The 64416-nt window shown below is 46.9% G+C and overlaps 3 protein-coding genes across 3 annotated transcripts in view; all 3 read right to left on the bottom strand.

Annotated features, from left to right (window-relative positions):
* Positions 1-4706: 4706 nt before the first annotated feature.
* On the bottom strand, positions 4707-6966 carry LOC125534306 (endonuclease 4-like). Its single transcript, XM_048697563.1, has 3 exons — positions 6806-6966; positions 6563-6734; positions 4707-5508 (listed from the first exon to the last, which is right to left on the bottom strand). Exons 1-3 carry the CDS (start codon positions 6911-6913, stop codon positions 5393-5395), a joined length of 396 nt encoding a protein of 131 aa, XP_048553520.1. The 5' UTR covers positions 6914-6966; the 3' UTR covers positions 4707-5392.
* A 1234-nt stretch (positions 6967-8200) lies between these two features.
* LOC125534305 (3-ketoacyl-CoA synthase 4-like) lies at positions 8201-9973 on the bottom strand. Its single transcript, XM_048697562.1, has one exon. It carries the CDS (start codon positions 9937-9939, stop codon positions 8560-8562), a length of 1380 nt encoding a protein of 459 aa, XP_048553519.1. The 5' UTR covers positions 9940-9973; the 3' UTR covers positions 8201-8559.
* Positions 9974-63556: 53583 nt separating this feature from the next.
* Positions 63557-64416, bottom strand: part of LOC125534304 (endonuclease 4-like) — a 2246-nt gene continuing 1386 nt past the window's right edge. The window contains exons 5-8 of the mRNA XM_048697561.1: positions 64274-64366; positions 64118-64185; positions 63954-64024; positions 63557-63868 (exon numbers count right to left, since the gene is read on the bottom strand). Of these exons, the coding sequence (XP_048553518.1) occupies positions 63744-63868; positions 63954-64024; positions 64118-64185; positions 64274-64366 (357 nt within the window). The 3' untranslated portion in view covers positions 63557-63743. The remainder of the gene's footprint in view (positions 63869-63953; positions 64025-64117; positions 64186-64273; positions 64367-64416) is intronic.

Raw genomic sequence — 64416 nt, 5'->3', positions numbered from 1 at the left:
TCATACATCAAGAGTTCTGAATCTTGGATGAACACAACAAGATTTGGGGCTCAAGAACTAGGGATTGGAACAATCTCACCAAAGATGGTGGAACCGAAGCTTGAAGGAGACAAGGTAGTGGATCTGGACCATCACAACCTTGGGGAGGAGCTCCCTTTCTTCTTCCTTCAATCTTCCTCTTCTTCCCTTGCTCTCTTGGTTTTCTCTCTTCTTCTGTCTTGGAGGATGAACTGATTTTCGTCACTCTTGGTGGTGGCTGCTGGATGGAGGGTAAAAGCATCCCCATCCACTCATGTGCAAAGTCCAAAATGACCCTAGGTCATAACCCTAATGGGCAGTGGGCTTATGCACCTCTTTGGGCTGCCTAAAAGGCCTCAAATGGTCATCTCCTCACAGCCCACATGAGGAGGATATCCCAACAAATCTCCCCCTCCGACTCATGAGGGGGGCACCGTCATGCCCGTTACCTTGCAACATGCTTGTAGCTTCTCATTTGGCAATATCTTGGTCATCATATCTGAACCGTTGTCGTCGGTATGAATCTTCTCAAGTTTCAGCAACTTGGAACTCACAACATCTCGAATCCAATGGTACCTCACATCAATGTGCTTGGTTCAAGAGTGATAACTTGAATTCTTGGCAAGATGAATAGCACTCTGACTGTCACAAAACAGAACATACTTCTCTTGCTTCATGCCGAGCTCTTGCAAGAAGTTCTTCATCCACAAAACTTCCTTGCCAGCATCAACTGCTGCAATGTACTCAGCTTCTGTAGTTGATGTAGAAACACATTTCTGCAATCTTGATTGCCATGACACTCCTCCCCCTGCATAAGTCATCAGGTATCCAGATGTGGACTTCCTACGATCCTTGTCACCTGCGTAATCTGCATCTGTATAGCCCTGCAATACAGGATCACCATTTCCAAAGCATAGACAAGATGTAGAAGTACCCTTGAGATACCTGAGAATCCACTTCACTGCTTCCTAGTGAGCTTTACTTGGATTTGTCATGAACCGGCTAACAACTCCAACTGCATAGGCAATGTCAGGCCTAGTGCATACCATGGCATACATCAATCTGCCCACAGCAGATTGGTAAGGTACTTTCCTCATTTCTTCTTTCTCCTTCTTGCTTGTAGTACATTGTTTTGAATTCAGTTTGTGATGGCCTACAAGCAGAGAGATAACAGATTTTGCATCTTTCATATTGAACCTTTCAAGTACCTTCTCAATATATCTTTCCTGTGAGAGCCAAAGCAGCTTCTTTGATCTATCACGGGAGATCTTCATGCCAAGTATTTGCTTAGCTGGTCCTAAATCCTTCATGGAAAATGATTTACTCAATGCCTTCTTGAGGAGAGCAATCCTCTTTGTGCCATTTCCAACAATCAGCATATCATCAACATACAACAAGAGAATAATAAAGTCACCCTCGGCGTACCTCTTCATAAAGACACAATGGTCAGGTTGTGCTTTATGGTAACCAAGCCCAGCCATAAAAGACTCAAACTTCTTGTACCACTGCCGAGGAGCTTGCTTCAAGCCATACAAGCTCTTCTTCAATTTGCAAACTAAGTGCTCCTTGCTTGCAACCATAAATCCCTCTGGCTGCTCCATGTATATCTCCTCCTCTAGGTCACCATGTAAGAATGCAGTCTTCACATAAAGTTGTTCAATTTCCAAGTCCATGGTGGCAGCCATGCCAAGCACAACTCGGATCGAAGACATCTTGACCACCAGAGAGAATATCTCACTATAATCAATGCCCTTTTTCTAACTGAATCCTTTCACAACCAATCTGGCCTTGTACCTTGGATGTGAGGTGTTTTCTTCAGTCTTCACTCTGTACACCCACTTGTTCTTGAGTGCTTTCTTGCCCTTTGGCAGTTTCACCAACTCAAAAGTATCATTTTCATATAGGGAATTCATCTCATCCTACATGGCTTATGACCATTCTTCCTTGTTCTCATCAGACATTGCCTCCTCATAGCATGAGGGCTCACTTGCATCTGTCATCAACACATATTGATGTGGTGGATATTTAGAAGAAGGAATGTGACCTCTTTCACTTCTTTGCTACTGCACTGGTGGCGAATTAGGTGGATTTTTGTTGGCATCATCATTACCAACTTCATCACCATCATCACTTGATGGCTGCTCGCCACTTTGACTTGTACTGCCTTGATCAGTTGCATCTCCACTATCTTCAGTGTCATCATCTCCCCCATGATTGTCATGCACAAGAGGAGGACGGATTCGATCCATGTCAACCTGAGGTGTGTTGGTCATTGGCTTCTCTGGTTTCCCAATATCTTTTATTGTTCCATCTTCAATGAACACCACATCTCGGCTTCGCACAATCTTCCTATTTACCGGATCCCACAACCTGTAGCCAAACTCTTCACTTGGTTGGCTGAGGTAGATGCACTGCTTTGTCTTGCTATCAAGCTTGGATCTCTCGTCCCTTGGAACATGTACAAATGCCCTGCAACCAAAGACCTTCAAGTGCTTGTATGATACCTCCTTCCCTGACCAAACTCTCTGAGGAATATCACCTGCAAGAGGAACTGAGGGAGATAGGTTAACCACATACATAGCATTCATCAATGCTTCAGCCCAAAATGAATTAGGTAAATGAGCATGAGAGAGCATAGCTGTGATCCTCTCTGTGGGTGTCCTGTTCATTCTCTCTGCAAGACCATTGAGCTGGGATGTCTTTGGTGGACTCTTCTCAAGCCTGATGCCAACATTTCTGTAGTACCTCTCAAAAGGACCTCTGTATTCACCACCATTGTCTGATCTCACGCACTTCAATTTCCTGCCAGTTTCTCTTTCAACCTTGGCATGGAACTCCTTAAAGGTTTCAAGCGTCTGGTATTTGTGTTTCAATACATACACAAAAACCTTTCTGGAATGGTCATCAATAAAAGTCACAAAGTATAATGCTCCACCATGAGATTTTTCAGTCATGGAGCAAACATCAGTGTGCACAATATCAAGAACATTTTCTGCACGATGTGGAGGGAGTGTATGAAATGCAGCCCTATGTTGTTTGCCAGCAAAACAATGTGCATAGGGTTTTAAGGATATACCTTTTAACTCAGGGAGGTACTCCATGCGAGCAAGAGCATGCATGCCCTTCTCACTCATATGCCCAAGCCTCTTGTGCCACAATTCAACCGAAGTGTCTTTTTCAACAATGGTCAACACCTCATTGCACAACTTGGTTTTAGTCACATAGAGATTACCTTGCTTACTTCCTCGAGCCACAATCAAAGAGCCTTTGGTGAGCTTCCACTTTTCTTCATCAAAATAACTAGGATGTTTGATATCATCAAGCTTTCCCACTGACAACAAATTCAGCCTTATGTCGGGAACATGCCTCACATCATCAAGCACCAATATGCAACCTGTGTTTGTTTCAATGCATATAGAGCCCTTGCCAACAATTACTGACGAACCACTATTTCCCATCCTCACTTGGCCAGCAACACCACTAGTGTAAGATGTGAAATACTCCTTATGTGATGTGATGTGGAAGGACGTACCTGAATCCACAACCCAACTCATGGCATCATCACGAACAACACTATAGCAATCTTCATCTTCAATGACTAGATAGTCCTCGTCTGTTGCGGTCATGGCTGAACTGCTCTTAGCCTTTTGCTCGGTTTTCTTTCTGAGTTTCCCCTCTGCAAGCTCTCTTTTGTACTTCCTGCACTCGCTCTTTATGTGTCCCGGATTGCCACAATGAAAGCAAGTAATATCTTTTCTCTGTTTTGACTTTGATCTCCCCCTGGGTTTGGTTTTGCCTTGCTGAAATCTTGTATTGCTGCAACCATGATTCTCATTCTTCCCATGGGTTTCAGCCACATACGCATCAGAAGAAGAGGCATCACCCTTTTCCTTCTTTCTGGCTTCTTCATTCAGCATACTGTTCTTCACCATCTCCAAAGTCAGCTTCCCATCCGGAGCTGAATTACTAAGTGACACAACAAGCGTATTCCAACTATCAGGCATGGAACTCAGCAGCAACAATGCTTGCACCTCATCCTCAAAGTTGATCTTCATGGCTGAAAGTTGATTTATATGGCATTGAAAGACATTTAAGTGCTCAATCACACTTGTGCCATCTCGGTACTCAAGCTTTGCAAGTCTTTTGATCACCGAGGCCTTGTTCATTGATGTCTTCCTCTCATACATAGACTCCAACTTCTGCCACATCTCATATGCATTTGTGTCATTTGCAACATGATGGAAAATATTGTGGTTGATGTACAACCGAATCATACCTACTGCCTTTCTGTGCAACACTCTCCATTCTTCTTCCGTGACACCTGTGGGTATCTTGTCTTTCACAATTGGCTCGTACAAATCCTTGCAATAAAGGATGTCTTCCATCATGGGCTTCCATAATGAGTAATTGGAAGAATCAAGTTTTATCATGCCACTTATAGTAGCGCTTTCTTCCAAAGCCATTGTGAGCAGCACTTCCAGCAACAATCAAGCAACTGGGATTTGCAACCTTCTAAGCAACCAAGGCTCTGATGCCACTCTGCTGGGAATTAGCACACAAATGCACTTGTGGTTAACTGATAACTGCAGCGGAAACAAGTAATCTCAGCACCACATCATGTACTAAGTCAAGGATTCTTGCTTAGCACGGAATGAAACATATGCAGCCGCATATATGGAGGCAGAAAATGTTACTCAGCAGGCAAGACACTCCTCAGCCTAGTGTCTTGTGGTAGGAGTAAGTTTCTGGACAGCACCAAGCATCAACAAAGAGACACCAGATTTTTACGTGGAAAACCCCTCAACTTGAGGGGAAAAACCACGGGCCGAAGCCACCCAAATCCTCTTCCACTATTATCAAATGTGGGATACAACAAGTTCTTCTCTAGACAACACTAGAGGATCTCATACATCAAGAGTTCTGAATCTTGGATGAACACAACAAGATTTAGGGCTCAAGAACTAGGGATTGGAACAATCTCACCAAAAATGGTGGAACCGAAGCTTGAAGGAGACAAAGTAGTGGATCTGGACCATCACAACCTTGGGGAGGAGATCTCTTGCTTCTTCCTTCAATCTTCCTCTTCTTCCCTTGCTCTCTTGGTTTTCTCTCTTCTTCTCTTTTGGAGGATGAACTGATTTTCGTCACTCTTGGTGGTGGCTGCTGGATGGAGGGTAAAAGCATCCCCATCCACTCATGTGCAAAGTCCAAAATGACCCTAGGTCATAACCCTAATGGGTAGTGGGCTTATGCACCTCTTTGGGCTGCCTAAAAGGCCTCAAATGGTCATCTCCTCACAGCCCACATGAGGAGGATATCCCAACATATACCATGCGCAATGAGCCAAAGTTGTCATGTGCTCTGTCAGTAGGTTTCAGTAAGTACATATGCTCTTACACGGGCTTGAGGAGTCTTGGAGCGCGGCGTTGTAGTTGTTGATGCCTCCCACCACGCACATGTCCTTCTTCCCTTTCGGTCCGTGGCAGTCCCCTGTCCAGCATTACACGGTATGAAATGCCCAGTTGCACGTTAAATTTGGTTGTAGTTAGAACATCTCGCAAACTAGTCTAAATTTTCACTCGCGACTGTCCTTATTTTTCCGGTCGTATCCATGTCTAGCGGCCGGCTGAGCCCCTCAGAGTGGAGGTGCGGTTACCGGCGACATAGAGTAGGACATGGGACAAGCTAGCAGTAGCTCACGGGACTTGAAGCTCCATCGTCTCGCATGCGCTACTCTTCCTCATCGGAGCCCGTGGCTTGTACGTCGTCGGTCGATGCCAGGTCGACGATGGATCTGTCGTGGTCGGAGCCGACACGTCCACCATGACGCGGTTGCGGCGCCAGGGTTGCTGGTCACCCGTAGTGGCACCGGAGAGTGCAACTCCACCTCGCCCTCCACGCTCGCTACCTCACACGACAAGCACATCGTGCCATAGTTGCGTCGGACGCAATGCGAGCGTGCACCTCCGGCTCGACGTGCCAAAAAAGAGGGTGCGCCTCCACCACATCATTCATACCGCAACGTATCTGACGACTAGCCTCATGCTGGATCCATGCGTTATTTGGGCGGACGCAATGGATTCCCTCTGCATGGAGTCCGATCACAATCGGGCGGACTCCTCCCGGGAGCGTGGAGCGCAATGCGGACAGCCATCTTCTCCTCGGGGCCGCGTGGGACTAGTTCCCGGTCAAGGTATTAGGAGGTACAGGACTCTGGTCTGTTGCTCGCCATGCCGGAGAAGCTTGGGGGCGGAGGGGGGTGGAGCGCGGTGGGGGGAGTGGGCCTGATGTAGGGCGTGCTGTTGTAGATGCTCTTATCTTATTTGTGCTTCATCCTTTTCACTTAAAAGAGCAAAGATGAACCTACGTATTTCTTCCATTATGTTATAAATATCTAGACAATTTTCATGTTTGTTTCCACCAATTCATGGATCAATTCGTTTGAAGAGATTAACGTTCTTCGACCACACAAACATAGGCGTTGAAGAAAAAGGAAACCTGAACACCGAGAGCAGGAATACGAGGAGCGCTGTCGAGTACGTACTTGCGTAGCTGAACTTGCAGTCGCCGGGGGTGTCGGCGAAGTGCAGGGACCCCGACCACGGCATCCTGCGCCGCTCGATGTCCGGCCAAGAGCACGCCTCCGCGAGCTCGCCGTTGGCCCACCCCGGCAGGAGGCCCTTCACCGCCGCCGTCGCCTCGCTTGTCAGCAAACCCTGCGAGAATCAGTTCAGTTGGCGCGTCCGTCTCTGCATTTTGTGATGTACGTACCAATGGACTAATGTACCTCGGAGATCTTGCAGGTCATGTAGTGGCCCTCCACGACCCACGCCCGCGCCACCGGAGCCCTCGCCGCCGCGGCCGCCGCGGCAAGGAGGACCTGGAGCAGCCCCATTCCAGGCTTCCTAGCTCAAGCTTTCACTCACAGTGTGTGTGTTGCCGCGTTCCTTTCCGGTTTATAGGTAAGTCGTCCAGATTCTAGAGTGCTGACGTTTTGAGAAAAGTCTCCGACTCTCCGGCAACACTGCGCGCTCACAGGCGAGTCGTGTTCCACGCACGCGCCGTGCCATTTGGTCCGGAGGCATTCAAGGGAGGGAGGGACAGGGCGTTGCTCTGGACGTACAGCGTCATGGTCTCTGCGTCGCACTCATCACAGCGAACGCTATGGCTGATCCCATCCACCAACCGACCGAGCCGTCTCCATCTTTAAACAGCTCCGAGGGCCAGCCCAAAGGTCGCACTGTTTGCACGCTAGCGAGTACCCTATCGGTTGCAGTTTGGCCAGCGCTAGGCGTCGCCGTCGGCCGACCGATCGGATCGCGTACCCCGCGATCACACCATCCAATTGGCATACGCCTGGTTGTTGGAGGGCTGCTGTGAGAAGGCGAAGGAGATGCATGTTTGAGTGATCCGCGTCGCTGTGCTCGACGGCGGTGTTGGCGAAGCCGGCGGCGGGCGGAGAGCATCGGTGGCCGGCCTGTCTAGGTCACCCAAGAAGAGGGTGTCGATGCACGGTCCTAGACGGCGGCGACCTCAACATCATATTCAAACTTGTGCAGCGGCATGGGTGATTTTTTTTTCAAGTTTTCTTTAGGGGGTCTACATGTTTGGTTTGGGGGCGGCGAGGCAACAACATTGTCCCAGTGTAGGAATAATGCTCTCCCCACTCGTTTCCCGTTCCGTCGGTGTGCTTATCGCCGATGAAGGGTGTGCGCGGCCGTGTCTACGACGGGCCTTCTGGGATCCTGTCGGTTTAGGTTTCTGGTGGATCTGCCTGGATTCGGCCGGCTTTCGTGGTCTTCAGAGTTTCTACAGGCCTTTATTGGCGTTTCCTTCTCCGGGGCAGCGATTTGGTTCGCAGAATCACGGCCCTCGGTGTTTCCTGATCTGCACCGATGACTTTTCGATCACTGCTTCTACAAGTTCATGGGTTTCTTAAAATTTACTCAGTCAAGGCAGAGGCCCAAAAGCAGGACCGAGCAATGCTCAAGGCATGTTGCCGGCGGATGCAAGAGGAAGAAGATTTCAACACTCCAAAAAATTTCATTGTAATTTTATCTTTTTGTATGAGGGTGTTTGCAAGGACTTGTAATACTTAATATATGGCCTTCGGCCTTTCCACATGAAAAACAGTCAATCGACCCCCTCTACACAACATCATGCATGTGTCCTCATGCTCGCCACATACATCAGCGTCCTCTCGTAGTGCCACTCACTGCATCCAAATATACACAGAGTAATGTGTTCTTCACCAACTAACACTTTTTTAAATTGCACTTTTTTGGAAACTGAATTGGACACAGGAAGTTCTCGAGCAACTTATAAGTTATAACTAGCAAAGCCGATACATCGACTTTGAGAAAAACATTTGCTTGGATAATCTCTAAAGTGCACAACATATGACTATTCTACCCTCTCTAAGCATGACCATTGGCTTTTGGTCAATGGAGTTGAGAATTGATGTCCTTTTGTTGGGTTATCATATCTAGATGTCGATGTAGTAGTAGCAGCAGTAGATGTCGATGCGATGAACCTCTTAGTTTAAACTTTGTTGGAGACATCCACTGGGTAATGACGGATGCAGCTAGCCCAGGGTCCATGGACCGCACCAGAAGATGGTTGTATACACATCCAACCAATAGTGTTGCATTCGTACCCTGCACCGAACCCGATCATCCACACCCTGTTGCCTTTCTTCATCCGCCCTTTAGCTTCAATGTATGCCAATTCATACCACACTGATGACGTTGACTGATTTCCAAACCGATGCAGTGTCATTCTTGATGGCTCAACATGCTTGTCTGATAGGCCGAGGCCATGCTGTACGGAGGTGATAACTGCCGGCCCACCGACGTGGATGCAGAAATGGTCAAATGCAACACAAAAGTTTGGGATGTATGGTCTGATCTTCCTCCAATGAAGCACCTTTTTGGCCATGCATAAGAATCCATACTTGAAAAGCTCTGATGCTGGTAGGACAAGAGGTGCGGTTGATGTGATATTAGCCGTGAGTGCATCACCAGCGACAACCATAAGGTCTTTAGAGAGAGCAATCCCTAGGTTTCCCTTCTCATCTTCTTCTTGATACACACACCGGTAGGCGGTGTTGCTTGCCGCCGTGATCGTTCGCGTGAAATGCCCAAGCCGAAACCGAGCCTTGGACCTAGAAGTCGACAAAAGCTTGGCGACACCGCCCATACGAAACAAGAGGTTAGTCAGCTGCATGGAACGCTTGTTTCCCACATAGTAGCACGGGCCAACGATCTCCGTTGACACCACCAACGCGTATGACCCCCAAGGCATGAACCGCAGGATGTTGCTCGCAAGCCCCACTGCGGTCACCGATGCAGAGCATGCCATCCCAGAGAGGTTCATGACGCGGAGATCACCTCGTAACTTGTATCTATTTACAATCATGTCGGCGATGGATGGTACCGGACAAAATAAGCTGCAGTTGGTGATAAGAACACCGACCGCATCAAGATTGATGCACGTCTTGGCTAGAAGGTCATCAATCACTGAGAAGACGACCAACTCTGCTTCGGTGCGTGCTTCATCAAGCCCACAATATGGCTCCATGTGCATAACTACTGGTGGGAAATATGTTTGATCGCCCATGCCTGAGCGCTCATGAATACTAGCTATGAAGTTGGCAGTAGAATCATCAATCAAAGGTGAGAGTCGTGCATGCTCGACGGAGGTTGCCTTTGGGTATCTAAAGTTGGAGCTTGGCCGGAAGCAAGAGTAGTCAACAAGGTATACATTTCTAGGACGGAGTGCAAGATAGATGGCAGCCGTGACGATCAAAAGAGCGACGAGAAGTAGATGGATGAGACATATATCACTGGATTGGGGCATAGTCTTGTGTGCAGTGGAAGGCCATTGTGCAACCTTTGTGAGGACGGCAGTTGCGAGTATCATTGTGGTGACGATTCGCAGTACGAGGATCTTAGCAGTTAGCAGCACAATGGTGCAATGAAAGTTAAGCAATTGTTTCCTTTTATATAGCAATCGAAAATCCATAGGAGTGCTCGTCCTCGCCTGCACATGTTATCTTTGTGCGCTTGTTCTCGTTGGGATCGGAGACTGGGCTCGCATTGAACGTGGTATACTGCTGTACGCAACGCCACACATTAAGGACTCTGGTGCGGACCCACGGAACAGTAAGCGCTGTTCCCTCACGCCGTGAAAACAACGTCTGCACAAAATCTGTATTCACGGCCCATCACATGTCATACGTTTTGAACCATTTTTTTTACATGCATACGTTCTGAACGAACCTTTAATGCTAGAAGGTGTGATTCTCAAAAAATAAATAAAAATAGCAGAAGTGTTGGGTTCGATTGTTGAGAGTGGCAATCTGGCAATTCTTTTCTTTTCTTTGTTTTTCCCCAATAACAAAGAGCATCTAATTAATATTGGACATGGATTATTGTCGGAAAAAAAACATGTTTTTACTCTAGCGTACATAACTGAAAGTACATATTTTGTGATGTAAAATACAGGAAAAGCAGTATTAATATTGTTTTTCCCCATCTTTGCTTTAGCGTACATAAATTAGAAAGTAAAAGCAGTATTAATCCACATAGGTTTTTTTCCTGTATTTTTGATCCACTTTGCTTCGACTCACTGCAAAAAAAGAAAAACCACACAAGTGCTACGACGAATGAAACTCATGTTGCAACCCTATTTTTACATGTGCTAATGCAACTCAGTGCCAAAATCAGTCAAGATCATAGTTTTTTTTTTGCTGATTTGAAAATTTGAAGAGATAGAGGACGTGAACAATGAACTGAATCCACGGTCTGTTTGCACCTTTGTGTTTTGTTGCATTGGCCAGGTGATAGCTTTTCCTTTCATAAATTTGGTTCCTGTTTCAAGTTACTCTACATTTTGTTATAACCTGGTGGAAGAGCTTTCCTTTGTAACCGTCCATCTTTCCTGAAAATCAATTGGTTGTGTACTTTTCAAGAAGTATATGTTATAGGACCAGCAGTATATATATGCATAGCCGCATAGGTTTTTAACAATAGTCCATAGTCAAATATATGCCGGCCTCACACGGTCAAATGACAGACGACAAAGAGTAGGATGTGGAGCATGGACACCCATGTCAGACAAAGTCGTGTAGACTAGGATAGTTTTACTTTTGCTATGTTAAAAAATCCATGTCCCCGCAAAAAAGTCTCCATGTCCCCGTTAATTTCATCCAAAATATTAATGAAACATTTGGTGTATACTTCAATTTCGTCCATTTTGTTAAATTTCCATCTCAGATATGATCGAACTTTGATGCACAGGATTGAATGGCCGGTTGCTATATCCAAGCCTGCTTACGCGTCCAGTACAGATGTTTGGTGTGTTTGTTTTGATCTATGCCATTGGAGATATCCTTAAGTTACCACCAACGGGCATGCGATGGCTAATATTAGCTAACGCGGGAGAGCTCATCCACCTAACCGTCACAGATGGCAGCGAAAAATGTCAGATCATGTTTTTTTTTCAAATGTGGATTATTTCATGCTAAACTCATCAATCAAAGTCAAAAGAGTGATTTTGGCCCGTTCGCAGATTCAGTGTCCATCCATTTCAGGAGGAACACCTGTTGACAAGCAGAAAACAAAATGATAAAGCCAAATGCATCATGAGTACGAACATGTAAAAGAATCTAAGCAGCCATGCATGCACTTAGATCCACTGCTTACCTGGGCGAACAGCTTGAATCCACCCACGTTTTGCGGCCATTCGCCATCCTGTACCAATTGAACATTATCAGTCTGTACCAATTGAACATTATCAGGTCCGGCCGTCACGGCAATGACTAACTCCGTTGCCCCGTCATACGGGCCCATTTCTGTACGCGCACTATTTCTCTGCCATATACGCGCCAGCATTTCCTTCCGCCATAAATGCTGCTCCAAACCAGACGAACCAGACGCTAAGAGCATCTCCAGCCGTTCGACTCCCCAGGATGCCGAAAAAACGCGTCCTAGAGGCGAGCCGGCGAGATTTTCGATGTGAGGGCGACTGCGTTTCCAGTCGTCGCCCCTAGGTCGGCGCCAGGGCTAAACGAATTCGGCGCTTTTTGGCACAAACTCATCAAAATTCATCCAAACTCGACGACATTCATTCAAATTTGTACAAAAAACAAATAAAAAACAAACACGGCCTAGCTACGCCGTCCTCGCCGCGCCTCGCCGCCGTCCGACTTCTACATGCCTAGGCGCTTGTAGAAGTCGGTGTAGTCTCCGCCGCCGCCGCCGTCGTCGTCGTCGTCCTCGCCCTGCTACCCGCTGCTGTCCCTGCTGCAGCCCTGTCCAGGGTCGCCGACGCGGGATGGCCCGGCCTCCTCCTAGTCGCTGTCGCGGTAGAGGACGCCGTCCACCTCGCCGACGGGGCGGGGGTGGCGCGCCTTGAGTTCCTCGAGGGCGCGGCGCTGGCGAGCCACCTGCTCGCGGACGTAGTCCTCCATCGCCCATATCATAGCCGTCTCGTCGGCGGTGGCCATCGCGAGGTGCCCCGGCTTCACCGGGAGCAGGGGAGGCTCCGGCTCGGTTTTCGACCGGACGCGGCGCATGCGACCGCCACGGCCTTCCTCAGGGATGGTCAGGGCGCCGATGCGGGTGCGGCGCCCTAGCGGGGACTCCCCCGCCGTGTCCTGCGGCTCGGGCTTGACGGCGAAGGCCGCCGGCGAGCCGCCCGAGGAGGAGGTCGTCGCGTCCGACAACCGTCGCGACATCCACGAGCTGCCACGGTGGTGAGAGAAGGACGGGCGTGCGGGGGCGGGGTACTCGAGGCGCGGCGTGTTGCCGGCCTCGATGTAGTCGAGGACGTGCTCGAGGGTGCGGCCGTGCACCCCCCACCAGTCGTGCCGCCCTTCGGCGTTGTGGCGGCCGCGAGGCACGACGCCGTTGGTGGAGGCGATCAGGCCGTCGCGGCGGTGGTCGAAGTAGATCGTCCAGAACGCGTTGTTGTCGGGGAAGTACGCCGGCGTTCGCCGCTGCTCCTCCGCCAGCGACAACCTAATGCGGGCGATCTCTGTCCGCCGGTCCGCCCCGGTGGGAGCGGGTGGCACCGGCACGCCGCCGGCGCTCAAACGCCACGCGCCCCACACCCTCATGTCCGGGGGAGCCGGGTAGTCGGCCTCAAAAAGGAGGCGCGCCTCCCACTCGTGGAGGTGACGGCGGCTGAAGCCGTTCTTCGCCGCGGAATCGCCTGGGTACCGCGCTGCCATTGCTCGTCGGCGGGGGAGTGGAATGTGCGAGCAGGGGGGGGGAGGGGCGATGTGTTGCGGTGTGGCGTTCACCGGCGAGGCGGGCGACTTTTATAGCCGGAGCTCGGGCGGCGGGAGGCGCATGCCAGGCGACGCGTGGCGGGCGACCATGGCGCTGGGCGACGCGGCGCTTCACTGCGCGGCATCAATGGACATGCTGACCGGCGCGCTGCATCGCGGCAGACGGGGCATCAATGGAGGCGACGGCGCGACAGCTTTGGCATTGAATCCCGTAGGAAACGAGGCGATGTGGACAACGAAGCGGCGCGTCGCTGACAGGGCGGGCCCATCACAGTTCACGCCAAAAACGGTCCGTCCGACGCCCCCAGGCGACCCCCAACGCATCAGGTTCAAGTTGGGTATGCCAACTTCAATTTCGACCCAATCCGATGAAAAACGGGTTCTTGGAGTACGACTGGGCCATTTTTTCAGTGTCAGCGTTGAAAAAATGACTTGAAAGGCCTGTTGAGGACACGGCTGAAGATGCTCTAAACTTAGGGGCTCCCGGAGCACCACATATTTTCCCGGGCTTTGCATGCCTTTGAACGTTTCTTTCCACTCACGATCTTCCATTACAAGATCATGGGAAAAATACGTAACCTCAGAGCAGTGCACACCTAGATCAAAAATATCCATCAGTACATGAGCGATGATAGTACGTATAAGACCGTGCGTGCCAACTTCTCAACCATATATATTCCTAGCATATTATTATTCTCAACCATCTTCCTAGCATATGGAAATTCCAACACAGGCGTGGGAGCACGCACCTGCCCAGCCCTGCTCGGCCGTGGCAATCTGCACAGTATTTGCATCCCGCACGAGGGTACAGTAAGTTTTACATTTTAATCTTGGAAACTTACAAATTTCTCGGTCGCTCGTATCAAGTTTCAGAATTTAAATTTTACGTGAATTTTGTCGTTGCAGATACTAAAGTTATGATTTTGTCGGTCGCTGATACTAGGTTTCAAGAGTTAGAATTTAATAGAATTTTTATAAACTCATCAAAAACGTTTCAAAATGAATCTTATCTGAAAGCCCTCGTTACAAGAAACACGAATATGAAAACACAGCTTAGTTTGGACTTGTCATTCAAAAGATATGAAAGATTGAAATCGGAAGCCAAAATAAAAAGCGCGCACGAGGGGTTCGCTGCCCCGCACCTACGTGCCATAAATCCTCTCTCCTGGCATATTACATGTTGCACGCTAGTGTGTCCATGTTTTTCACATTGCACAGCGAGAGCACTCTCATTCAGATTATTAGAAAGTCGTTAGCCCATAGATATTGAAGAGGTTTTAATGCACCAACGAACTAATTTGGGCTGTCTAGTTTTCTCGTGTTTTCCACAACACAGGCATATGTTTCTTTACTTAAAATGCAAACGATTTTTAACCTCGAATCTTGCACGGAGATGCATGTAATCTTTGTGCTTGTACATGCAACAATTTTCTTCTTAAGAAGATAGACTACTTTTCAAACGTCACCATCTTGGTAGAAACAAAACCATTTTCCTGCAATTTCTACAACTCAGACTGTTTTTCTTGAAATGCAACCCATTTTTCAACCGTTAGATTTTGCCCGTGAATGCATGCAAGTGCTGTTTTTTCAACCGTTAGATTTTACCCGTGGATGCATGTATGCATTGTGCTTTTCAATAGTTCAATCTTGAGTTACTCACTTACCTCTCACGCTTCGGCCTCGCTTGTCTGGCAACACGGGAGGACAGATAGCCAGTGCCGTTGGTACCCGTCCTCTCCTACCTCAGTTCCCTTGCCGCCGTCGAAGGACGCCGCTGAGCTAAGCCCACACGGTGGGCGGCAGTGGTAGGGCCTTCTTCTTGCTCGACGGTGGGCGCTCGCGGCGGGGAAGGCACAACCCCTCTTGCTGTGTGGCTCGATGAGTGCGGCGCCACAGTGAGCTCGACTTCGGGCAATAGCTCCTCTCCAGTAGCCATGGCATGGTGGCGGCACCCTTATGCCTAGAGGTTGCTCGTCCACATGTGATCTGCTTTGGGTCTGCTTCCCCATGCGATCTACTCCCTCTGTTCCCAAATATAAGTTTTTCTAGAGATTACACTATGAACCACATACGGATGTATATAGACACATTTTAGAGTGTAGATTGATACGTCCATTTTGCATCATGTTTTCTTACTGTTATTTATGCTATTTTTATCCATAATAATGCTTTTTTGGAGTAATTCTAATGCATTTTCTCTCATAATTTGCAAGGTACACATCAAGAGGGAGAATTTTGGCAGCTGGAAATCTAGACCTGAAAAGCTACGTCGGGCTATCTATTCTGCACAACTCCAAACAAGCTGAAACTTCACGGGGATTTTTATGGAATATATAAGAATTATTGGAGCAAATAACTACAAGAGGGGGGGGGGCACCAGATGGGCACAACCCACCTGGGTGCGCCAGGGCCCCCTGGTGCGCCCTGGTGGGTTGTGGCCTCCTCAGCCCACCTCCGATGCCCATCTTTTGGTATATAAGTCATTTTGACCTAGAAATAAAAATAAGAGGAGGACTTTCGGGACGAAGCGCCGCCGCCTCGAGGCGGAACTTGGGCCGAAGCACTTTTTCCCTCCGGTGGAGCGATTTTGCCAGGGGAACTTCCCTTCCGGAGCGGGAAATCATCGTCATCATCATCACCAACAACTCTCCCATCTTGCGGAGGGCAATCTCCATTAACATCTTCAACAACACCATCTCCTCTCAAACCCTAGTTCATCTCTTGTATTCAATCTTGTTACCGGAACTATAGATTGGTACTTGTGGGTGACTGGTAGTGTTGATTACATCTTATAGTTGATTACTATATGGTTTATTTGATGAAAGATTATATGTTCAGATCCAATATGCTATTTATCTGATCATGAGCATGTTTATCATTTGTGAGTAGTTACCTTTGTTCTTGAAGTCACGAGAGAAATCATGTTGCAAGTAATCATGTGAATTCGAGATGTGTTCGATATTTTGATAATATGTATGTTGTGCTTCCCTTAGTGGTGTCATGTGAACGTCGACTACATGATACTTCACCATATTTGGGCCTAAGGTAGTGCATTGTGGAGTAGCAATTAGATGATGGGTTGCGAGAGTGACAGAAGCTTAAACCCCCAGTTTCTGTGCTATTCCGTAAGGGACCGATTGGATCCCAAAGTTTAATGCTATGGTTAGAATTTATTCTTAATATTTTTCTCGTAGATGCAAATGCTTGTGGGAGGGTTAATCATAAGTAGGAGATTTTTTCAAGTAAGAACGGCACCTAGCATCGGTCCACCCATATATCAAATTATCAAAGTAGCAAACACGAATCGAACCAACATGATGAAAGTGACTAGATGAAATTCCCGTGTACCCTCAAGAATGCTTTGCTTATTATAAGAGACCACTTTGGCCTGTCATTTGCCTCAAAAGGATTGGGCTACCTTGCTGCACTTTTGTTACTACTATCGTTACTTGCTCGTTAGAAATTATCTTGCTATCAAACTACCCTTCTACTTAAAATTTCAGCACTTGCAGACATCACCTTACTGGAAACTACTTGCCGTTTCCTTCTGCTCCTCGTTGGGTTCGACACTCTTACTTATCGAAAAGAGCTACAATTGATCCACTATACTTGTGGGTCATCAAAGCTATTTTCTGGCGCCGTTGCCTGGGAGTGAAGCGCCTTTGGTAAGTGGAATTTGGTAAGGAAACATTTATATAGTGTGCGGAAATTTATTGTCACTTGTTACTATGGAAAACAATCCTTTGAGGGGTTTGTTCGGGGTATCTTCACCTCGTCCGGAACCACAATTAGCTACCCCTCAACCTATTGCACCTACTGAAAATATTGAATATGAAATTCCTTCGGGTATGATAGAACAACTGCTAGCTAATCCTTATGCAGGAGATGGAACCGAACATCCTGATATGCACTTGATATATGTGGAACAAATTTGTGGGTTGTTTAAGCTTGCAGGTTTACCTGGAGATAAAGTTATGAAGAAGTTTTTTCCTTTATCTTTGAAGGGAAAAGCATTGGCATGGTATAGGCTATGCGATGATATTGGGTCATGGAATTGAAATCGTTTGAAATTGGAGTTCCACCAAATTTTTTATCCTATGCATCTAGTTCATCATGATCAGAATTATATATATAATGTTTGGCCTCGTGAAGGAGAAAGTATCGCTCTAGCTTGGGGAGGCTTAAGTCAATGTTATATTCATGCCCCAATCATGAGCTCTCAAGAGAAATTATTATTCAGAATTTTTATGCTCGGCTTTCTTGTAATGATCAAACCATGCTTGATACTTCTTGTGTTGGTTCCTTTATGAAGAAGACTATTGAATTCCGGTGGGATCTTTTGGAAAGAATTAAACGCAACTCCGAAGATTGGGAACTCGACAAAGGCAAAGAGTCAGGTATTAAACTTGAGTATGATTGTGTTAAATCTTTTATGGATACCGATGCTTTTCAAAGGTTTAGCACTAAATATGGACTTGACTCTTTATATCAAGAAATTATGAAAGGCATAGCACCTGCAGAGTTAGAAGAAATATATGTTACTATTAAACTGGCTAACAGAGACACCATATCACCATTTGGGCTTGTTAGAGATGTTGAAGTCTTGTGTGGGAAAATAAAATACCCTACTGATTTTCTTGTTCTTGGTTCCCCACAAGATGAATTTTGTCCCATTATTTTTGGCAGACCTTTCTTGAATACAGTTAATGCTAAGATAGACTGGAAGAAACAAACTATTGGTGTTAGCTTCGGTGATGAGTCTCATGAGTTTAATTTTTCCAAGTTTAGTAGAAATCTTCATGAAAAAGAATTGCCTGGTAAGGATGAATTAATTGGTCTTGCTTCTATTGTTGTACCACCTACTGATCCTTTAGAACAATATTTTCTAGACCATGCAAATGATTTACATATGCATGGAAGAAATGAAATAGATAAAAAATTCTTTGAACAACGTCCTCTGCTTAAACACAATTTGCCTATTGAAACTCTACGAGGTCCTCCTCCACCTAAAGGTGATCCTGTGTTTGAATTAAAACAATTGCCAGACACTTTGAAATATGCTTATCTTGATGAAAAGAAGATATATCATGTTATTATTAGTGCTAACCTTCCAGAACATGAAGAAGAAAGATTATTGAAAGTTCTAAGGAAGCACCGAGCTGCTATTGGATATACTCTTGACGATTTAAAGGGCATTAGTCCCACTCTATGTCAGCACAAAATTAATATGGAATCTGATGCTAAACCCATTGTTGATCACCAATGTCGGTTAAATCCGAAGATGAAAGAAGTGGTAAGAACGAAAATATCAAAACTTCTGGAAGCAGGTATAATCTATCCCATAGCTGATAGCAGATGGGTAAGCCATGTTCGTTGTGATCATAAGAAAGGAGGTATAACTGTTGTTCCTAATGATAAGAATGAACTTATTCCACAAAGAATTGTCACAGGCTATAGAATGCTAATTGATTTTAGAAAATTAAACAAAGCAACTAGAAAAGATCATTACCCTTTGCCTTTTATTGATCAAATGCTTGAAAGATTATCTAAGCACACACACTTTTGCTTCCTTGATGGATATTCTGGCTTTTCACAAATACCTGTTTCTCAACCTGATCAAGAAAAGACCACTTTTACTTGTCCCTTTGGAAATTATGCTTATAGACGTATGCCTTTTGGTTTATGTAATGCACCTGTTACCTTTCAAAGATATATGACTGCTATATTCGCTGAAATTTATGAAAAGATTGTTGAGGTTTTCATGGATGACTTTTCTGTTTATGGGAAGTCTTTTGATGATTGTTTAAGTAATCTTTATCAAGTTTTGCAGAGATGTGAACAAACAAATCTTGTCTTGAAGAGTGTCAGCCATCACTGCCGGTGGTTTACATTTCCCTACTGTCCGTTACTTTGCATATTTCATTACCAAATGCTTGCTTGCTAGGGAGAAGGTGGGTGCACTTAGTTCACCAGACCTTGCTGTTTTACGTCGTGCCATTGAGGGCGACAACACATATAGCCTGGGAGCTATCGTGGCTCGTCGCCTGCACCTTAATAAATCTCAAGGTAAAATACATGGTGGGATTTATGCTACTCGTTTGACGGCTCACTTCGAGGTTGAGATATGCCCTCATGATTTCCCTCTTACCACAATTTACCTAGACCGTGCAACCATGGATCACCATCACTTTCTTGCACATGATCGTCCTGACATTGCCATTCCTTATAACTTGGTCTATAACATTGACACTCGTGATGTTATCCCCTTGCCTGCACCTGCTTTGTTTGATTCTGTTGCCAGGGGCGGATACCGGATTATGCCTGTAGACATCCTCGTCTACTGGAACGCTCACGCTGTTGCAGAGGCTGCACAGGAACCTCCATAGTGGGATCAGTGGATGCCCACTTCTCAGCAGTGGGATGAGTGGATGTATGGTCCTCAGGATCCATACTGTCCTCCAGGCTACTGATTCACTACCAAGTTAGGCCAAAAGCCTAAGCTTGGGGGAGTACGTGTTTCTCACCGACATTATATTCATGTTCACATATCATTCCATTTATCGGTGTTCACACTTTTTCATTGTATCATCCATGCTTAGATTTATTTTCTTGCTTTCTTCTTGTGTGTTTGAACAAGTTTAGAAAAAAACCAAAAAATTAGTTGTAGTAATTTACTTTATATGCATGCTTAGTAGTAGCACTAAAAAGAAAACCCAAAAAGATTTCCATGTTCTTCTTTTGCTTGTTGGGAGCTTTCCCGTGTAAATAGTTTTCCTCGTATTTGCTTTTTATTTACTTACTGAAGAAAACCAAAAACTCCAAAAATATTTCAATGTGTTTCTCTGAATTTCTTTTCTTTTATTCGAGTCTTACCGAGGAGAAGACCATGATGAAAATGTTGAGTGGCTCTCACATGAATAACTGTTGAACTAATAAGAGTCCATTTTATCTTGTCTTCTCCTGTTGAATAAAATGTTTGCAGATTCCAGCTTAGTCCATGACACTCTTGCACTCTTATTATTTTCATATCATTCGGTCGTGCAAGTGAAAAGCAATAATGACGATATCCGATGAGCTGGCCGTGGCAAGGAGAAACTGGTATGAACTCGACTTGTCTTGTCTGTGTAAATATGTTTAACCTAGTGCCCATGATTCAGCCCGTTATGATTAAACATGTTTGCAATGACAATTAGAGATTATAGTTTCTCATGCCATGCATAAGTAGCTGGGAGTGGATAATGATTTATCTTGGATATCAACATAGCGTTAAAATGATTGTGATGTAGTATGATGATATGGTATCCTCCTCTGAATGTTCGAGTGGCTTGACTTGGTACATGTTCATGCATGTAGTTGAATCAAAACCAACATAGCCTCTATAATGTTTATGTTCATGGTGTTCATATCCTACTCATGCTAGTGTCCAATGTTACTTATGCATAATGTCTGGTCATGATCGTTGTTGCTCTCTAGCTGGCCGCTTCCCAGTCTTAAAATTGCTAGCCATCGTCTGAACTAAGTGGGGATTCTGCTTGTACATCAAAAACCTCGGTAAGTGGGGATATATATCGTTGTATAGTTAGTCAATTTTTAACATTGGATTTTTGCCAATTTAGATTCAAAAAAGTTACAAAACTATCTCCTCACCATATACACCAAGTCAACTCTCTTTTTGCGAGATATGCAACATGCGAATTGATTGCCTTACATTTTCAGGTTAATTACAGTTCCATATGTTTTATCAAGTGAGCTTTCTCCATGTTAATAAATCTACGTTAAACATAGAGGTTACGCCAGACATCAAGTACATGTGAATTTTTCAATTTTCCTTTTGAGGGTAGAAGGGGCCTTAATTCAGAAACCATAGCAGTATAAGTACAGTCTATAGCAACAACATGAGAAATCTGGTCCAACACATGGGAGCTCCACACACCTTAGATACTGACCTGATGGACATAAGATGCAATCTCGTGGGCTACAAAGATTTGATCTCTTCTGATCTCAAGAATTAAGAAAACGCTGGAATTTTGCTCCCCATATCACTACAAATAGCACCAAGCCACGACATGTCTTGTCCTTCGTTCTTGAGAATAAAAACAATGATCGGTTACTTTAAATGGTGATGGGCAGACCCACACGACCCACATCAAGGCAAGCTCCCTACAAGCACTTCGGAGCTTCAGCTTCCTTTGCATCATGACATCTGACAAGGACTCTATGTGTATATTTGTAATTTTGAAATTAGTTACCAAGGTCTACAACTGATTGCTTCATATGTTCACTAATTTCGGTTTTCATTCTTTAACGTTCTGACCTGGCTGCATTTTAATGTTGGTTACTTCAAAAATCATTCATCTTCCTATTTAATCTTAATCCAATGCAGCATACAAAGTTCCGCAGCAACGTGCAGGGTATTTTCTAGTTGTATAGATACCCGTACCCCTTTGAGTCAAAGCTGCACTAGAGTCAATTCAGCGCGCGAGCAAGCAAGGGCCTGTTTGGTTGCCATGCGCTACAATACCAGCATTGCATACACTTCTCCACCCAACCTAGCTATGCAAATGCAGCCTCAAATGCACCATATGCATGTTGTTTGTTGCCTGCATGCCCTCTTACCTGCATGGGCTGAACCACACTACCTGATGTTTGGTTGCCTGCATGTTAGTCCACAAACCCAAGGCATGGTGTTTGGTTGTATGCAAGGCCTGATGTCTGGTAACCTCTTTGGCTAGTTGGTGAGGTTACCACCACACTTCGGCACACATCATAAGCACAACAAAGTATAAGTAGAGCATCAACTAGCATAATTCAGATATAAGCGGTACTACAAATATAACAGTTCAACACATAAACCATAAACATGTTCAAAGCAGACTCGATAGTACGCTCGAAAGAGGTGGCCCGGCCCTACTCCTTGGCGGTGAAGGCTTCGTCGTGCTTCCCGCACTTGTTGACGACCTCAATGCCATCGTCGTCGAAGATGATGACCTTGAGGGTGTCGGGAGTGAGGAGCTTGAACGTCACCATGTAGCCGATCTTGATCCGATGAACGGCTGCGTAGGTGGCCCAACCCTGATCCAGGGTCACCCTGCCATTCATCAGTTTAACCGTCACCTTCCAGGAGCAGCCGATGTGTTGTTCCTGAGCTTGAACTCCATTGGCACCGCGACAAAGTGCTTGGTGAAGTCCAGGGGCATGGGGATGCACTCAAGCTTCGGTGCAAGGATGACCTTGCAGAAGTGAGTTGGGCCATCCTCCTGATGGTAGTTGTCGTAGTTGCGGCACTTGTTGCTGGGGGGCTCCTCCATGCCCTCGTCGTCGTCACCCTTAGGCATCTTCGGTTCTTCCTCGGCAGTGGGCGGCAGCTCAACCTCGTCGGGCATTGGGTGAAGGGGCTGCTTGCCCTTGCTGTCAACGGCCGGGAGCACCTCCATGCACATCTCATTGTTATCCTCGATCTGCACACAAGTCATGGAGTCAGGCATTGCACAGAGTTCATGGCTAATTCAAGAGCTTGTAGTTAAAATGGCATGACTGTCACTTTTGTCCTCCTCTCCACCCCCCATATTTACTCACCCTGCCCACCACTATTTACCCACCCCCTCTCTTCTCTCACTGTCAACCTTCCTCCTCCCCATCGCCACGAGCTCTAGCTCCAGCTCCAACGCCAACCCCTTCCCTTGGGGTATTGGCTGGAGGGCCTTCTGATGACCCACAAGTATAGGGGATCTATCGTAGTCCTTGCAATAAGTAAGAGTGTCGAACCCAACGAGGAGCAGAAGGAAATGATAAGCGGTTTTCAGCAAGGTATTCTCTGCAAGTACTGAAATAAGTGGTAACAGATAGTTTTGTGATAAGATAGATTATAACGAGCAACAAGTAACAAAAGTAAATAAAGTGCAGCAAGGTGGCCCAATCCTTTTGTAGCAAAGGACAAGCCGGAACAAACTCTTATAATAGGAAAAGCGCTCCCGAGGACACATGGGAATATCGTCAAGCTAGTTTTCATCACGTTCATATGATTCACGTTCGATACTTTGATAATTTGATATGTGGGTGGACCGGTGCTTGGGTGCTGTTCTTACTTAAACAAGCATCCCACTTATGATTAACCTCTATTGCAAGCATCTGCAACTATAACAAAATTATTAAGGTAAACCTAACCATAGCATGAAACATGTGGATCCAAATCAGCCCCTTATGAAGCAACGCATAAACTAGGGTTTAAGCTTCTGTCACTCTAGCAACCCATCATCTACTTATTACTTCCCAATGCCTTCCTCTAGGCCGAAATAATGGTGAAGTGTTATGTAGTCGACGTTCACATAACACCACTAGAGGCTAGACAACATACATCTTATCAAAATATCAAACGAATACCAAATTCACATGACTACTAATAGCAAGACTTCTCCCTTGTCCTCAGGAACAAATGTAATTACTCACAAAACATATTCATATTCATAATCAGAGGGGTAATAATATGCATATAGGATGTGAACATATGATCTTCCACCAAATAAACCAACTAGCATCAACTACAAGAAGTAATCAACACTACTAGCAACCTACTAGCACCAATCCCGGACTTTGAGATAAGAATTGGATACAGGAGATGAACTAGGGTTTGGAGATGAGATGGTGCTGGTGAAGATGTTGATGGAGATTGCCCTCTCCCGATGAGAGGAGCGTTGGTGATGACGATGGTGATGATTTCCCCCTCCCGGAGGGAAGTATCCCCGGCAGAACGGCTCTGCCGGAGCTCTAGATTGGTTCCGTCAAGGTTCCACCTTGTGGCGGCGGAGTCTCGTCCCGAAAAGTTCCTTCTGATTTTTTTCTCATCGAAAGACTTCATATAGGAGAAGATGGACGTCGGAGAGCCACCAGGAGGCCCACGAGGTAGGGGGCGCGCCCTAAGGGGGGGGGGCGCCCCCCACCCTTGTGAGCAGGGTGTGGGCCCCCTAGCCTTCATCTTTGGCGTGGATTTTTCTTCATTTATTTTAAGATGTTCCATGGAGTTTCAGGACTTTTGGAGTTGCGCAAAATAGGTCTCTAATATTTGCTCCTTTTTCCAGCCCAGAATTCCAGCTGCCGGCATTCTCCCTCCTTATGTAAACCTTGTAAAATAAGAGAGAATAGCCATAAGTATTGTGACATAAAGTGAAATAAAAGTCCATAATGCAATAAATATCGATATAAAAGCATGATGCAAAATGGACGTATCAACTCCCCCAAGCTTAGACCTCGCTTGTCCTCAAGCGAAAAGCCGATAACAATAAATATGTCCTCATGTTTAGAGGCAGAGGCGTCGATAAAAATAAAATACGGACATGAAGGCATCATGATTATTCTCATAAAAACAACATATATAGATTTTGTCATATGATTACTTATGTTCAAGTGATGATCTATTCACAATGCAGAAGTATAAATCATAAACCTTATTGGGCTCCGACAAACTATAATCTCAGTCATTGAAGCAATTGTAATTTATCATAACATCGGAAAGAGACTATGTCAGAGGTAAAAAAGCAAGTCCACATACTCAACTATCATTTAGTCCTCCATAATTGCTAACACTCACGCAATACTTGTGGTTACGGAGTTTTAATCGGACACAGAGAAAGATAGGGGCTTATAGTTTTGCCCCACAACCTTTTACCTCAAGGGTAATGTCAACAATAATGGTTCATGCTCCCCTACATCCAATTAGATATATATATATATATATATATACCATGTTCTTTCCAACATGCTGAGCTTGCCAAAGGATAAAATGAAAAAGAAAAGGTGAAGATTACCATGACTCTTGCATAAGGTAGAACATAATAATAAAGGATAGGCCCTTCGCAGAGGGAAGCAGAGGTTGCCATGCGCTTTTATGGTTGGATGCATAAAATCTCAATGCGAAAGAACGTCACTTTATATTGCCCCTTGTGATATGAACCTTTATTATGCAGTCCGTCGCTTTTCTTACTTCCACATCACAAGATCGTATAAAGCTTATTTCTCCCACACCAATCAATCATACATGTTTAGAGCAATTTTTATTGCTTTGCACCGATGACAACTTACTTGAAGGATCTTACTCAATCCATAGCTAGATATGGTGGACTCTCATGGCAAAACTGGTTTAGGGATTTTGGAAGCACAAGTAGTATTTCTACTTGGTGTTGAGAATTTGGCTAGCATGAGGGGGAAAGGCAAGCTCAACAAGTTAGAGGATCCATGACAACATACTTTATCTTAGATATAAGAAAGACATAGCTCATTACGTTGTCTTCCTTGTCCAACATCAACTCTTTAGCATGTCATATTTTATTGAGTGCTCTCAATCATAAAAGATGTCAATGATAATATATCTATATGTGAAACCTCTCTTTCCTTATTAGTTCCTATTAATTGCAACAATGACCAAAGCTATGTCTGCCAACTCCCAACAACTTTTAGTCATCATACTCTTTTTATGTGAAGTCATTACTCTCAATAAGATCAATATGAACTCTTTGTTTCTTTTTATTCTTTTTCTCTTTTCTTTTATTCACCCAAGATCATGGCAAAATAATCAAGCCATTGACTCAACACTAATCTTTATTATATATAGCTCACGGACTCGATTACATAGAGAGATCATAAAGCAAAACTCAAAACTAGATCATGCCATAAACTTTATTCTACTAGATCAAGATACTACTAATAGGATCGAACTAAGAAAAACGGTAAAGATAGGAGTTGTGATTGTGAAACGATACCAGGGCAACTCCCCCAAGCTTGGCAGTTGCCAAGGGGAGTGCCCATACCCAAGTGATTATATCTCCTTTGTCGGTGAAGAAGGTGGAGGTGACGGGTAATCGCACATCGACCGTAAGAGGTCCTCCAGCTTGCGAGTAATGCCCTTGAGTGCGACAATATGCTCCTTCAACAAAATATTTTCTTGTGTGAGATACTTGTTTTGTATACGAGCTAACTCAATCATCTTGAAAGCTTCGATCTCAGCTGGGGTAAGAAGGTTATGATCAAGTTGAAGGATGTCTTTTGCTGCCGGAGCTTGATCCTCCATGTCCTTCTTGATCCTTTCATCCTTGTTGACCCTCGTGGGTTCTTCCCTCTTCAGATCTATCTTCATTAGCCAAGCATCGTTGTCACCATTGTTGGAGGAGGCAGACGACATGATGCCTAGCCTGGAAAACCCTGACAGAAAACAGCTCGAAACAAGAACAGAGGAGGTTTGCGTGATACGGGAGTCAAAACCTTCGGGAGGTTATATAATGAATTTTTACCGACCAAAATACGTAACGTGAAAGAAAACGGAGTCCGGGAGGCACACGAGGTGCTCACGAGGTAGGGGGCGCGCCCAGAGGGGTAGGGCGTGCCCACCACCCTCGTGGGGCCCTCGTGTCCTTCCCGGACTGCTACTTATTTTTCTATTTTTCTAAATATTCCAAAACGGAGAAATATTGCCTTAAAAATTGTTTTGGAGTCGGTTTACTTACCGTACCACATACCTATTCCTTTTGGGAGTCTGAAACGTTCCGGAAAGTGTCCCTTATGTATTCCTTCGGGGTTACGGTTTCAATAATATTGGTTTCAACATTTATGGGATTACCTGAGATATAATGTTTAATTCTTTGACCGTTTACCACCTTGAGATTTGTGCCTTCAAAGTTGTTGATCTTTATGGCGCCAGAACGATAGACCTCTTCGATAACATAGGGGCCTTCCCATTTAGAGAGAAGTTTGCCTGCAAAAATCTTAAACGAGAGTTGTATAGCAATACATAATCACCTACATTAAACTCACGCTTTTGTATCCTTTTGTCGTGCCATCTTTTAACTTTTTCTTTAAATAACTTGGCATTTTCATAAGCTTGGGTTCTCCATTCATCAAGTGAGCTAATATCAAATAACCTCTTCTCACCGGCAAGTTTAAAATCATGAGCTCTTTAATAGCCCAATATGCCTTATGTTCTAGTTCGAGAGGTAAGTGACATGCTTTTCCATAAACCATTTTATACGGAGACATACCCATAGGATTTTTGTATGCAGTTCTATAAGCCCATAATGCATCATCAAGTTTCTTAGACCAATTCTTTCTAGACCTATTAACAGTCTTTTGCAAAATTAATTTGAGCTCTCTATTGCTCAATTCTACTTGACCACTAGACTGTGGGTGATAAGGAGATGCAATTCTATGATTAACATCATATTTAGCAAGCATTTTACGGAAGGCACCATGAATAAAGTGTGAACCACCATCAGTCATTAAATATCTAGGGACTTCAAACCTCGGAAAAATAACTTCTTTAAGCATTTTAATAGAAGTGTTATGATCATCACTACTAGTTGGAATAGCTTCTACCCACTTAGTAACGTAATCAACAGTAACTAAAATATGTGTGTATCCATTAGAGGTAGGAAAAGGTCCCATATAATCAAAGCCCCAAACATCAAACGGTTCAATAACAAGAGAATAATTCATAGGCATTTCTTGACGTCTACTAATATTACCAATTCTTTGACATTCATCACAAGACAAGACAAACTTACGGGCATCCTTGAAGAGAGTAGGCCAATAAAAACCAGATTGCAATACCTTATGTGCAGTTCTATCTCCAGCGTGGTGTCCTCCATAAGACTCGGAATGACACTTGCGTAGGATCTGTTCCTGTTCATGCTCAGGTACACAACGTCTAATAACACCACCTACTCCTTCTTTATAAAGATGTGGGTCATCCCAAAAGCAATGTCTTAAATCATAGAAAAACTTTTTATTTTGCTGGTATGTGAAGCTAGGTGGTATAAATTTAGCAACAATATAATTAGCATAATCAGCATACCATGGAGTACTCCGAGAAGTACTTACAACATTTAATTGTTCATCAGGAAAGCTATCATTAATAGGTAGTGGGTCATCAAGAATATTTTCTAACCTAGACAAGTTGTCTGCAACGGGGTTCTCAGCTCCCTTTCTATCAACAATATGCAAATCAAATTCTTGTAGCAAGAGAACCCATCTAATAAGTCTAGGTTTAGCATCTTTCTTTTCCATAAGATATTTAATAGCAGCATGATCAGTGTGAATAATTACTTTAGAATCAACAATATAAGATCTGAACTTATCACAAGCAAATACGACTGCTAAAAGCTCTTTTTTAGTAGTAGCATAATTTCTTTGAGCATTGTCTAGAGTCTTACTAGCATAATGAATAACATTTAATTTCTTATCAACTATTTTCCCTAGAACAGCACCTACAACATAATCACTAGCATCACACATAATTTCAAAGGGTAAATTCCAATCAGGTGGTTGAACAACAGGTGCAGAGACTAATGCTTTCTTAAGTATTTCAAATGCTTCTACACAATCATCATCAAAGACAAATGGTATATCTTTTTGCAATAAATTAGTCAGAGGCCAGGAAATTTTTGAGAAGTCCTTAATGAACCTCCTATAAAATCCAGCGTGACCAAGGAAACTTCTTATACCTTTGATGTCCTTGGGACATGGCATCTTTTCAATAGCATCAACCTTGGCTTTATCAACTTCAATACCTCTTTCAGAAACTTTGTGCCCCAAGACAATACCTTCATTAACCATAAAGTGGCACTTTTCCCAATTCAAGACAAGATTAGTTTCTTCACATCTCTGCAAAACTCGGTCAAGATTGCTCAAGCAATCATCAAAAGAGGAACCATAGACGGAAAAATCGTCCATGAAAACCTCACAAATCTTTTCACAGAAGTCAGACAATATAGCCATCATGAATCTTTGAAAGGTAGCAGGTGCATTACATAAACCAAAAGGCATACGTCTATAAGCAAAAGTACCAAAAGGGCATGTAAAAGTAGTCTTTGATTGATCTCTAGCCGACACAGGTATTTGAGAGAAACCAGAATAACCATCTAGAAAGCAATGGTGTGTATGTTTGCATAATCTTTCTAGCATTTGATCAATAAAAGGTAAGGGGTAATGATCTTTCTTAGTAGCTTTATTTAATTTGCGGAAATCAATTACCATCCTATAACCTGTGATAATTCTTTGTGGAATCAATTCATCTTTATCATTAGGAACAACAGTAATACCTCCCTTCTTAGGGACACAATGGACAGGACTTACCCACTCACTATCAGCAACGGGATAGATTATACCTGCCTCCAGAAGCTTGAGTATTTCTTTTCTTACCACTTCTTTCATTTTAGGATTCAGACGCCGTTGAGGATCACGAACTGGTTTGGCATCTGCTTCCAAATTTATTTTATGTTGACATAGAGTGGGACTAATGCCCTTAAGATCATCAAGAGTATATCCAATAGCAGCACAATGCTTCTTCAGAGTTTTCAATAATCTTTATTCTTCATGCTCTGAAAGGTTAGCACTAATAATAACAGGATATATCTTCTTTTCATCAAGATAAGCATATTTAAGATTATCAGGCAAAGGTTTAAGCTCAAACACGGGATCACCCTTGGGTAGAGGTGGATCCCCTAAAATTTCAACAGGCAAATTGTGTTGCAGAATAGGTTCCTGTTTAAAGAATACTTCATCTATTTCCCTTCTTTCATTCATGAACATATCATTTTCATGGTCTAGCAAATAGTGTTCTAAAGGATCACTAGGAGGTACGACAATAGAAGCAAGACCAATAATTTCATCCTTACTAGATAATTCTTCCTCACGATGTTGTTTACTAAATTTAGAGAAATTAAACTCATGAACCATATCATCCAAGCCAATAGTAACAACATTCTTTATGCAATGTATGGTAGCATTGACAGTATTTAAGAAGGGTCTACCAAATATAATGGGACAAAAGCTATCTTGTGGGGAATCAAGAACAAGAAAATCAGCAGGATATTTAGTTTTCCCACACAAGACTTCAACATCTCTAACAATTCCAATTGGTGAAATAGTATCTCTATTGGCAAGTTTAATTGTGACATCAATATCTTCTAACTCAGCAGGTGCAATTTCATTCTAAATTTCTTCGTATAAGTCAATAGGTATTACACTAGCACTAGCACCCATATCACATAAGCCATGATAACAATGATCTCCTATTTTAACAGAAATAACAGGCACGCCTACCACAGGTCTATGTTTAACTTTATCACAAGGTTTAGCAATTCTAGCAGTTTCACCTTCGAACTGAATAACATGCCCATCAACATTATCAGATAAGAGATCTTTAACAATAGCAATATTAGGTTCTACTTTAACTTGCTTAGGAGGTGTATAGGTTCTAATATTGTTTTTACGAACAACAGTTGAAGCTTTAGCATGATCCTTTATTCTAACAGGGAAAGGTGGTTTCTCAACATAAGAAGTAGGAACAATAGGATCATTATAAGTGACAGTCTTTTCTTCAACTTTAATAGGTGCATCTACTTTTACTTCTATGTGAGGATGATATTTAAACCACTTCTCCTTAGGGAGATCAACATAAGTAGCAAAAGATTCACAGAAAGAAGCTACTATCTCAGAGTCAAGTTCATATTTAGTGCTAAATTTACGGAAAATATCGGTGTCCATAAAAGATTTCAATAGGTTCAGTAGGTTGAGGAGCAACTCTTTGCTCTACTGGATGGGGTGAAGATACCCCGAACAAGCCCCTCGGAGAATTACTTTCCATAGTAACAAGTGCCAGTAAATTTCAGCACACTATATAAATTTTTCCTTACCAAATTCCACCTACCAAAGGCACTACACTCCCCGGCAACGGCGCCAGAAAAGAGTCTTGATGACCCACAAGTATAGGGGATCTATCGTAGTCCTTTCGATAAGTAAGAGTGTCGAACCTAACAAGGAGAAGAAGGAAATGATAAGCGGTTTTCAGCAAGGTATTCTCTGCAAGTACTGAAATAAGTGGTAACAGATAGTTTTGTGATAAGATAGATTGTAACGAGCAACAAGTAACAGAAGTAAATAAAGTGCAGCAAGATGGCCCAATCCTTTTGTAGCAAAGGACAAGCTGGAACAAACTCTTATAATAGGAAAAGCGCTCCCGAGGACACATGGGAATATCGTCAAGCTAGTTTTCATCACGTTCATATGATTCGCGTTCGATACTTTGATAATTTGATATGTGGGTGGACCGGTGCTTGGGTGCTGTTCTTACTTGAACAAGCATCCCACTTATGATTAACCTCTTGTGACACCCCTGTTTTGACTGTACACTAATCATACACGCAAATGTGTACGATCATGATCAAGGACTCACGGGAAGATATCACAACACAACTCTAGACACAAATTAAAATAATACAAGCTTTATATTACAAGCCAGGGGCATCGAGGGCTCGAATACATAAGCTCGAAAACACAAGAGTCAGCGGAAGCAACAATATCTGAGTACAGACATGAGTTAAACAAGATTGCCTTAAGAAGGCTAGCACAAACGCAACAATGATCGAAAAGGCAAGGCCTCCTGCCTCGGAGCCTCCTAAATACTCCAAGTCGTTAGCGGCCGTCACGTAGTAGTAGGCATCCTCCGGGCAGTAGTAGTCATCAGCGGCGTCGTCTGACTCCTGGGCTCCGTCATCTGGTCGCAACAATCGGGTATGGGGGAAAAGAAGTAGCAAAGCAGCCGTGAGTACTCATCCAAAGTACTCGCAAGACTTACATCAGATCTAAACTAAGTATGCATCTATATCAAAGGAATGGGTTGTATCTGTGGACTAAACTGCAGAATGCCAGAAGGGAAGGGGAAAGCCTAGCCTATCGAAGACTAACATCTTCTGGAAACCACCATCTTGCAGCAACAGGAGGGAGTAGAGTAGCATAAAGTAAAGTAGTAGAAGTGTTATCAACCTCGGCCAGAGATCCTTTCTCGACTCCCTGCGAGAAAGCAATTCCAGAGCCATACTATTCAAGTGTCAACACATTCCAATTCTCATCACCATCCAGTTCTAATCACAAGTGTCCAGTTCTAGTTGTATCGATCGGGATACAACTCCAAGTGTCCGTTACCGTAGGACAGGCTATCGATAGATGTTTTCTTCCCTGCAGGGGTGCACCAACTTACCCACCACGCTCGATTAACTCTGGCCGGACACACTTTCCTGGGTCATGCCCGGCCTCGGCCAAACAATACGCCGCAACCCGACCTAGGCTTAATAGAGAGGCCAGCACGCCGGACTAAACCTATGCCCCCAGGGGTCATGTGCCATCTCCCCAGGAACTCCTGCACGTTGCGTACGCGGCCGGTGAGCAGACCTAGCTACCTCCTTCAACAAGGTAGGTGCTTACCAGTCCAACCCGGCGTGCGCCGCTCAGTCGCTGACGTCTATTAAGCTTCAGCTGATGTATACGACGCAGAACGCCCATACTATGCCCACGTGATGGTTAGTGCTATGAGGCCAGAGGCCCCTCGGATCAAATATCCTAATCGTAGTGGATTAGGAACGCGCGGTAACAAGCAGAGACTCACGAACGATGTGACCCCGTTGCCCCGTCTCGAGTACTTGCGACAAGGGCTAAGAATGCCCGGCCACGCCTCGTAAGTATCTCGCGGGCACCTTCCAGGTCAACCCGACTCCACATCACTCGCAATTAAGCTCGCGCAGGTACCCCTCAGGGCCGACCCATCTTTAGTAACAGGGTTCAGTGTAAAGTCATAGTAACCATAGTAACTGTGTGTCTAACACCAAGGGGAAAACCCGAGGAATCACTCCTGGTGAATTCCACTCGATGTTGTCATCAAGGTGAACGTAAGAGGATTCACCCTCGAGGTTCACACTTGAGGGTTGCACAACAGAGCCGTCACGGAAGTGGTTAAGGAGGAAATCACCCTCGATGACCTCGACCGTATCGCTACACTACGTAGATCTCATCAGGAGTGATGTAAGAGGTTCCACCCTCGGCACTCGATGGTAACTCTGTAGAGTCGTACAACTAGGGGGGGGTGATGTGCGGTGTCGGGGCCTGGACGTCAATCATGTTGATCGAGTCATCGAACATAAAGCGAGGCAACTGGATCAAGGTGGGGGTCACTGATGGATCGCTAACAACCTATACTAAGCAGTTTAGGATAAGCAGGTAAGGTATGAAAGCAGGTAACAACAACATGCTATGCATCAGAGTAGGATCATACAGAAAGCAGTAGCAGTTCTAATGCAAGCATGAGAGGGAAAGAAATGGGCGATATTGGAATGCTCAAGGGGGGGGTTGCTTGCCTGGAAGCTCTGTTGAAAAGGAAGAAGTGTCGTTGTCGATGTAGTCGATCACAGGGGCGGCATCGGTCTCGGGGTCTACCGGAGAGAAGAGGGGGAAGAAACAATGAATATAAAGCAGACAAAGCATCCCAAAGCATAACATGTCAAAAAGAGGTGCCGGTGTGACCTAACGTATGGCTACACGATAAAGGTGAAGGGGGAATTCAACCGGGAATGATTTCCCAGTTCCGGACCTGTGTCATACAGATGACCGGAGAGGGAATGTTCCATGTTCAGCATGCTAGGGGCATGTGACAGATGAACGGACCGCGTATTCGGATTCATTGGATTTTTCTGAGCAACTTTCATGTAGAAAACATTTTTTTGACCGTGAACAGTAGGAAAAGCTCCTACTGTGTTAATATATTAAAGTAATGTACTGTACAGCGAAGTATTTACATATGGAGGGGAAGGGCTTGTCAACTTTGTGACAAGTAAGAGGGAGAAGCTAAGTCAAGAGGGGCAACTATAAAGTGTTCACAAAATTCAACACAAAAGGCCTACGGTCTTCTTTGACTCTGTATTGAAGCAGATCAAAGTCCCTCTTGAATCTTTCCAGCCAGGAATTGAGAGATGGGTTTATGGCTCTGAAGTGTTTGTTATTCCTCTCTTTCCAAATACTCCACGCTGCCACCATGAATCTCTCCATAAACATTGGGGAAGCATTGTTAGTTTTCTGCGTCGTAATAGCTTGAAGGCGGCCAGGGAAAGCTTCCCAATGAATAGCGAGCCTATCCCAACAACGTTTGCTGAAGGAGCACGTGAAGATCATGTGTTCAACCATTTCTTCAATGTTGAGTCCACACAGGAGGCAGTCGTGATCATCTCCGATGTTATAATGTCTCCTTTTGAGCATATTCTGTGTATTGAGCCTATCATGGAAAAGTAGCCAAGCAAAAACCTTCAATTTCATCGTGCACTTTGATTTCCATATCCATCCGAAGACCTGGTGAGGTTGGATGTCCCTGAAGAAGAAGCGATAGTAATCTGTAGATTTGAAAGTAGTTTTGGCCCAAACATAATGCCATACATCCGTGGTCGCCGTGGAAGGTTGGATTTCCGCCGCAATTTTTTGCAAATCTCTGATCTCTGCATGTTCTTGGGGGGAAAGAGGAAGATGGAATGGTTCTCCCAGAGATGTGGTCCGCAAGAAATCCTTGACAGAAATATCCTCGTTCAAAGAGTGGGAAAACGCACGGGGGTGTGAATCTTGAAGAATGTGATTAGCCCAGAGGTCCTTCCAAAACAGCGTCGTTGTGCCACAGACAATATTGACCTTGGATATCCCCCTAAAAATAGGAGTGAGCTTGAGAATGTCTTTCCACCAAAATGATCCGACTGGCTCGCATGCATGTGGTATTTTTTGCGTGTAGTACGAGTCCCAAATGAGTTGGACCCAAGGAATGTCCATCTTGTTATAGAATTTGTGCAAAAATTTGAGAAGCAGGGCGTCATTTTGGACACGCAGGTTGAGAACTCCAAGGCCTCCTTTATTTTTGGGCTTGCATACTATCGTTGTCAAAACCGGCGGATCTCGGGTAGGGGGTCCCGAACTGTGCGTCAAGGCCGGATGGTGACAGGAGACAAGGGACACGATGTTTTTACCCAGGTACGGGCCCTCTCAATGGAGGTAATGCCCTACTCCTGCTTGATTAATATTGATGATATGGGTAGTACAAGAGTAGATCTACCACGAGATCAAGAAGGCTAAACCCTAGAAGCTAGCCTATGGTATGATTGTTGTATATATTGTATATCTATCGACTAGCCTGGCCTCGGTTTATATAATGCACCAGAGGCCTAGGATAACAAGAGTCCTAGCCGAATACGCCGGTGGGGAGAAGTTCTTGTCTTGATCGCCAAGTCTTGTGGAATCTTCCTTGTATGTGGCAACTGTCCGAAATGGCCCATGAGTATACGGCCACGGGGGTCCTCGGCCCAATCTATCAGATCGGGAGATGACGTGTTGAGTACCCCCTAGTCCAGGACACCGTCAGTAGCCCCCTGAACCGGTCTTCAAGTTAGGGACGCTCCTCGATTCTTCCGAACTGTTCTTCATCTTCGATTGACGGTCTTGAAAACTGGTTCAACAAATCTTCTCATCTTCAATCTTGAGGATCGCCGAAATGCATTCGGCGAGTTTACACGTCGGGTATTCGAGGAGCCCCTTTAACTTTCCGGCCTTTATCAATGCCTTGTTGTTTTTATGCCACACCTCGGGTTTGAAGTTGTTCCCGGGAGGCAGTGTCCTTTTGCGTCCGAGCTCTAACGCCGGACTGCATTCGAGGTATCTTTTGCGGCCAAGCACCAATGCCGGACCGCTTCCAAGCTCCAACACCGGAATGTATCCGAGCTCCAACGCCGGACTATGTCCAAGCTCCAACGCCGGACTGTATCCGAGCTCCAACCCGGACTATATCCGAGGTGTCATATCACCTTGGTTCAAAAAAGTTGAAGGAGTTTAGCCAAGCTTAATGCCGGAAATGCCCTCTATGGAGCCAGCCACTAGCGCCCGAGCTTTATGCCGGATTGCTTCCGAGGTGGTGCACCACCCCAACTATGGGCCGATTTTTTGTCAATATTTTTTATTGGTGCGATTTATTCTCTGCCGAGATATATAGCCAGTAGCCCTCAAGGTGTGTATCGGTCTAAAACCCGAGATGCACATGAAAGATGACATAAGACCGCTGATCCCAGTAGCCGCTGAGACTCAGGTTGATTTGCAAAATTGGCCTGAGGATCAAGTCCTAGCTCGGCAGAATATTTCGGGACACAAAAGCGGCGTGCTCAGTCCTCGAGACTCAGGTTGGGTGTGGCCGACCAACCTGAGGATCAAAATCTCCTCGGAAACTGTATTGCACTTAAAATTTTCTGCATTGAACAGGCAATGCAGTAGCCCCCGAGACACTGGTCGGGTGGCAACACCAGATCAGGGGATCGATGTGCCCCTTTAATATTTGTAAATAATAAGGCCGAAGCCCAGTAGCCCCCGAGCCTTAATGCGGGCACGGGTGGCCGAATTAAGGATCGATATCCATAGTAAAATCACAAATTATGTGTGATGACTCTATGTATCCAAGTACTTTACGTCATTAATGCTTGGATCCGCATTGTACAAAACTTTGTTGACCGACCATCGGCTTCCACCTCCTCGACTAGTAGCCGAGGAGTGTTTGTCCTACTTTATAAAGCCTTTATGAGGGCCAAGATTTACGACAAACAAGGCAATCTGGCCATACGGTTTTATGAACAAAGGTACGTAGAGAGATATGTTATTTACTGTTTAACAGAAGAAATGTCTTCCAAAGAAAATAGTCCCGCTATCGGTTCCTTTCTTTGGGTTGTCATGCTAAGCATGATCATGAAACCTCAGCTCCTATGTAAGAGCAAAATATCGAGGATTTAGTTTGGGAGGCTAGTTAATAGCCCCCGGTAGTGTTCGGCGACAGTCGAGGTCAAGCCGTAAACACTTCGTCCAATGTTATGAATGGCCCATCATTTAACATAGTCATCGGATCGCTGACCAGTTTACGCTTATTGTGACAGTCAGTTTTCGGCTTTCTCCAATGAGGTGCTTGACCATGCGAGCTGGAAGCACAATCGCAGTGGTTCTCCCTTTGCACACCTAGCCGAACAAAGCGGAATGTAGGAGGAAAGCACAGGAGCCGGGCAACCCAACTATTGATCGAAGACACAATTCGAAACCGATGCATATATAGCAATATCTGAGAATGTTTTTGCCGAATCCCTAAAGGTGTCCGGCGTTGCACTGCGAGACTAATGCTGGAAAAGCACAAATAGTTTAAAAGTGCCAAAAAGCTTGGAAAACCAAGAAACGTCAGTAAAAACATGACGTTCGAACAATATCAAGTGTTCGGTGCCAATCCGAAAGTTGGTCTTAGAAAAAAGAAGTGCTTCTGTCGTGCTTTTAACATGATACATCCTATCTCAAGACTTCGAGCGGGTCAGCCTACGGCTTCAACCTCCTATCCCGAGGGCGGAGTACTTCTCATCAGGCCAGTTTAGCAAACTAAACTCTAGCGGTTTTGAGAGAGAAATTAGGCTCCCCGGCTAGTGACCGCACACTCGTGTCAAAAAAAGGAGTGATAAATAATAATAATAATAATAATAATAATAATAATAATAATAATAATAAAACTTTGCAACGACTAAGAAGAAGAACACTTATCATAAAACGGCTCATATAAATTTAAGAGCCCCCAAGTGACTTGGGTAAAAGAATGATTCCATGTACCGAAGTACTTATATCATATCTATGTTCAACCGAACTTTAAACGCGTCTTAACCGACCGTCGGCTTCTCCCTCTTCGGTCAAGGACCGAAAAGTGTTATGTACTCCATCTGTCGAGAATATCGACGGTGTTTCCAATAACCAGGCAATCAGGCCATAAGGCTGTAACAAACAAAGCGCGCTCAGGGAACTTATGCTATATTACCGTGAAGTGTAAGAAGCATCTTCGAAGAAAATAGTACCCCCACCGATACCTTTCTTCGGTGCTCATTGTTATTATGAGACTTGTGCAATAGATTTTTTGTACTCACGAGTTCCGTTGTGTGCCGACCATTATTGAAAACTATAAGAGCGCTAGCTTTCGGCTTCACCCAGTCTGAGGTCCGGCTCGGTTGACCCGATCGTGACAATCACAGAGGTGCTCCCTTTACTCCCTAGCCGAACAATCGGGAACGTAGGGGTAAACACAGGAGCGAGGCAACCCAGCTTGCAAATCGCTTAAGTCAATATGGTGCATATTGTGGCGTAATACACGAACAAGGAACGAAGCCGTACAAGTATAATCATATGCAACAGGAAAAGCTTCATAAAGGAAGCCCCCAAATGAATTGGGTATTCGAATTTATGCGTCACAAATAAAGTTTGGACAAGGAAATTTTTACAAGCAACTTTTTCCAAAAAGTATAATGCTTGGTCGAACCGAACACAAGTTAGAAATTAAAGCTTTGAGCATGAAAGCGACTTAGCTTGTTAATGTGTTCGGTATTGATGACGCGGTCCGAGCTTGATGCGGGGCAAGGTTCCATCCCCCAAGCCAGTCCCGAGGTGGCGGCGCGGAGAGCTCGACACGCCGAAGTGGTGACATAGCATGGTCAATGCAGACCGGCAGAGTGACGCCGAAGTCTCCAGATCATTTTCCTGTGCACAAAAAATAGTGCAAACCAGAGATAGTAGTAATAATGATAATTTAAAAAAAATCGTTGCATAATAAATTATTTATGCAAAGTGAGTAATAAAAGAAATATGGCCTGGCGCCGAAGTCAATGTCGATGCAGGGCGACGGCGTGATGCGGTAAAGGCGTGGCAAAGCCTGAATTCGCAGGTCGATCCGAGCTCCGGATGCGGCGTTCGCCAGACTATGTACGGAAATTGACCGAACCACCATGCGACTATCGTGAATGCGGCTACCATTTGATAGACCTGTGTACATATGATGGACAAACCAGAGTAATAATTCCTTGGAAAAAATGAACCCAAACAAGCAAAAAATATTAGGGATTGATAGCACCTGGTTTATTTGTTGTAGCAATCCGAAGGAAGGTGATTCCCAAAATTGGGACTCGATCCGCACACCCATTGCCTGATGGGCGATAAAACGACGGCATGGCAATGCTGATAAAGGTTGGCTCGCCGAGGCAAAGCCCTCGGCCCAGCTAACGTGACGGAGCTGGCCGGCTAGTGACGCCGAAGTGTCCGGAGTAGGTTGATGAAGAGATGGCGAAGCCCCCGGTCCAGCCGAGATGTCGAAGCCCCGATGTCAGCCGATGAGTCGAAGTAGGTCGGCGTGATGGACACCAGCTTGAAGAAGCGATAGTGCGGCCCTGTCGATGCAGGTCGTGACGTGGTCGATGCCGGTTTGATGAAGCAGCCGTGCGGCGATGCCGGTATGCCCACTTCGTGTAATCCGTGGGGCGGCGATGTTGGTGATGATTTATCCTTCGCGATGCCAGACTCTTGTTCGGCTTGCTGAGATGATGATCCGAAGAAGTTGAGCTCGGCTCAACAAAGTGACGCCATGTCTTAGCGCAGGTCGGTAGTCGTGGAGTAATATTGCCGGACTGGTTTGACACCAGCATGATGTTGAAGATCATGTTCAAAAGATCTTAAAGTTAGTGGGATGTGTTCGGGAACAAAACACAATACCCCATACAAAACTTCCTTCAAAAGGGATGTCCGAAATCCCGTTCATAGAAAAGATGAGATCGGGTCGGATTCGTTTTCGTGCAGAAAACATATCCGAAAAGTGATGCACTAATCGGAAGGTTTCCAGAGTTTGGACGGTTGGATCGAGCTGAAATTTTGAGAGGTGGTAGATACAGGAATTCCGCAGTCGATCAACGGTTGGATCTTCCAAAGGACGTCCGAGCTAGAAGCTGAACACCACGCCCTAAACACATCCAAATTCCCGTCCAGATTTGACAGGGCTCCGGTATATCGTGGATTGCCAGAGATTCCTCCATCGGAACTCGACGAAATTTTTCAGAGTTGTTGTAGACTCAATTCCGCACAATTCCACCAAAGAGATCGTCAAAGCGATACTCGAGGAGGTGGTGGCAGCCGATACGAGTTCGCTGTCCAGAAAAACAGCACGATCGCTTGAGGGCAATGTTGACGTTGAGCCCCCGAGCTCAATGGATGATTCCTCCGTGATCTTGATAGAGATCGGAGTTGATGTTTGATGAAGGCCCTCGTCCGAACATGGTGATCCGAACACGGGGCGCAATTCTTGGTCGAACCAAGGTGACCAGTCGAGCTGGTGACGAAGATGCTGAAGTCGCAGTTGATCTGCAGGCGAGCCATCGATCCTTTTGTCGATCACACAGCGGAACTCTCAATGAAAGCACCAATGTCGGTGTCAAAACCGGCGGATCTTGGGTAGGGGGTCCCGAACTGTGTGTCAAGGCCGGATGGTAACAGGAGACAAGGGACACGATGTTTTTACCCAGGTTCGGGCCCTCTCGATGGAGGTAATGCCCTACTCCTGCTTGATTAATATTGATGATATGGGTAGTACAAGAGTAGATCTACCACGAGATCAAGGAGGCTAAACCCTAGAAGCTAGCCTATGGTATGATTGTTGTATATATTGTATATCTATCGACTAGCCTGGCCTCGGTTTATATAATGCACCAGAGGCCTAGGATAACAAGAGTCCTAGCCGAATACGCCGGTGGGGAGAAGTCCTTGTCTTGATCGCCATGTCTTGTGGAATCTTCCTTGTATGCGGTAGCTGTCCGAAATGGCCCATGAGTATACGGCCACGGGGGTCCTTGGCCCAATCTATCAGATCGGGAGATGACGTGTTGAGTACCCCCTAGTCCAGGACACCGTCACATACCATGTCCCAAGCAGCCAAGGAATTACATTTGTCCCCTTGGTCAGTTTTCTTGATCCATAAACACCGTGTCCTTATCTTATCCAATATTTCAATGAGTTTTGGTGGCAGGTGCAGCGTGCACATGGCATAGATGAGCAGGGAAGTCACAGTGGAGTTAAGAAGAGCCAGCTTCCCAGCGTGGGACATAAGGGATAAAGTAGAAGATAAACTTCTTTCCACAGAGCTAACAAGAGGCATAAAATCTTGTAAGGTCGGCCGAGACGTGCCCAAAGGGAGTCCAAGGTAAGTGAATGGCATGGTCCCAATATTACATTCGAAGATCGAGGCCATTTGGGCAGCAAGATTGGGCTCCAAGTTGATAGGAATGAGCGTAGATTTGTGGTAGTTTATTTTTAGACCAAAGGACTGAGCATACTTGTTGAGGATATTCTTGATGATTAAAGCTTGTCTCGGGCAGGCAGGCATGAGCATGATCGTGTCGTCGGCGTATTGCACAATAGGATAGTCCATTTGGCCGTTGCATGGGAAGGGGAGTTCGATCAGGCCTTCCCTATAAGCAGCATTGATAGCTGATTGAAGAAGATCAGCCGCTAGGACAAAAATGAGTGGAGACAGGGGGTCTCCTTGTCTAGCCCCATGTCGGTAGTGGAATTGTCTGCCCGGAACGCCATTAAGAAGAACGGAGGATCTGCCAGAGGAAAAGATCGACCTGATCCAAGATAGCCATCTATCATTGAAGCCCATATGTTTCATGATGTTGATCATGGGGTCATGTTCAATGGTGTCAAACACTTTGGCAAAATCCAATTTCAGTAGAACAATTGGGCGCTTAGAAGCTTGGCATTGATGAATGTATTGGAAAGTCCATGCAAGACAGTCTTGTATAGACCTGCCACGTATGAAGCCATATTGGTTGCGGTGGATGATTTTGAGAATGACCTCTTGAAGTCTGTTGGCCAGGAGTTTTGTAATAAGTTTGAGGCAGCAATTGAGCAGGGTGATTGGCCTGTAATCATTAACTGTAGATGGGGAACCATTCTTCGGAATGAGAGTAATCAGACCATCATTAATGCTTTGGAGGTCGATTGTTCCTGCATGAAATTGATCACATAACGTGTAAAAATCCTCCTTGATGATTGGCCAGCAAGCTTTAAGGAAGAGGCCACTAAATCCATCCGGACCCGGAGCTCTGTCCCCTGGCATTTCTTATATGATCGAGTCAATTTCTTCATGGGTAAAGGGTAGAGTTAGGTGTTCAAGATCATCGCCGGGCCTAATTAGAGATGGGAGGTCAAACTGCATTTGAGTAGGGCTAGAAGTGCCAAGTCTGTCTGAGTAGGCGTGGAAGAGGAGGGCTTCTTTCCCAGTGTGATCCTCCACTATTAGTCCATCATTAGTTCGTAGGTTCGCAATGTTATTTTTGCGGTACCTATCCGTAGCCACAACTTGAAAAAACTTTGTATTTTCATCGCCGAATTTAACCCAACGAATGGTATACCTTTTCTTCCAGTACTGCTTCTGATAATCCAATAAACGCAGGAGGTGTTTTTTGATGATGGTACGAAAGTTATTTTCAGGAGTTGTGAGACTCCGTTGATTTTCCAATGTGTCCAACTGCAGCAAGGTGTTGTTCGTGTTTTCAATGGCCACCGAAAGCCGGGATATATTTTTACTCCAAGATTTAAGAGTTTGACGAAGAAGCTTGAACTTTCGGCAAAGTAAGGTAGCTGCATTGGGCACATTGATAGGTCTATTCCAAACTTCTTTAACCACATCCATGAAACCTGGGTGAAGCAGCCAATATGATTCAAATCTAAATAGCTTGGCACGAGGTATTGTTGTCTCAATGGTCAGCACACAAGGCGTGTGATTCGAGGTGGGTTTGCAAAGCGGTTTGACCATTGTATTAGGAAAAGCAGTTGTCCAATGAAGAGAGGTGAAAAACCAGTCAAGTTGCTCGAGTAAGGGGTCCTGTTGCATGTTGCTCCATGTGTATAGTCTGCCCTTAATAGGTAATTCAACAAGATTGTGCTTGCGAATAATGTCATTGAAGGTTATCATGTCGTTAACATCACCTCCTGGTTTATTACGGTTTTCTGGGCCTCGAATGTAATTGAAATCCCCCAGAAATAAAGCATCTGCATATGTTTGAATGTCTCTATCATACAACCATTGGGTGAAAGTTTCACGCATAGGCCCTGTGCAAGGGCCATAAATGTTGTAGAGTGACCAAGCATGGGCAGAAAGAGTGCTGGTGAATTGAACACCCAAAGCAAAATCCTCCTGAACAAGCACAATACCAGAAAAAATGGAGCTATTCCAAATAGTAAGTAAACCACCCGAGGCACCTCTCGAGGGAACAAAGGCGAATTTATCAAAGCGCTTAGGACAGGAAGATTTAATAAAAGCTAGATCGATAATAGGTTTTTTAGTTTCCTGAAGACATACGATAGCGCACCCACTAACAGAGATCGCGTTCGATAGCGCTAAAAGCTTTTTATCTGAGTTTAAGCCGCGCACATTCCAACATAGGACATTCCAATTATGAAAAAGAGGCATGAGAACCCAACAACTTAAGCAGAAGAGGAGGATCCATCCTCTCCACTGTCAGGGCTTGCAGTATTGGGGATAGAGGCGAGCAGAGCATCTTGAGTTAGCTCCTATGGAGGCACAGCGCAGCGGTTGATGCCAATATCCTGCATGACGCTGATAGGGGTTGGTGGAGGAGGATCTTGACCCAAATTCATGGTGGAGGAGCTGGGAACAGCAGAAGGAGTAACCCTGGGCTTCACCTTAGAAGTAGTGGCCCGAGTATCAGAGATTTGGGGCACCCTGAATCCATCAAAACGAGTAGACCTGGTACTGCGCCGCACTTCAGTAGTAACCAGAGGGGCCTTGAGCTTGGAGCGGCGAGGACGAGGTGCAGATGGGCCCGGGGCATCAGATAGTACCTGGGCCAGGCCCAATTCAGACTCCTAAATGATTGGGCCACCCAGAATGGCTTGGGGCCCTTCATTCAAATCAACAGAAGGCGCCAACTTGAGCAAATCCTCCGAGGCAGCAGATATATCATCATCTATGACAGTTGGAGAAATACTGAGTGCAGAGATATCTGAAGCAGTGGCAGTTGGTATTAGAGCCGAGTCCTCCACATCAGGCACAATTTCAGAGATTTGAACAATAGAAGGAGCTGATAGTGGGTTCAAAATGCGGGCCGAGAAGCAAACTAGATGAGAAATGGCCTGATCATGGACTTGTACCACTGTCCTGGGAGCTGCCAACTGCAACTCCAACGGGGGGAGACCATATCCAGCACTCCAGGGTCCAAACGCTGCAACCACAGACATAATGGTCCTTGCAAGATGAGCAGTAAAGATATTGCGAGGGATCGAGTCCGCAGCCAACACTATTGCGAGCTCATTTCCTTCCACCGAGATGCTAACATTCGTAGTAACTGTAGAAATTGCCACATCAACATTAACAATGTTCTGGAGCACAGGAGGGGCCACCAAGAGCGTGCTGACTTGAAGATCAGACCCAGGAGAGGAACCCTGCGTACTTGCAGTTGAGATCAAATCAGCCCAGACAGAGTTGAGGCTATCATTGACATTATCTTCAGGCATGATACCATCTTGCACACAAAGACCTTGAGCCGCCAACCACGCCTGGAAATTGACCAAAGCAGCAGGCATTTGAGGTGCAGGGGGCTGCGGCCAAGGATCCCACTGCGCATCTTGCGGGCCATCATGCTGAGGGGCAAGGTGCGGCGCCTGGTCATTCCCAATGCCATTCTGGAGCAACCAGTTCTGAAGCTGCTGCTGATACAACTGTTCCGACGTGAGACCATCTCCAAACATGGGATGAGGCACCCCATTGACTGGCGGCGGCTCCTCAGCAGCCATTGGGACCTCTGGATCATGGGCGTTCCAGTCAGCACCTCTGAGAATGTACACTGCAGCAGTCCAGCAGGCTCTGTCCCCTCCTAACTGACGAACCACAATGCTTTTGGGGATTAAACGCATGTGAATAACTTTAACTTTAATAAGCACGATGGATCGATCCACATTAGGACTATTCCAAGTAACCAATCTACCATAGTCATCGACCGAGCGCTGGAGATAAAAGTCGGTTTGGTAATCATCAGGGAAACCAATATACATAAGCCAAACCTCTGGACCCAAGGTGGTGGTACGCATGTTGAGAGCAGCATTGTGACGCACAAAAGAGATTACTAAATCCTCATCATCAAGTTGGAACATTGTATTGACTGTTGTATCACGGATGAACGAGTTGGCAAAAGCAAACATACCAACACCCAGAGGATGGTCGGAGGACTCTGTGGAGTGCAGACCAGATTCATGCAGCAGCCCTTCAATGGTGTTGCGGAGATCCTCCCTGAGATGCAGAGGCACAAATCTGCTGGCTTCGGCGATAGCGAGGAAGCTATTGTTGAGTGGGGATAGGATTGACGGCCATGTCAGCACGAACCTTGCGATCAGCTGGCCCGGGCTCGATTGACCAGCCGGCGGGGAGGAAGGGCAGTGGGTTGACTGGGAAGTTGGCCATAGTGGTAGGCGGTGCGACGGTGGTGGAGACGATGGGGGTAGAGACGGCGGTGGCGGTGGCGGTGGCAGTGGCTGGGGTAGGTGATATTGCTAGAGCAGAGCACTCTGCAGCATTGGGAAGCGGGACGGGCGAGGATGGCAATGGAGGGGAATGCGGGGCGTCAAGCGTGGGGAGGGTTTTTGCTCGCCATTGCCAACGCAGAGCCCAATGGCGCTGCCAGCAAGAGTGCGCCACGTGGCCATAGCGACCACACGATTCACATCGGACGGTGGACAGAGGTCGGCTCGGGGGGGGGGGGCTTGAAAGGGCAAGGTAGCATGCTGGAAGGAAAATTGATTTCCTGCGCAGGCTGAGTTGATTTGACTGAAAGAGAAGAGCCTGGGTCCATAGGATAATTACCATCAATAGTTCTGCGAGGCCGAGCGGGGCAATTAAAACCTTTGTGCCCTAGGGCCGAACAAAATATGCAAATAATCCGGGCAGGGCAGTCTGACTTGGTGTGACCCCATTGTAAGCATCGGGAACAAAGAGCAGCCTAGCGATCAATCAGATAATTGATTTCCTTGTCAATATAACCTGCCTGCGATAAATCCACAATGTGGGCCTTGGATAATAAAGGCGGCCATGAAGTGTGCGGCGGAGCATATTTGAAAGCTGAAGAAAGGAAGCATTGAGGCAATTTTGGGTAAGTGACATTATACGGGAATTGAAAATTGCCAATCGAGAGTAAATGCTCCTGGGGATTCCTTGGGCCTTGACTGGATGTGGGTAATGATTTCGGAGACCTCGGAGATCCTGTCGGGTGAACCCTAACCGAGAGTGGTGTCTTCGAACCCGAAGCCTCATGACTATGTGAGTTACTGAAATCCATGGAGGCTAAAAAAACGAGGCCAAATTTGCATAACTCGGATGAAGAGACAGGAGCAACGCCAGTAGTTTGTGTGAAAACTGAGGGATCAATCCGAACAACCATTGGGCTCCGATTAGCAACAAGATCAAGCCTTTCATCCGCATACCAATATGAAACCAAATGTTTATAACCATTGAAACGACCATTGAACAGATGAAAGTGGCAAACAAAATCCGGCCAAATACGGTCTTTCAGGGAATGAATAAAATGTCCAACCTTATTCCCAGCCACCGAGAAACGAAATGACCTCTCAAAGATCTTAGTAACTTTGAATCCCAAACAATGTCCCCCAATGCAACACTGAAGAGCCACACCCAATGATTCTTCCGAGAGAGGAAAGGAAGCCGAGGAGAAGGAAACCACCAAGAAAAATTCCTTGGTTTTGCGAGATGGAGAGAAATGCACCGTTTCTCCAAATCGCCGACGTACCTAATCGGCCACTGCTTGGCCAGGCTTGAAATCCCAGTGGAGTAATCCTTCCATGACATGGATCAAGGTCTAGATCCATGGTGAGAGGTGGAGCAGGTGGGAGAGGGGTGGGAGAGGGGGAGTCATGTTGCAACCACCGGGCAAGGGGGAGTCATGTTGTAATTACAATTGTAGAAAACATTTTCATCCAAGCTACGGATTATTTCCTACGAATTTCCAACGTTTAAACAATATTCTGAAATTATTATTAAATTAACAAAAAGAAAAACTATGTCAGCAAGACGTCATCATGACATCAGCAACCAACAGAGTTGACCTAAGTCAACCCTGACGTGTGGGGCCGTTCTGTCATAGGCTAACAACTAACTAACAGTCTTAATTAACTAATCAAGTTAATTAGGTATTAAACAGAGTTAATTAAGTTAATTAATCACTTAATTAATTAACTAATTACTTATTTAATTTAATTATTAATTTTTGTTTTCCAATTTTTTTAATAAAACATTTTATTTTCGTTTTTTTACAGGGGAGGGCCCCAGCTACCAGTGGCACAAAGGCCACTGGAGCGGGCTATTGGGCGCGGGCAAGGGTGCCAGTCGAGGTGGACCCGGGCGACGGCCGCAGGGCAGCGGGTTGGCCGGTGGGGAGTGGCAAGGCGCCCCCGGTGGACACGCTGGCCGGCAGGAGCTTCCCCGGCAGCGGCGAGCACAGGGGGCGGCACGGGGCGCAGGTGCAGCAGTCGGCGGGCGGCAGGGGATGCAGAAGCGGCGGGGCGCGGGCAGCTGCGAGGGAGCAGCGGGCGACGCGGCAGCACGGTCGCAGCGGCGCCGAGGTGGGGAGGCTGCGCTGGGCGCGACAGTTGCGCGCAGGGGGGGAAAGCGCAACGGCAGCGAGCGAAAACGGGGCGGCACACGCGGTTAGAGGAGGCACGCGCAGCGGCGACGGCGAGCGCAGGCGCGGCAGGAGACGAGGTCTGCGGAGCAGAGGCGGGGCGTCACGCGCGGTGAGCAGTGGGTTGCAGGGCAAGCGAGCTGTTGCCGGTGCGGGCGACGACGCGCGACGAAGGAGGCAAGGAGGAGCGCGGTGGGGCTGCAGCAGGAGGACGCGAGCGCGCGGGCCGACAACCAGGTCGGCGAGGGAGCAGCGGGGGCCAGCCAAGGCGCGGCCCGAGCGAGGTCGGCCACGAGGATGGGCGGGCGGCAGGCGGCTATAGCAGCAGCACCAGTAGCAGAGCAAAGCAGCGGGAGGAAGCGGGAAAGGGCGACGCAATTGTGCGAGCGCGGGCATGTTCGGAGGCGTGCTCGGGCGGCTGCTGTACACGGCGGCTACGGCAAGGGGAGCAGAGGAGAAAGAGGGAAGGGGACGCGCGGCTCACCGGGAGCCTGTAGGTGTGCAAAAGGCGGCTCGGGGGAGGCTTGAGGTCGTCGAATCCATCGCTGAAGTGTGCCGGAGCTAAGGAAGAACAAGGCGAGGCATGGTGGCGATGCATTGATCCCCGACTCGATCTCGTGGTCGAGGACGACGTAGCGGCGGTGGACGGAGCTCGTAGACTCGATAGCGAGGCGAGAGGAGGCCGGCGGCTACGCGAATGGCGGCGGCGCAGCCACGGCAGCGCTCGGGCGCTGGTCCAGATCGAGAAAAGGGAGCGGGGGAAAGAGGGGAAGGGGCGAGGGGGCTGGCTAGGGTTTGGGGGAGGTCGCGGGGTGGCCTTATCCGCCACGAGGGGTCGCCGGATGGCCGACGCGTGCCCAGCGGTGCCATCGACGGCATGCAGGCATTCACCCCGCCTCTGATGAACAGGAAAAGGAAGGAGCCGGTGTGGGCTGGGCCGCCTATTGTCAACAGGCCATAAGTGCACCGCAGCAGTACTCATTTTCCATTTCCTCTTCTATTTATTTATTTCTCCTCTGTTTTGCATTTAGATTAAGTAGCAAATGAATTTTGGTGAACAAGAAACTTGGCATAAAGCTCAAGCACATTATTTCTAGGAGTCACAAAAAGTTTGAGGCCAAAAGGAGTTGTCTAACCATTTTTAGAAATTGAAAAGGCCAATTTTAAATGTTGGCAGACCACTAAATAAATTTCCAAGGGCATTTGGGAATCCAAAAGAGGTTGGTTCCAACATGAAAAAGGTCAGAAGAAACAATGAATATAAAGCAGACAAAGCATCCCAAAGCATAACATGTCAAAAAGCGGTGCCGGGTGTGACCTAACGTATGGCTACATGATAAAGGTGAAGGAGGAATTCAACCGGGAATGATTTCCCGGTTCCCGACCTGTGTCATACAGATGACCGGAGAGGGAATGTTCCATGTTCAGCATGCTAGGGGCATGTGACAGATGAACGGACCGCGTATTCGGATTCGTTGATTTTTGTGAGCAACTTTCATGTAGAAAACATTTTCATCCGAGCTACGGATTATTTCCTATGAATTTCCAACGTTTATACAATGTTCTGAAATTATTATTAAATTAAAAAAAAGAAAAACTATGTCAGCAAGACATCATCATGACATCAGCAACCAACAGAGTTGACCTAAGTCAACCCTGGCGTGTGGGGCCGTTCTGTCATAGACTAACAACTAACTAATAGTCTTAATTAACTAATCAAGTTAATTAGGTCTTAAACAGAGTTAATTAAGTTAATTAATCACTTAATTAATTAACTAATTACTTATTTAATTTAACTATTAATTATTGTTTTCCAATTATTTTTTAATAAATTATTTTATTGTTGTTCTTTTACAGGGGAGGGCCCCAGCTGCCAGTGAAACAAAGGCCACTAGAGCGGGCTATTGGGCGCGGGCAAGGGTGCCCGTCGAGGCAGACCCGGGCGACGGCCGCAGGGCAGCGGGTTGGCCGGCGCGGAGTGGCAAGGCGCCCCCGGCGGACACGCGGGCCGGCAGGAGCTTCCCCGGCAGCGGCGAGCAGAGGGGGCGGCGCGGGGTGCAGGTGCAGCAGCAAGCAGCAGTCGGCGGGCAGCAGGGGATGCAGAAGCGGCGGCGCGCGGGCAGCTGCGAGGGAGCAGCGGGCGACGCGGCGACACGGTCGCAGCGGCGCCGAGGTGGGGAGGCAGCGCTGGGCGCGGCAGTTGCGCGGAGGGGGGGAAAGCACAACGGCAGCGGGCGAAAACGGGGCGGCACACGCGGTTAGAGGAGGCGCGCGCAGCGGCGACGACGAGTGCAGGCACGGCAGGAGAGGAGGTCTGCGGAGCAGAGGTGGGGCGTCGCCCGCGGTGAGCGGTGGGTCGCGGGGCGAGCGGGCTGTTGCCGGTGCGGGCGACGGCGCGCGACGAAGGGGGCAAGGAGGAGCGCGGTGGGGCTGCAGCAGGAGGACGCGAGCGCGCGGGCCGACAACCAGGTCGGCGAGGGAGAAGCGGGGGCCGGCCAAGGCGCGGCCCGAGCGAGGTCGGCCACGACGATGGGTGGGCGGCAGGCGGCTATAGCAGCAGCACCAGTAGCAGAGCAGAGCAGCGGGAGCAAGCGGGAAAGGGCGACGCAAACGTGCGAGCGCGGGCGTGTTCGGAGGCGTGCTCGGGCGGCTGCTGTACACGGCGGCTACGGCAAGGGGAGCAGAGGAGAAAGAGGGAAGGGGACGCGCGGCTCACCGGGAGCCTGTAGGTGTGCAAAAGGCGGCTCGGGGGAGGCTTGTGGTCGTCGAATCCATCGCTGAAGTGCGCCGGAGCCGAGGAAGAACAAGGCGAGGCGTGGCGGCGATGCATTGATCCCCGACTCGATCTCGTGGTCGAGGACGACGTAGCGGCGGTGGACGGAGCTCGTGGACTCGATAGCGAGGCGAGAGGAGTCCGGCGGCTACGCGAATGGCGGCGGCGCAGCCACGGCAGCGCTCGGGCGCTGGTCCAGATCGACAAAAAGGAGCGGGGGAAAGAGGGGAATGAGCGAGGGGGCTGGCTAGGGTTTGGGGGAGGCCGCGGGGTAGCCTTATCCGCCGCGAGGGGTCGGATGGCCGACGCGTGCCCAGCGGCGCCATGGACGGCGTGCAGGCGTTCACCCCTCCTCTGATGAACAGGAAAAGGAAGGAGCCGGTGTGGGCTGGGCCGCCTATTGTCAACAAGCCATAAGTGCACCGCAGCACTACTCATTTTCCTTTTCCTCTTCTATTTATTTATTTCTCCTCTGTTTTGCATTTAGATTAAGTAGCAAATGAATTTTGGTGAATAAGAAACTTGGCACAAAGCTCAAGCACATTATTTCTAGGAGTCACAAAAAGTTTGAGGCCAAAAGGAGTTGTCTAACCATTTTTAGAAATTGAAAAGGCCAATTTTAAATGTTGGCAGACCACTAAATAAATTTCCAAGGGCATTTGGGAATCCAAAAGTGGTTGGTTCCAACATGACAAAGGTCAGAAGAAACAATGAATATAAAGCAGACAAAGCATCCCAAAGCATAACGTGTCAAAAAGCGGTGTCGGGTGTGACCTAACGTATGGCTACATGATAAAGGTGAAGGGGGAATTCAACCGGGAATGATTTCCTGGTTCCGGACCTGTGTCATACAGATGACCAGAGAGGGAATGTTCCATGTTCAGCATGCTAGGGGCATGTGACAGATGAACGGACCGCGTATTCGGATTCGTTGGATTTTTGTGAGCAACTTTCATGTAGAAAACATTTTCATCCGAGCTACGGATTATTTCCTACGAATTTCCAACGTTTATACAATATTCTGAAATTATTATTAAATTAAAAAAAACTATGTCAGCAAGACATCATCCTGACTTCAGCAACCAACAGAGTTGACCTAAGTCAACCCTGACGTGTGGGGCCGTTCTGTCATAGACTAACAACTAACTAATAGTCTTAATTAACTAATCAAGTTAATTAGGTATTAAACAGAGTTAATTAAGTTAATTAATCACTTAATTAATTAACTAATTACTTATTTAATTTAATTATTAATTATTGTTTTACAATTATTTTTTAATAAATTATTTTATTTTCGTTTTTTTACAGGGGAGTGCCCCAACTGCCAGTGAAACAAAGGCCACTAGAGCGGGCTATTGGGCGCGAGCAAGGGTACCCGTCGAGGCGGACCCGGGCGATGGCCGCAGGGCAGCGGGTTGGCCGGCGCGGAGTGGCAAGGCACCCCCGGCGGACACGCGGGCCGGCAGGAACTGCCCCGGCAGCGGCGAGCAGAGGGGGCGGCGCGGGGCGCAAGTGCAGCAGCAAGAAGCAGTCAGCGGGCGGCAGGGGATGCAGAAGCGGCGGCGCGCGGGCAGCTGCGACGGAGCAGCGGGCGATGCGGCGGCACGGCTGCAGCGGCACCGGGGTGGGGAGGCAGCGCTGGGCGCGGCAGTTGCGCGGAGGGGGGGAAAGCGCAACGGCAGCGGGCGAAAACGGGGCGGCACGCGCGGTTAGAGGAGGTGCGCGCAGCGGCGACGGCGAGCGTAGGCGCGGCAGGAGAGGAGGTCTGCGGAGCAGAGGCAGGGCGTCGCGCGCGGTGAGCGGTGGGTCGCGGGGCGAGCGGGCTGTTGCCGGCGCGGGCGACGGCGCGCGACGAAGGGGGCAAGGAGGAGCGCAGTGGGGCTGCAGCACGAGGACGCGAGCGCGCGGGCCGACAACCAGGTCGGCGAGGGAGCAGCGGGGGCCGGCCAAGGCGGGCCCGAGCGAGGTTGGCCACGACGGTGGGCGGGCGGCAGGAGGCAGGCCGCAATAGCAGCAGCACTAGTAGCAGAGCAGAGCAACGGGAGCAAGCGGGAAAGGGCGACGCAAACGTGAGAGTGCGGGCGTGTTCGGAGGCGTGCTCGGGCGGCTGCTGTACACGACGGCTACGGCAAGGGGAGCAGAGGAGAAAGAGGGAAGGGGACGCGCGGCTCACCGGGAGCCTGTAGGTGTGCAAAAGGCAGCTCGGGGGAGGCTTGAGGTTGTCGAATCCATCGCCGAAGTGTGCCGTAGCCGAGGAAGAACAAGGCGAGGCGTGGCGGCGATGCATTGATCCCCGACTCGGTCTCGTGGTCGAGGACGACGTAGCGGCGGCGGACGGAGCTCGTGGACTCGATAGCGAGGCGAGAGGAGGCCGGCGGCTACGCGAATGGCAGCGGCGCAGCCACGGCAGCGCTCTGGCGCTGGTCCAGATCGAGAAAAGGGAGCGGGGGAAAGAGGGGAATGAGCGAGGGGGCTGGCTAGGGTTTGGGGGAGGCCGCGGGGTAGCCTTATCTGCCACGAGGGGTCGGATGGCCGACGCGTGCCCAGCGGCGCCATGGACGGCGTGCAGGCGTTCACCCCGCCTCTGATGAACAGGAAAAGGAAGGAGCCGGTGTGGGCTGGGCCGCCTATTGTCAACAGACCATAAGTGCACTGCAGCACTAGTCATTTTCCTTTTCCTCTTCTATTTATTTATTTCTCCTCTGTTTTGCATTTAGATTAAGTAGCAAATGAATTTTGGTGAACAAGAAACTTGGCACAAAGCTCAAGCACATTATTTCTAGGAGTCATAAAAAGTTTGAGGCCAAAAGGAGTTGTCTAACCATTTTTAGAAATTGAAAAGACCAATTCTAAATGTTGGCAGACCACTAAATAAATTTCCAAGGGCCTTTGGGAATCCAAAAGAGGTTGGTTCCAAAATGACAAAGGTCAGGGGAATTTATATGTCACATCCCAAGTTCTGGTAATTCCTAGTGCTAACATATGGTGTTGCATCATGTCTACTTTACTCAGAAAATTGAAATAGGGATGACAGAACCCCCAGCACCCCATTAATCCAACTAGGATTTACTAAAATATTTTTCAATGAACCTGAAATGCCCTTCTAAAATGTTCATCATCTTTGCCTTGGTCTTAAACCTCTGACAGAAATGGTGCACATATTTCTAGGACATCATAGGGTCACTGAATTAAATCATACTCTATTTGCATTTGGGCATTTAAATGCTATAGAATATTTTAGATGTCCAAATAATCCTAAACTGAAATGTTCCATGTTGGTTATATGCTAAACAGTGGGCATGAGCAGTTTGGTGATTTTTGAAAGTGCCTAAGCATTTTTAGAAAGCCACAAAGTTGCAGAAAAATATAAAACAGGAAATAAAATAGAGAAAGGAGAAACTTACCTGGCTTACCTGCAGCCCAGCTGTGTGGCCCAACACTGCAGCCAGCCCAGCCCAACTCCTCCCCTGTCTTCAACCTCGTGCTAGTAGGCACGAGGGCGTGTGCCCGCGGCACGCACGCGCGCGCCCGGCCACCTCCTGCTTGCCGCTTTCCCCCTCGACGCCTTGGGGACGCCACGCAGCCTCCCGGGTCCCTCTCTCACTCTCTCCCGTGCTCCTCCCCCTTCTCTGGCTCTCTCCCTCGCACCATCGAACGCGGCCGCCGCCGCCGACGAGAACCACCACGGCCACAGCTACCCCCTCGCCCCTCTGTTCTGCCCACGAGTTCCGCGACGTCGTCCTCGACCCCCTCACCGAACCACGCCCCGCCGGAAGCCCTGCAGCATCGCCTTCGAGCTCTTCTTCAACCTTCGGCCGCCGGCGACCTCGTCTTCGATTCGCCGCCGTCCGTGCTTCCCCGGCCCCGACTTCGACTCCGTTCGACCCCTCTGTGAGCCTCCGTCGTTTCCCCCTTGTTTTCCCTCTCCAACCCTTCCTCTAGCCGTGTTTTCGCCGGAGACCGAGCCTCTCGCCGCCGTGGCCACAGCCGCCGCAACCTCCAACCGAGCACACCCACGTGCTCACCGCGCCGCGTAGGTGTCGTAGGAGCCGAGCATGCCACCCACGGGCACCGTAGCCCCGCTCCCGAGTGCACCCGTACTCCGGCCGCCGCCACGAGCTCGATTCCGGTGAGCTCGCTCCACCCCAGCTCCTCCCACTTGCCCTACTAGATGCGCACGAGCCCCAGCTACGCGTAGGACCAAACCGCGGTCGATTTGGTCGCCTGTGGGCGATTCCCGAAGCCCTCCGCCGTCTCTGTCGTCGCCGGCGACGAGCCGTTGACCTGGTCCGGCGGGTTTGACCCAGCTTGACCGGGGTTTGACTTTCCCCTAACTCACTGACATGTGGGCCCCAGGCCACTAACTAAACTAGGATTAGTATTAGTTTAACACAAACTAACTTTAGTTAGTTAACTAACTACTGACCAGTGGGTCCCACTGGTCAGGTTTGACCTGGCCAGCCACAGTTGACCTGCTGACGTCACTCTTACGTCATGCTGACGCAGTAAAACCTTTTCTGTATTTTAAATAAATCTAAATGATTTATTTATTTCAGAAAATTCCTAAAACTTCTAAAAATCATAGAAAATAATCTATAACTCAGAATGAAATAATTTATATATGAAAAATTATCAGAAAAATTCAAGGAATCTGTTTATGGCATTTTCATGCATGTTTGAACAATGTTTGTCCCCTGTTTTGGACAAAACAAATAAATGGCATTTAATAAAGCACATATGGAGTTTGAATTTGAATCTAGTGTTCAAACCAACTCCATTTAACTTGTTGCTAGTTGCATTAGGCCAATCAACAGCATATTGCCATGTCACATTCATGCATCATATTGTTGCATGGCATTGATTGTGTCCTTCCCTGTTTGCTGGTAACCGTCCCCTCTCAGACGACGATGTTTCCGACGACGTGATCGATGACACCGATGAAGAGCTATATTATCTTCAGAAGTGCCAGGCAAGCAAAACCCCTTTGTTCATTCCGATACAATCCCACTCTCTCGCTCCTGCTCTCTTTCACTGCATTAGGACAACAATGGTTCAACTGTTACTTGCTGCGGTAGTTGAGCCCCTTATCCTCTGCATGACCTGTCATTGCCACAGTAAATAGATGAAACCCACTAGTATGAGTAGGAGTTGTTTGAGCCTTGATGTGCCTACTCATTCATGCTTGTTTTTCATGCCTGCTATTGCATAGAGTTGTGTCAGGTCTGATTCATTGGGGATGAACCGGAGGTGTGTAAACATGTCCTACAGTGTGTGAGCTAAGTGTGTGAACACGATTTGGTTAAGGTAGCGGTGAGAGGCCATGTAGGAGTACATGGTGGGTTGTCTCATTGGAACCGTTCTTAGGAACTGAGTTCTGTGTTTGTGATCCATGAAACAGTTACTACCACGCATTGGGCCCGAAACCAATGGACCCTCCTGGCTTCTTGATCACCCTTGTCCTCTGTCCAGGAGTTGCAACTAGTTTCTGGTGTTTATAGGATATGTGTTGGCGGCCGTGCGTAGCGCTGACCCTAGGGGTGGGCTATGATGCGGTAGATACACCGTGTCCGGGTATGCCGGGCGCCCGTTTGGTGTCTCGAAACCCTGTACACATCGTCCGGGGCCGTATGTGGAAACCTCGGTCGGACTCCCTGTGGATGGAACCTGGATAGGCGATAAACCTGGACTAGAGACTTGAGTGTTTAGGTAGGCCGTGGCCGACACCCTCGTTGGGCTTCCGCTTGAAGGTTGCCGAGTACATGTCGTGTAAACGGCGGTAAGTGGTGAGAGCGTGTGTGAAGAAGTACACCCCTGCAGGGTTATCATCATCTATTCGAATAGCCGTGTCCGCGGTAATGGACTTCTGGGTTGCCTATAACAGTTCATAGACAAGTGAAAGTGGATACCCTAAACTCGCAAGATAAGTGTGAGTGCTATGGATGGCCTTCCCGTAGGGAGACGGGAGCGGATCCATAGTGGTGTATTGAATGCTGAATATGTGGACTCGTGTGCGCCACCTCAAAAGAGTTGCTTGCAGTCGTAGTTCAGGTTAGCCACTGAGTCAAAGCTGGCTTGCTGCAGTTAAACTCCACCACCCCCTTTATTGATACTGATGCATATGTAGATAGTTCTGATGTAAGTCTTGCTGGGTACATTTGTACTCACGTTTGCTTAATTTATGTTTTGCAGAGAGATTTCAGTCTCGCTAGTAGTTTCGCGTGGACTTCGACATTTAGCTTGATACCTCAGCTACGATCTTGTGCCCTCGGCAGGATCTGGTAGATAGCCAGCCTTCTCAGCCTTTTTCATTTGTAGATGTCTGTACTCAGACATGTTAAGCTTCCGCATGTGCTTTGATTTGTATGCTATGATTGTTGGGTCATGAGACCCATGTTTGTAATATCTCGCTCCTCGGAGCCTAATGAATAAATACTTGAGTTGTAGAGTTATGTTGTGATGCCATGTTGTATTTACACGTATCGAGCATATTGTGTGTATGATTGAAATGCTTGGTATGTGTGGGATCCGACAATCTAGTTGTTTATCCTTGGCATCCTCTCTTATGGGGAAATGTAGTCTAGTGCTTCCATGAGCCATAGTAGTCCGCTACAGCCCGGTTCACCGGAGTCCTGTTAGCCCAGCACTACTGCTCAGGACACTTGACTGGCCGGCATGTGTTTCACTTCGTTCCTTTGTCTGTCCCTTCGGGGAAATGTCACACGGTGACATCCGGAGTCCTGCCTAGCCTGCTACAGCCCGGGTTCCCGGAGTCCTGTTAGCCCAGTGCTACAGCCTGGATTCACACGCTGCTGACCGACACGCTCGATGTGATTCATGTATGCCTGTCCCCATAGGTTAGTGCCGCTTTGGGTTCACGACTAGCCATGTCAGCCCGGGTTCTCTGTCATATGGATGCTAGCGACACTATCATATACGTGAGCCAAAAGGCGCAAACGGTCCCGGGCCATGGTAAGGCGACACCCGTGGGAATACCGTGCGTGAGGCCGCAAAGTGATATGAGGTGTTACCGGCTAGATCGATGTGACTTGGAATCGGGGTCCTGACATTATAGGACAATGTGAACATTTTTGTTTTGCTGCTTGAAGAAATAAATATTTGACTTGCATTTTGAATTTGAATTTGAGTTTGGTTTGAAAAAAGTGAGGTAGCAACTTCATTATGAAGACATGGCATCATCAGGCATGAGATTACTGTAGCATGATACAGGGGGTGTTACACCTCTATTTCAAGCATCCGCAACTACAACAAAAGTATTAAGGTAAACCTAACCATAGCATGAAACATGTGGATCCAAATCAGCCCCTTACGAAGCAACGCATAAACTAGGGTTTAAGCTTCTGTCACTCTAGCAACCCATCATCTACTTATTACTTCCCAATGCCTTCCTCTAGGCCCAAATAATGGTGAAGTGTTATGTAGTCGACGTTCACATAACACCACTAGAGGCTAGACAACATACATCTTATCAAAATATCAAATGAATACCAAATTCACATGACTACTAATAGCAAGACTTCTCCCTTGTCCTCAGGAACAAATGTAATTACTCACAAAGCATATTCATATTCATAATCAGAGGAGTAATAATATGCATATAGGATCTGAACATATGATATTCCACCAAATAAACCAACTAGCATCAACTACAAGAAGTAATCAACACTACTAGCAACCTACTAGCACCAATCCTGGACTTTGAGACAAGAATTGGATACAAGAGATGAACTAGGGTTTGGAGATGAGATGGTGCTGGTGAAGATTTGATGGAGATTGCCCTTTTCCGATGAGAGGAGCGTTGGTGATGAAGATGGTGATGATTTCCCCCTCCCGGAGGGAAGTATCCCCGGCAGAACAGCTCTGCCGGAGCTCTAGATTGGTTCCGCCAAGGTTCCGCCTCGTGGCGGCGGAGTCTCGTCCCGAAAAGTTCCTTCTGATTTTTTTTCTCATCGAAAGACTTCACATAGGAGAAGATGGACGTCGGAGAGCCACCAGGGGGCCCACGAGGTAGGGGGGCGCGCCCCACCCTCGTGAGCAGGGTGTGGGCCCCCTGGCCTTCATCTTTGGCGTGGATTTTTTGTTATTTATTTTAAGATGTTCCATGGAGTTTCAGGACTTTTGGAGTTGCGCAGAATAGGTCTCTAATATTTGCTCCTTTTCCAGCCTAGAATTCCAGCTGCCGGCATTCTCCCTCCTTTTGTAAACCTTGTAAAATAAGAGAGAATAGCCATAAGTATTGTGACATAAAGTGAAATAACAGTCCATAATGCAATAAATATCGATATAAAAGCATGATGCAAAATGGACGTATCACCTTCTTCCTCGGGTGGACGGCTGGTGACCGGACCAAGTTCGAGAACACCATGGAGGTGTGCTCAAACTTCGGCTCCATGTCGGACATGCAGAGCGAATCTAATGCTGTGCTCATGAATGCCACTAAAGAAGAGCTGAAGACGTTGATTCCTGACCCAGCGAAGGGCGCAATGGCAGTTGACATCATTCACTGGGCCATGAATCAGGCCATCTCCGACGACCCTAAACAGAGGAAGAAGTGGTGCAAGTACAAGACCTACTGGGTTCCTAATGACCGCCATGCCGCAGTGTACTGGGAGACGGCTATCGCGCCGCCGGCGGTCATCGTGGGAGCCTAAGGAGGAGGAAGAAGAGGCAGTGCACATGCCAGCTAGGGCGCCGGAGCCAGTCCGTCCTACCTGGCAGATCGACCTCGACTCCGCCGAGGACGACGAGGACGAACCACCGGCCCACACGGCGATGAAGAAGAAGATGAAGGTCAGCGGCTCGACCAGCCGCTCCGCACGTCGGTGACGGCCGCCGCGGTCAGCCGGTGTCCGTTGTGTACCCCCTTTCCCCCTATTCCCCTATCCCCCAATCCCTAAATCTACCTTATGCATTCCGATCTTGCATGTATGAACTCGTATGAACTGCTATGAACTAGTATGAACTACCCCTATGCTTATCTACCTCTATTCCCCATTCCCCTCCGCCGTAGATCGAATCTACCACCGTGGATCGAATCTAGCGTGCCTGTCGAAGAGAGAGAAGTGCTTACCGCCATTGATGGAGTCCGGTGATCTTCTTCCTCTGCTCCGATCCGCCGCCGCCGGTGATGGAGTCCGGTGGTCTTCTTCCTCTGCTCCGATCCGCCGCCGCCGGTGAGAGTTGGGAGAGTGGGGAAGAGTGGGGAGAGAGAGCGGTGAGGGGCGGTGAGGCTAATAACTGTCGGTGCTTCGAGAAGCAACGCGGCTTCTCGAGGGTGGCCGCGCGTGTGCAGCCGCGCCCGCCCACATGCACCGCTCGGGCCTGGCCCTGGAGAAACTGCCGATTCGTGCGTTCTCAATGAGCCAGGCCCTGAGGTGCTTTAAGAAGCATGCGATGCAGGCCCAATAGTGTATGTGGGCTACCAAACAGGCCGTGCACATCCTGCGCGGGCCTGGTTGGGCTGCATGCGGGCAACCAAACACGCCTCAAGAGAATCGCCAGAGCAGTAGTATCTGTTTGAGAGATGTTTCTGCTCTCTTTGTAATGCCCACTGCCTATTACTAATGAATAACAGAAATATACTGAATAACAGAAATAACTGGGTGGGGCCTTTCTCATAATTTCGTTCAACTGAAAAAAGCCACCTAAGCCATTAGGGCATGTACAATGGTTCTATCTTAGCAATGCCACATAGGATAAATGATGAGGTGGAGGAGAGAGAAATCATAAGAAAAGGTTTGTCTTCTCTTATTTAAGAGAAGACAAGAGATGAGACTGGTTTTTCTACCGTGCATGTATCCACGGTTCCATTGTTGTGTTGGGATGTGTGCCAGCAGAATATGTAAATCAATTAAATATACTATTTAGTTATTGATGCATCGCTGACACCAGACACAGTGCTTTCTCTCTCCTAACATTTCATCACGTGATGTTCCCTAGTTTCAAGAACGAAGTCAGATTTCTCAGGAAGTCAGCCCCATCTAAATTTTAATTTATATTTTGTTGGAACAATTGTTTTTATTCAATAAGATCTTCAAAACAATAGTCTACAGATTTTTTTAATATTATTTATTTAAACACTCAAATGTATTATTTTTATATGGACATTACTTTTTTAGAGGTTCATCATGTTTCATACTGCACCGTCAAACATGTATCCTGTAAATTTGATTTTTTGTAATATGAGAATACTAATGTTCTGTTATGCTTATCATGGTTTTGAACATCTCATACAAATTTAATCATGTTTAAATTTGTCGAAACATATTCAATATTGGGCTTGTTTCGAAGATATAATCGAAAGGAAGATCCATGTTCAAATGGACTATTTTCTTTGATTTATTTTATCATGTATAGCTGTTCCAAGTTTAGGATTGAAAATAAAATGCATGTATTGTTGAGTGGGAGATAACTCACTCTGTGTGCATGCCGTGTGAGAGGAAAAAGGATGAGAAAGAATGTTGAGAAGTTAGTACAGCATTTAATAAAAAATACTACTAGTCAGTTTGCATGCCTCCTAATCTCAAACCAAGTCGACGGTTGATCTACGCATGGGACCTCCCGTGCATGGAAGAACTGCTTTTCTCGACAAGAGATGATCTCTTATCACAATATGTCTTACCATGTTTTTAGGTATATCTAGTTATTGAAGATAAGGCTAAGAGATAACCCATTGTAGACATTTTTTTTATCATCTCTAAAGTACATGCAAGATTTAAGATGAGACTATCTTATCAATCATTATACATGCCCTTACATTACTTTACGTTTGATTGCTACGTAGGTGTAGCATTGCTCATTACTGAATACTAACAGACATATCCTGAATTTTCACACGTTTTTCGGCAAGCACATTAATTCAGAGAGACACTCTTTCAGAGGTGAATGGATAGTTGGCAGGCACATGCCATCTATACTATTGATTTAGTACTTGTACAGAAAGAGAGCAGAATACTTATTGATTTAGTTCTCTCACCACTGATTCTGTTGAAGCTGTAATTTGTATTGAGTTATATATATTGTGTCAATTCTAACATTAGTATATGCAACCTAACACGATGAGTTTACCAACGGTGTTACATGTCACAATATGTTTAGTTCCTTAGCTTTGTCTATTTGCTTTCAGTCCATGGACACATGCAACATATGCAGAACCAGAAACTAGGTGTAATATTACACCTAGTTTTGAGAAAATAGTACCCAATGTGTCCATGCTTTCCACTCTCTTTTGGTGATTATTGTGATTCTGTAACCATTATATTGTAGAATACCTTTGCCGGTCGTTAGGCAGAGTTGGAGTTGGTTCTGCTGTACATCTCTGGTCTGACTTGTAGTTTGCCTAAGGTACTGTTGAATTAATGGGTTTTGTTAATTCTGTATGGTTGTCTGCTTGAGAAATCCATTGTGTGCATGTTCGATACGAGATAATTATATCTTAACTAGGATGACTTAAGAATTTTATTTCTACGATTCACACGTGCACGCTTACTAGTATGTCCAATAGTTCAAGATTAATCTAGTCAAGTCAAAGTAGAAATCTGATATAGAAAGTTTGCTTGGAGTACAACACAACAAGCCCCAAAGAAAGGAAAAGAGCATCTTGCAAACGGATAAAAGGAGCAACGCGACGCTAGCTCACCGGGGGTGGGGCCGTGGGGGGCAAAACGTCGAGCGACGCTCTGAAGCGCGTCCACAGTGGCCTCAAGCGTGTGGGGGATTTGATTATTTGCCACCACTTTTCTTGGACTTTGGTAATTTACCATCTTTTACTTTGTAATTGATCTGATGACACTTTTTTGTTTGGACTTTGATCTTTTGCCACTTTTCAACACAAAAACAAACTTTGAAAATAATAGACAACATAAGTGAAGAAAATAAAGGATTAGTATGCCCTTGTACATTGTTTGACCCAAACATAATACAGGGGAGGGATGAACTCGTGCTGCACTCTCTCCTGCACCTTCCTGCTGCTCCTCGCCGACCCTTGCTGCTCCTCGCCGGGCAAGATCTTACAAGCAGCGGCGGCGGCGCACAAGCAGCGGCTCAAGCAGCCCCCGCAGCGGCAGCACAAGCAGCAGCGGGAGCAGTGCACTCGGCGGCCGGCGGCCAAGCCCGGGCCCGAGTCGCGTAACCCTAGGGGACGGGAGGGAGGGGGCGAGAGAGAGAGGGCAACACCTTCCTGGGCTGGATCCGGCCGCCGGCGTGGAGGACCACCAAGTGCAAGTCGTCGCCGCCGTCGAGAAGCCCCGACCGCAACTCGCCGTCGCTGTCGTCTTCGCGAGTTCTTGCGGGCGAGAGGAAGGGGAACGACCAGAGATCGAGACCTCCCAGTTCGTGGTCAATCCAGGGAAAAGGGTATGTTGGACATTTGTTGCAGGATCCATCTCACAGAGGGCAAAATAGCAAAGTTCAATGTAAAAGATGGCAATGGATCAATTACAATCTAAAGGGTGGCAAATTGTTAAAGCCCAAAGAAAGTTGTGGCAAAAAATCAAAAAGCCCCAAGCGTGTCCAGGCCCCGCTGGTTTTAGTTTGGTGTTTATGTTTGCTTTTTAGCTAGGTTGTAGCTCATCGAGATTGAAATGTGCAATCGCGGCTGTCTACAGCCCAGGTTTGCACATTTCCGGTTTTGCAATTCTAGGCTTAGAATGTCAAATTGGCTGGCCTGCACATTATGAAGCATGAAATTGCATTCAATTTTTCATCGTGCAATTTAGTAGTTTGCACATTTTCAAACCCGACACTGCACGGGTTGCTACTTTTTGGTCGTCGAACTACACAAGGGCACCCAAGCTTTAGGATTTTTCATGCCTCCCGCCGGCGGCGCTGCCGATCTACCTCGTCTCTTGTGGTCTTAGGACCATGGAGCGAGGTGGATTCCGGCCCCTTGTACCATGGAGGCGTGGTGGATCTATCTCGTCTCCTCTCGTCTTAGGACCATGGAGGCACGGTAGACCTCCCGCTGGCGCCGCCGCCGATCTACCTTGTCACACACGCTTGTATGTGTTCCTCCAGGTGCTTGTTGCAGTGTGTTGTAACTGTAATTTAGTACACATATTCGCTGTCACTAGTAACCTCTAGCACTAATTAATTTACTTCATCACGTTCAGGAAGTACTGGTTTTGATCACAAAAAGTACCCACTGACCAACTCACTTACACAGTATGAAGTCGGCATGGCCAGACGAACATGATAATCCTATTATTATTCATAACGCGGGCTAACCCCTTGCACGCCCCCCTTCGTTAGTTTCGTCTAATGGACCTTAGCTGCTCTGAATCCTGCTGTTGCTCTTCCCACTGAAGATCTGGTTGAGGATCGCCCCCAGCCTGACGCCTCCCTGGGCAATCCTCTTCTCAACGATCGGCAGCGCTTTGAAGAAGTACTCATCTGCATGCATAGGCAGTTTAATCCCAAGACGACTGATCGACCACACTTCTTCCATACAAATCACAAATTGTTCATCACTTGTTACCTTCCAAGTTGGATCCTTGCTCAGCGCCCACGTACGCGGGGCACGACAGCTCCGCGCTCTCCTCGGCATATCTGCAAACATTAGCTTCCATCCGTCAGCTTCTGAAGATTCAGAGCTGCTGCTCAAATTAGATTCAGGCAGATTGCTATGATGAGCTTAGTTACTTGTCAGCACAAGTCGTCGTTCGAGTATAGCACGCCGCCCACTGGTTCTCTTCTTTACACCACTCGTTCTGTACGAGAAAAAGAAAAGAAACTCAAGAACTCGATCAAAGCTCAAGGTTGGCTAAAGATGAAGCCTGAAGTGATTGATAAGCTTACGGTAAGGTTGAGCTTGATGGCGTTGATCATGGTGCTGAGGTCGTCCTTGTAGAACCTGTTGAGGGCTGTTTGGATGACGTTCACATCCCACACCTGAACCATGCTATGTTAGACAGGGGAACAGCAGAGAAGAGCAATGCGTG

Source organism: Triticum urartu, chromosome 2, assembly GCF_003073215.2.
Source record: "Triticum urartu cultivar G1812 chromosome 2, Tu2.1, whole genome shotgun sequence".
NCBI lineage: Eukaryota > Viridiplantae > Streptophyta > Magnoliopsida > Poales > Poaceae > Triticum > Triticum urartu.
This window is presented reverse-complemented; position numbering and strand designations above follow the sequence as displayed.

Coding starts and splice junctions, on each gene's coding strand:
- LOC125534306 (XM_048697563.1), bottom strand. CDS start 6,913: ATGGGGCTGCTCCAGGTCCTCCTTGCCGCGGCGGCCGCGGCGGCGAGG. Junction 6,735..6,805: donor TGACCTGCAAGATCTCCGAG/GTACATTAGTCC, acceptor TGATTCTCGCAG/GGTTTGCTGACAAGCGAGGC. Junction 5,509..6,562: donor CTGCAAGTTCAGCTACGCAA/GTACGTACTCGA, acceptor AATGCTGGACAG/GGGACTGCCACGGACCGAAA.
- LOC125534305 (XM_048697562.1), bottom strand. CDS start 9,939: ATGATACTCGCAACTGCCGTCCTCACAAAGGTTGCACAATGGCCTTCC.